The sequence below is a fragment of the Puma concolor genome, chromosome A1, assembly GCF_028749965.1.
Source record: "Puma concolor isolate L17-30 chromosome A1, mPumCon1.1.hap2, whole genome shotgun sequence".
Classification (NCBI taxonomy): Eukaryota; Metazoa; Chordata; class Mammalia; order Carnivora; family Felidae; genus Puma; species Puma concolor.
In genome coordinates this window covers 151,881,062-151,953,150 of record NC_141667.1, presented here as the reverse complement: position 1 = coordinate 151,953,150, position 72,089 = coordinate 151,881,062, and the positions used below count along the sequence as shown (strand labels likewise).

General features: G+C 41.1%; 2 protein-coding genes across 2 annotated transcripts; one reads left to right on the top strand and one right to left on the bottom strand.

The window, feature by feature from the left end:
- Positions 1-24,908: 24,908 nt before the first annotated feature.
- On the bottom strand, positions 24,909-28,487 carry LOC112860720 (olfactory receptor 2M4-like). The gene is given in 5 exon segments (XM_025923973.2): positions 24,909-25,153; positions 25,156-25,747; positions 25,749-25,830; positions 27,976-28,043; positions 28,479-28,487. Coding segments are annotated over 5 exon segments (996 nt in total).
- A 25,625-nt stretch (positions 28,488-54,112) lies between these two features.
- Positions 54,113-55,081, top strand: LOC112860719 (olfactory receptor 2V1-like). The gene has a single exon (XM_025923972.2). It carries the CDS (start codon positions 54,131-54,133, stop codon positions 55,079-55,081), a length of 951 nt encoding a protein of 316 aa, XP_025779757.1. The 5' UTR covers positions 54,113-54,130.
- The last annotated feature ends 17,008 nt before the right edge of the window (positions 55,082-72,089 follow it).

The following is a 72,089-nucleotide window of genomic DNA, read 5'->3' as shown; positions in this document are numbered from 1 at the left end:
AGAGGCTGGAGATTAAGTGCAATCACCAGTATTGCCAATGACTTAATCAACAGAATATATGTAATGAGACCTACATAAAACTCAAAAGGACCAGGTTCATAGAGCTTCCAGGTTGGTGAACTCTTGAAGAGGGAGAGAGAGTGGTGCACCCAGAAAGCATGGAAGCCTCACACTTTACCCCATTCCTTGTTTTTTGCATCTTTCCATTTGGCTGTTCCTGGGTTATAATAAAGCAGTAATCTAGTAAATAAACTGTTTTCCTGAGTTCTGTGAGGTGCTCTAGCAAATTACTAAACCTCTGAAGGTTGTGGGAACCTCCAATTTATAGCTGTCAGAAGCACAGGTAACAACCTGGACTTGCAAGGGTGTGTGAAATGAGGGGCAGTCTTATAGGACTGAGTCCTTAACTTTTGGAATATGACACTATCTCTAGGTAAATAGTGTCAGAATTAACAGCTTGGTGTTAAAAAAATATACCAGAATGGGTCTAAAAGATCTTGCCTGGGTGGCTCAGGCAGTTGAACATCTGACTTCGGCTTAGGTCATGATCTTGTGGTTCTTGAGTTCGAGCCCCAAGTCAGGCTCTGTGCTGACAGCTCAGAGCCTGGAGCCTGCTAAGGATTCCGTGTCTCCTTCCCTCTCTCTCTGTCCTTCCCCTGCTCACTCTCTGTCTCTCTCTCAAAAATAAATAGACATTAAAAATATAAATAAATAAATAAATAAATAAATAAATAAAAGATCTACTAGAAAGTAAGGAAGTACTCAAAGAATGAAGAGGATTTATTGTCAAATTGGGTGTTGTATGGAAACCAATTTGACAATAAATTTCATATTAAAAAAATAAAGTTTACTGAGAAAGAAAAAAAATCAGCTCAGAATGATCTGCATGCCAAAGGGGCATATTTTGGGGTGGCATATTTGGCTACCCTTCAGCCCAAAAAACAAAATTTTGAACAACACTGAAGGGGATTATAATATGCCACCCCAATATCTGCCACTTTGGAATGAAAATTATTTTGAGCTGAAGGCAATTGAGAATTAACAGATGTAGAAAGAATCTCTCACAGAGCTTCTGTTAAAAAAAAAAAAAAGAATGAAGGGGAGATGTCAATTTGACATAAAAGTCAGCTTAAAGGAACTCTACTAGCCAAATTTGATCACAGTAATTAATGGAACTTACAAATAAGTAAAAATAGGAATCCAAGCATATGTATATCTACACTGATATACATAAATAAATGAATACCCAAATAGGGGAGAAGAGAAAATTCAACTCTACAACAGAAGTTTCAAAGTATTTCCCACAAAATAGCAATTACTTATTAATTTAGAAGCACAATACACTTACCGATTTTACAGAGGAGGAGACTGGCAGACATCACAATAACAGAGTGACAAGAGTTAACATCACCAGATATGACATAAATTTATACCATGTGTTTCCTGATGCAAAACAGTGAAGAGAAAACAACAGCATCACTTTTGAGGTATTCCTGCCCCCAAAATTCATAAATCATGAAGAAATAGACAAGTTGGCTGATACTCTTAAAAACTGTCAAGGTCATTAAAAACAAGGCAAGACTAAAGAATTATTTCAGATTGAAGGAAACTAAAGACAGAGGACGACTAATGCAATAGAGTAATATATAGAGAGAATGATAAATGAATGCAGTGGTATCATATAAGTGCTAAATAACTGGCTTTCTGAGAAGAAAAAACTGTAGCACTTGTTCATTTCCATGGTGTAAATACTACTATGGCTGATGTCAAGCCATTGATGCAACATCAGTGATGGATTTGGGAAGAAATGCCCACAACTGGCTCTCAAGCCACCAGCTCCAGCATACCACTGATTTTATGTGATTCTACATAGAGCATTTGGTCATCTATGTGACTGTTTCTCTAAAAAATCAAATAAGTTCATTTTTGAGTTTATGAAAATGCTTGGCTACCTGTTATTATAAAAATTACAGCCTTGTTCAGAAGAAATGAATAGACACTTTTCCAAAGAAGACATCCAGATGACTAGCAAGAAGCATGACAAGATGTTTAACATCACTCATCATCAGGGAAATGCAAATCAAAACTGCAGTGAGATATCACCTCACACCTGTCAGAATGGCTAAAATCAATGCAAGAAACAACAGGTGTCAGCGACAATGTGGGAATGCTTTTGCACTGTTGGTCGGAATGCTAACTGGTGCCACTACTCTGGAAAACAATATGGAGGGTCCTCAAAAAATTAAAAATAGAACTACCTTATGATCCAGCAGTCACACTACTGGGTATTTATCCAAAGATTACAAGAACACTAATTCAAAGGGATACATGCACCCTGATGTTTATAGCAGCGTTATTACAATAACTAAGATATGGAAGCAGCCCGGGGCCCATTGAGTGATGAATGGATAAGGAAGAGAGAGAGAGTGAGATGATGATGATAGATAGATAGATAGACAGATGATAGACAAATAGATAGATGATATATAGATAATGGAACATTAATCATCCATAAAAAAGAATGAAATCTGGCCATTTGCAATGACATGGATGTGCTAGAGAGTATTATGCTAAGTGAAATAAGTCAGAGAAAGACAAATACCATATGATTTCACTCATATGTGGAATTTAAGAAACCAAAGGAGCAATGGTAAAAAAGAGATTGAGAGACAAACCAAGAAACGGACTCTTAATTATAGAAAACAAACTGATGGTTACCAGAGGGGAGGTGGGGGGATGGGTAAAATAAATGATGAGGATTAAAGAGGGCACTTGTGATGAGTACAGGGTGTTGTAGGTAAGTTTTGAATTACTAAGTTGTACACCTGAAACTAATGTTACACTGTATGTTACCTAACTGGATTTAAATAAAAACTTAAAAATAAACTTAAAAATAAAATAAAAAAAAAATGCTAAGAGAAATAATGGGGAAACAGGGAAAAACAGAGAGAGAGAGAAGCAAATCAAGAAATAGACTCCTGGGGTGCCTGGGTAGTTCAGTTGATTAAGAAGTGTCTGACTTTTGGCTCAGGTCATGATCTCAGGGCTCATGAGTTTGAGCCCTGCATCTGGCTTTCTGCTGTCAGCACAGACCCCACTCTGGATCCTCTGCCCACCTCTCTCTTTATGCCCCTTCCCCTCCAAAAAATTAAATAAACATAATTAAAAAAGAGAAATAGACTCTTAACTGTAGAGAACAAACTGATGGTTACCAGAGGGGAGGTCAGTCAGGGCATAGATTAAATAGGTGATGGGAATTAGGGAGTGCTTTTGTCATGATAAACACTGGGTGATGTATGGAATTGTTGAATCACTATATTGTACACTTGAAACTAATATAACACTGTATGTTAACTAACCAGAATTAAAGTAAAAACTTTCTAAAAGTTATAGCCTTAATAACATACTATGTATGATATTCAGAAAAAATTGGTTATGTATAATCATTTGTATTAGTGTGCAAATATTTTGGTGTCCTACTCACAAATGTTGTATGATAACATTAGAAGTATGTTCCTTGACTGTATACAATGATTATCCATTCCTTTAATATTGTTTTTATGCATTAAATAATAAAAACAAACAGCTGATACAAAAGACAAGTTAAATTATTTTTAAATAACTGATAGCTCTACCAGTGCATTTTCAGTAATGGGGAAGGCTAGCTTTAAAGTTGAAAGGGATCTTAGACAGTCAGCTACATGTTTTGTGAACCATAGAGCCCATGCGGGAGGCCACCTGAGAGGCTGGAATATTCAGAGTAGAAACCCAAGTCTCCTTCCAGTCAAACACCATTACCCTCTTGAAAGTTTCTAAAAATAGGACATGATATATTCAGTTCTGTCCACTGTTTACATTTTTCATGTAGCTATTCCTCAAAACTGGGAAATAGTGAACACAGAACTTCTATGTGTATCCCAATGCTGTGTAAAAATACAACTGTGAAGTGAGGCTTCCCTTGCTTGAGGCAGCCCAGGCCTGGCTAACTCACAAGTGTGGGCAGAGCTGAGAGAGGGCCTTAACGTTAACAGAGGAAGGGAATAAAGTTATTATTGGCACCGTGGGAATCTTACAGGGGAAACACATATCCCCATGGATTGAGCACTTCAACACATTTTGGTGGGCTTATAAATTGGAAAGTTTTGAGGTCAATTATGCTAATGTTACCAATTTCTTTTTTTTTTAATATATGAAATTTATTGTCAAATTGGTTTCCATGCAACACCCAGTGCTCATCCCAAAAGGGGCCCTCCTCAATGCCCATCACCCACCCTCTCTTCCCTCCCACCCCCCATCAACCCTTACTTTGTTCTCAGTTCTCAACAGTCTCTTATGCTTTGGCTCTCTCCCACTCTAACCTCTTTTTTTTTTTTCCTTCCCCTCCCCCATGGGTTCCTGTTAAGTTTCTCAGTATCTGAGAAACTTATATGAGAAACAGTATATGGTATCTGTCTTTCTCTGTATGGCTTATTTCACTTAGCATCACACTCTCCAGTTCCATCCACGTTGCTACAAAAGGCCATATTTCATTCCTTCTCATTGCCACGTAGTATTCCATTGTGTATATAAACCACAATTTCTTTATCCATTCATCAGTTGATGGACATTTAGGCTCTTTCCATAATTTGGCTATTGTTGAGAGTGCTGCTATGAACATTGGGGTACAAGGGCCCCTATGCATCAGTACTCCTGTATCCCTTGGATAAATTCCTAGCAGTGCTATGGCTGGGTCATAGGGTAGGTCTATTTTTAATTTTCTGAGGAACCTCCACACTGCTTTCCAGAGCGGCTACACCGATTTGCATTCCCACCAACAGTGCAAGAGGGTTCCCATTTCTCCACATCCTCTCCAGCATCTATAGTCTCCTGATTTGTTCATTTTGGCCACTCTGACTGGCGTGAGGTGATACCTGAGTGTGGTTTTGATTTGTATTTCCCTGATAAGGAGCGACGCTGAACATCTTTTCATGTGCCTGTTGGCCATCCGGATGTCTTCTTTAGAGAAGGGTCTATTCATGTTTTCTGCCCATTTCTTCACTGGGTTATTTGCTTTTCGGGTGTGGAGTTTGGTGAGCTCTTTATAGATTTTGGATACTAGCCCTTTGCCCGATATGTCATTTGCAAATATCTTTTCCCATTCCGTTGGTTGCCTTTTAGTTTTGTTGGTTGTTTCCTTTGCTGTGCAGAAGCTTTTTATCTTCATAAGGTCCCAGTAATTCACTTTTGCTTTTACTTCCCTTGCCTTTGGGGATGTGTCGAGTAAGAGATTGCTACGGCTGAGGTCAGAGAGGTCTTTTCCTGCTTTCTCCTCTAAGGTTTGGATGGTTTCCTGTCTCACATTCAGGTCCTTTATCCATTTTGAGTTTATTTTTGTGAATGGTGTGAGAAAGTGGTCTAGTTTCAACTTTCTGCATGTTGCTGTCCAGTTCTCCCAGCACCATTTGTTAAAGAGACTGTCTTTTTTCCATTGGATGTTCTTTCCTGCTTTGTCAAAGATTCGTTGGCCATACGTTTGTGGGTCTAGTTCTGGGGTTTCTATTCTATCCCATTGGTCGATGTGTCTGTTTTTGTGCCAATACCATGCTGTCTTGATGATTACAGCTTTGTAGGAGAGGCTAAAGTCTGGGATTGTGATGCCTCCTGCTTTGGTCTTCTTCTTCAAAATTCCTTTGGCTATTCGGGGCCTTTTGTGGTTCCATATGAATTTTAGGATTGCTTGTTCTAGTTTCGAGAAGAATGCTGGTGCAATTTTGATTGGGATTGCATTGAATGTGTAGATAGCTTTGGGTGGTATTGACATTTTGACAATATTTATTCTTCCAATCCATGAGCAGGGAATGTCTTTCCATTTCTTTAAATCTTCTTCAATTACCTTCATAAGCTTTCTATAGTTTTCAGCATACAGATCCTTCACATCTTTGGTTAGATGTATTCCTAGGTATTTTATGCTTCTTGGTGCAATTGTGAATGGGATCAGTTTCTTTATTTGTCTTTCTGTTGCTTCATTGTTAGTGTATAAGAATGCAACTATTTCTGTACATTGATTTTGTATCCTGCAACTTTGCTGAATTCATGTATCAGTTCTAGCAGACTTTTGGTGGAGTCTATCGGATTTTCCATGTATAATACCATGTCATCTGCAACAAGCGAAAGCTTGACTTCATCTTTGCCAATTTTGATGCCTTTGATTTCCTTTTGTTGTCTCATTGCTGATGCTAGCACTTCCAGCACTATGTTAAACAACAGCGGTGAGAGTGGGCATCCCTGTCGTGTTCCTGATCTTAGGGAAAAAGCTCTCAGTTTTTCCCCGTTGAGGATGATGTTAGCTGTGGGCTTTTCATAAATGGCTTTTATGATGTTTAAGTATGTTCCTTCTATCCCGACTTTCTCAAGGGTTTTTATTAAGAAAGGGTGCTGGATTTTGTCAAAGGCCTTTTCTGCATCGATTGACAGGATCACATGGTTTTTCTCTTTTTTTGTTGTTACTGTGATGTATCACGTTGATTGATTTGCGAATGTTGAACCAGCCCTGCATCCCAGGAATGAATCCCACTTGATCATGGTGAATAATTCTGTTTATATGCCGTTGAATTCGATTTGCTAGTATCTTATTGAGAATTTTGGCATCCATATTCATCAGGGATATTGGCCGGTAGTTCTCTTTTTTTACTGGGTCTCTGTCTGGTTTAGGAATCAAAGTAATACTGGCTTCATAGAATGAGTCTGGAAGTTTTCCTTCCCTTTCTATTTCTTGGAATAGCTTGAGAAGGATAGGTATTATCTCTGCTTTAAACGTCTGGTAGACTCCCCTGGGAAGCCATCTGGTCCTGGACTCTTATTTGTTGGGAGGTTTTTGATAACCGATTCAATTTCCTCGCTGGTTATGGGTCTGTTAAAGCTTTCTCTTTCCTCCTGATTGAGTTTTGGAAGAGTGTGGGTGCTCAGGAATTTGTCCATTTCTTCCAGGTTGTCCAATTTGTTGGCATATAATTTTTCATAGTATTCCCTGATATTTGTTTGTATCTCTGAGGGATTGGTTGTAATAATTCCATTTTCATTCATGATTTTATCTATTTGGGTCATCTCCCTTTTCTTTTTGAGAAGCCTGGCTAGAGGTTTGTCAATTTTGTTTATTTTTTCAAAAAACCAACTCTTGGTTTCATTGATCTGCTCTACAGTTTTTTTAGATTCTATATTGTTTATTTCTGCTCTGATCTTTATTATTTCTCTTCTTCTGCTGGGTTTAGGCTGCCTTTGCTGTTCTGCTTCTATTTCCTTTAGGTGTGCTGTTAGATTTGTATTTGGGATTTTTCTTGTTTCTTGAGATAGGCCTGGATTGCAATGTATTTTCCTCTCAGGACTGCCTTTGCTGCGTCCCAAAGCGTTTGGACTGTTGTATTTTCATTTTCGTTTGTTTCCATATATTTTTTAATTTCTTCTCTAATTGCCTGGTTGACCCACTCATTCGTTAGTAGGGTCTTCTTTAACCTCCATGCTTTTGGAGGTTTTCCAGACTTTTTTCTGTGGTTGATTTCAAGCTTCCTAGCATTGTGGTCTGAAAGTAAGCATGGTATGATTTCAATTCTGGTAAACTTATGAAGGGCTGTTTTGTGACCCAGTATATGATCTATCTTGGAGAATGTTCCATGTGCACTCGAGAAGAAAGTATATTCTGTTGCTTTGGGATGCAGAGTTCTAAATACATCTGTCAAGTCCATCTGATCCAATGTCTCATTCAGGGCCCTTGTTTCTTTATTGACCGTGTGTCTAGATGATCTATCCATTTCTGTAAGTGGGGTGTTAAAGTCCCCTGCAATTACCACATTCTTATCAATAAGGTTGCTTATGTTTATGAGTAGTTGTTTTATATATTTGGGGGCTCCGGTATTCGGCGCATAGACATTTATAATTGTTAGCTCTTCCTGATGGATAGACCCTGTCACTATTATATAATGTCCTTCTTCATCTCTTGTTACAGCCTTTAATTTAAAGTCTAGTTTGTCTGATATAAGTATGGCTACTCCAGCTTTCTTTTGGCTTCCAGTAGCATGATAAATAGTTCTCCATCCCCTCACTCTCAATCTAAAGGTGTCCTCAGGTCTAAAATGAGTCTCTTGTAGACAGCAAATAGATGGGTCTTGTTTTTTTATCCATTCTGATACCCTATGTCTTTTGGTTGGTGCATTTAATCCATTTACATTCAGTGTTATTATAGAAAGATACGGGTTTAGAGTCATTGTGATGTCTGTATGTTTTATGCTTGTAGTGATGTCTCTGGTACTTTGTCTCACAGGGTCCCCCTTAGGATCTCTTGTAGGGCTGGTTTAGTGGTGACAAATTCCTTCAGTTTTTGTTTGTTTGGGAAGACCTTTATCTCTCCTTCTATTCTAAATGACAGACTTGCTGGATAAAGGATTCTCGGCTGCATATTTTTTTCTGCTTAGCACACTGAAGATATCGTGCCAATTCTTTCTGGCCTGCCAAGTTTCAAAAGAGAGATCAGTCACGAGTCTTATAGTTCTCCCTTTATATGTGAGGGCACGTGTATCCCTTGCTGCTTTCAGAATTTTCTCTTTATCCTTGTATTTTGCCAGTTTCACTATGATATGTCGTGCAGAAGATCGATTCAAGTTACGTCTGAAGGGAGTTCTCTGTGCCTCTTGGATTTCAATGCCTTTTTCCTTCCCCACTTCAGGGAAGTTCTCAGCTATAATTTCTTCAAGTACCCGTTCAGCACCTTTCCCTCTCTCTTCCTCCTCTGGGATACCAATTATGCATATATTATTTCTTTTTAGTGTATCACTTAGTTCTCTAATTTTCCCCTCATACTCCTGGATTTTTTTGTCTCTCTTTTTCTCAGCTTCCTCTTTTTCCATAACTTTATCTTCTAGTTCACCTATTCTCTCCTCTGCCTCTTCAGTCCGAGCCGTGGTGGTTTCCATTTTGTTATGCATTTCGTTTAAAGCGTTTTTCAGCTCCTCGTGACTGTTCCTTAGTCCCTTGATCTCTGTAGCAAGAGATTCTCTGCTGTCAGTTATACTGTTTTCAAGCCCAGCGATTAATTTTATGACTATTATTCTAAATTCACTTTCTGTTATATTATTTAAATCCTTTTTGGTCAGCTCATTAGCTGTTGTTATTTCCTGGAGATTCTTCTGAGGGGAATTCTTCCGCTTGGTCATTTTGGATAGTCCCTGGCGTGGTGAGGACCTGCAGGGCACTTCCCCTGTGCTGTGGTGTATAACTGGAGTTGGTGGGCGGGGCCGCAGTCAGACCTGATGTCTGCCCCAACCCACCACTGGGGCCACAGTCAGACTGGTGTGTGCCTTCTCTTCCCCTCTCCTAGGGGTGGGATTCACTGTGGGGTGGGGGTGGCGTGGCCCGTCTGGGCTACATGCACACTGCCAGGCTTGTGATGCTGGGGATCTGGCATATTAGCTGGGGTGGGTAGGCAAGGTGCACGGGGGCAGGAGGGGCAGGCTTAGCTCGCTTCTCCTTAGGTGATCCACTTCAGGAGGGGCCCTGTGGCAGCGGGAGGGAGTCAGATCCGCTGCCGGAGGTTTGGCTCCGCAGAAGCACAGAGTTGGGTGTTTGCGCGGAGTGAGCAAGTTCCCTGGCAGGAACTGGTTCCCTTTGTGATTTTGGCTGGGGGATGGGGGTGGGGGGAGATGGCGCTGGCGAGCGCCTTTGTTCCCCACCAAACTGAGCTCTGTCATCCATCCGGGGGCTCAGCAGCTCTCCCTCCTTTTGTCCTCCAGCCTTCCCGCCTTCAGAGTAGAGCTGTTAACTTATGACCTCCCAGACGCTAAGTCGTGCTTGCTGTCGGAACACAGTCCGTCCGGCCCCTCTGCTTTTGCCAGCCAGACTCGGGGGCTCTGCTTGGCCGGCAGGCTGCCCCTCCACCCCGGCTCCCTCCCGCCAGTCCGTGGAGCGCACACCGCCTCGCCGCCCTTCCTACCCTCTTCCGTGGGCCTCTCGTCTGCGCTTGGCTCCGGAGACTCCATTCTGCTAATCCTCTGGCGGTTTTCTGGGTTATTTAGGCAGGTGTAGGTGGAATCTAAGTGATCAGCAGGACGCGCGGTGAGCCAAGCGTCCTCCTACGCCGCCATCTTCCCTCATCCCTGTTTACCAATTTCTAAATGTGAGCATCCTCTGACTGAAAAGTTACATTTCACGAATCTGATCTACATAAATATTCATACCAGCACCTAAATATATAAGAGGATGTTCACTGCAGCAGTGAAAGCAAGGGTGGAATACCACATACTTGCTACTAGGAGAACAGATAAAAATGGTCTGTATATGCTATGGGTACTGTTGCACCATAAATTTTACAGGGAGTGTGTGTTATTGCTTTTATAATTAAAAAAGTAAGCCAATGCTTTTTTCCATCTGCTTCATGCCAATGGAAACAATTTCAAGAAAACATTTTTTAAATTTTTTTCATTTATTTATTTTTGAGAGACAGAGAGAGCACAAGTGGGGAGGGGCAGAGAGAGAAGGAGACAGAATCCAAAGCAGGCTTCAGGCTCTGAGCTGTCAGCACAGAGGCTGACACGGGGCTCGAACTCACAAACTGTGAGATCATGACCTGAGCCGAAGTCAGACGCTTAACTGACTGAGCCACCCAGGTGCCCCTACAAGAAAATATTTTTAAAATATATAATTGTAAGTCAAAACCATCTGCTTGGATAGTCTTAACACTACAAGGTAGTGACATGACATGTTTTCGTGTCTGTCATAGTTTTCAAATCACTGCCTTTGATTGCCTCTGTAGATAGAGCCCTTCTTTCTTGTTCCTCAATGGCAGATCCCACAATGTTCATATAACTTTATTAAGTGATGTGTCCAGTTTGCAAACTCTGGTCTCCTATCCAACTCTGACATCTGACAGGTTGTGTGCCTGCTGTGGGAGGGGGCTGTTCTGCTTCTAGAGACCTTCTCTTCCTCCCTCTGACAGCTTTTGCTGTTCTCTCAACAATGTGGCAAGAAGGAGAGATGAAGGAAACAGTGCAGCCATACCTCCCCTGGGTCCTCCCCATTTCTCAGTTGCCCCAGCTTGGGCTGAACCCCTAACCTCTGCTCCATTTGTTCATGCCAGGATATACCAATGCTCCTGTGATATTGGGTCCGCTCACTTGGAGACTACATTCTTGGGATGGATAGTGCATCAAAGTGGCTCAATTTAGATAGCTTTCCAGATATTTTTTTTTGACAGAGGAAACACACACCTTGTGTGTGTGCTGTGTTAAAGCAGGAGTTGGGCAGGCTGTCTCCAAGGACCACGCCCTTCAGTTTTCTCTTTCTCTGGGAAGACCAACAATCCCATCACATAAGATGCAAAACATTGGGTGGTACACACCACAAAATTATATATAATTTTTGTAGGGTTGGTCTAGGGGAGTGGCAAGTACCCCCACCCTCCTTCCATGGAGGATAGGAATTGCATCTCACCATGAACATTCCACTCCTAAGGCTTTGGTGACTCCCCCTTTCCAGTATCTTTCCCATTCTCTGCCCCACACAAAACAAATGAGCTCCTCTTTTAGCCACGTATTTATGTCACACGTTTTAAATTAGTTTATGGTCGGGGCGCCTGGGTGGCGCAGTCGGTTAAGCATCTGACTTCGGCCAGGTCACGATCTCGCGGTCCGTGAGTTCGAGCCCCGCGTCGGGCTCTGGGCTGATGGCTCAGAGCCTGGAGCCTGTTTCCGATTCTGTGTCTCCCTCTCTCTCTGCCCCTCACCCGTTCATGCTCTGTCTCTCTCTGTCCCAAAAAATAAATAAATGTTGAAAAAAAAATTAGTTTATGGTCAATGCAAATCAATTCTATAATGAGTAATCAAAACATAAATATGAAAATTCAAAATAAGTATTCAACACAAAAAATACAAGCATAAAAGCAGGTTCATTCATACACACACAGCAACATAAGATCCAGTAGATGCTGTTTCAGAGGATAGCAATGCTTGTTCTTCCCCTTAAAGACTATGGCCACATCAGAGGTAGAAAGCCTAAGCTTATCATTATGTGTTCACACATGAGACAAAAGTTGTTTTTAAAAATGCTTTTTATATTGAAACTATTGTAAAAGATATATTTTCCAGAATTAAGCCTCCTCTCTGGTTGCAGTACTAGTTTCTAATATCTAAAATCTGACTGTTACAAAAAGTATTCCAAATGTAACCATCTGGCTCTTAAGTGTTAAAAAAAGGTTTTTTTTTCAAAAATAATTTAAAGGGATTATTGCAAACTTAACAATGCTGGCATTCTCCCAACCTTACTCCAGCATGGGGGTCTTTGGTTTGGTATCCACAACCTTGGGTCTGACCTTCACCCCATTCCCATCATTCCATGTGCTTCCTTCCCAGGCTCTTCCACTGGCTCCTCCACCCTGGATCCAGGCAGCATTGTGTCTGGTGACTGTGCCTGCTTCCAAAGTCCTGGCTTGGAACTTTTTCCCACACACACCAAGATTCATGGTCCCTCCACACACTGAGGAGACTTGGGAGGCTCTTCCTCCAGCCAGCAGACTCCTGTGTACTGGCTGCCACAATTGGCATCAGGCTGAGGAACTCTCATTGTCTTCCTCTCTCCCAAAAACAATTTGGAGATGATTTTGTAGACCAAGGCCCAAAGCCATGCCATTGTGGGGTTGTGTGTATCTGTCATGGCTGCTTGCCTCCCTGATATGTTCTCCAAACCTCTCCTGGAAAGTGATCTTGGCGAAGAGTTGGTCAGCAAGAGATTTGGGAGAGACCTAGAACTGGGAAACAGAAGTAGTGGGTGGAGTTGGTTAGCATGGGGGCACTGATGAGAGGTTTTTTTTGGCATGACATTGGTTTTGGAAGGGTGAACCCCGCACAGACGGGGGCCCATCTGTCATCTGACATCTACTAACCTGGGAGCTCACAACCTCATTGTAGGATCAGGTACTGACCACATTTTTAAACTGTCACTTTCCTGATGGACAAGTTGCTCTCAGTATGTCAAAGAAGAAAGAAAAGGGACCAACTGTATTAAGCTAAACAAGGTCAATACAAGAAAAAGGGGTTATTGGAAAGAGGGAAGATGGCGGCGTAGGAGGACGCTTGGCTCACCGCACGTCCTGCTGATCACTTAGATTCCACCTACACCTGCCTAAATAACCCAGAAAACCGCCAGAGGATTAGCAGAATGGAGTCTCCGGAGCCAAGCGCAGACGAGAGGCCCACGGAAGAGGGTAGGAAGGGCGGCGAGGCGGTGTGCGCTCCACGGACTGGCGGGAGGGAGCCGGGGTGGAGGGGCAGCCTGCCGGCCAAGCAGAGCCCCCGAGTCTGGCTGGCAAAAGCAGAGGGGCCGGACGGACTGTGTTCCGACAGCAAGCACGACTTAGCGTCTGGGAGGTCATAAGTTAACAGCTCTACTCTGAAGGCGGGAAGGCTGGAGGACAAAAGGAGGGAGAGCTGCTGAGCCCCCGGATGGATGACAGAGCTCAGTTTGGTGGGGAACAAAGGCGCTCGCCAGCACCATCTCCCCCCACCCCCATCCCCCAGCCAAAATCACAAAGGGAACCAGTTCCTGCCAGGGAACTTGCTCACTCCGCGCAAACACCCAACTCTGTGCTTCTGCGGAGCCAAACCTCCGGCAGCGGATCTGACTCCCTCCCGCTGCCACAGGGCCCCTCCTGAAGTGGATCACCTAAGGAGAAGCGAGCTAAGCCTGCCCCTCCTGCCCCCGTGCACCTTGCCTACCCACCCCAGCTAATATGCCAGATCCCCAGCATCACAAGCCTGGCAGTGTGCATGTAGCCCAGACGGGCCACGCCACCCCCACCCCACAGTGAATCCCACCCCTAGGAGAGGGGAAGAGAAGGCACACACCAGTCTGACTGTGGCCCCAGTGGTGGGTTGGGGCAGACATCAGGTCTGACTGCGGCCCCGCCCACCAACTCCAGTTATACACCACAGCACAGGGGAAGTGCCCTGCAGGTCCTCACCACGCCAGGGACTATCCAAAATGACCAAGCGGAAGAATTCCCCTCAGAAGAATCTCCAGGAAATAACAACAGCTAATGAGCTGACCAAAAAGGATTTAAATAATATAACAGAAAGTGAATTTAGAATAATAGTCATAAAATTAATCGCTGGGCTTGAAAACAGTATAACTGACAGCAGAGAATCTCTTGCTACAGAGATCAAGGGACTAAGGAACAGTCACGAGGAGCTGAAAAACGCTTTAAACGAAATGCATAACAAAATGGAAACCACCACGGCTCGGACTGAAGAGGCAGAGGAGAGAATAGGTGAACTAGAAGATAAAGTTATGGAAAAAGAGGAAGCTGAGAAAAAGAGAGACAAAAAAATCCAGGAGTATGAGGGGAAAATTAGAGAACTAAGTGATACACTAAAAAGAAATAATATATGCATAATTGGTATCCCAGAGGAGGAAGAGAGAGGGAAAGGTGCTGAACGGGTACTTGAAGAAATTATAGCTGAGAACTTCCCTGAAGTGGGGAAGGAAAAAGGCATTGAAATCCAAGAGGCACAGAGAACTCCCTTCAGACGTAACTTGAATCGATCTTCTGCACGACATATCATAGTGAAACTGGCAAAATACAAGGATAAAGAGAAAATTCTGAAAGCAGCAAGGGATACACGTGCCCTCACATATAAAGGGAGAACTATAAGACTCGTGACTGATCTCTCTTTTGAAACTTGGCAGGCCAGAAAGAATTGGCACGATATCTTCAGTGTGCTAAGCAGAAAAAAATATGCAGCCGAGAATCCTTTATCCAGCAAGTCTGTCATTTAGAATAGAAGGAGAGATAAAGGTCTTCCCAAACAAACAAAAACTGAAGGAATTTGTCACCACTAAACCAGCCCTACAAGAGATCCTAAGGGGGACCCTGTGAGACAAAGTACCAGAGACATCACTACAAGCATAAAACATACAGACATCACAATGACTCTAAACCCGTATCTTTCTATAATAACACTGAATGTAAATGGATTAAATGCACCAACCAAAAGACATAGGGTATCAGAATGGATAAAAAAACAAGACCCATCTATTTGCTGTCTACAAGAGACTCATTTTAGACCTGAGGACACCTTTAGATTGAGAGTGAGGGGATGGAGAACTATTTATCATGCTACTGGAAGCCAAAAGAAAGCTGGAGTAGCCATACTTATATCAGACAAACTAGACTTTAAATTAAAGGCTGTAACAAGAGATGAAGAAGGACATTATATAATAGTGACAGGGTCTATCCATCAGGAAGAGCTAACAATTATAAATGTCTATGCGCCGAATACCGGAGCCCCCAAATATATAAAACAACTACTCATAAACATAAGCAACCTTATTGATAAGAATGTGGTAATTGCAGGGGACTTTAACACCCCACTTACAGAAATGGATAGATCATCTAGACACACGGTCAATAAAGAAACAAGGGCCCTGAATGAGACATTGGATCAGATGGACTTGACAGATGTATTTAGAACTCTGCATCCCAAAGCAACAGAATATACTTTCTTCTCCAGTGCACATGGAACATTCTCCCAGATAGATCATATACTGGGTCACAAAACAGCCCTTCATAAGTTTACCAGAATTGAAATCATACCATGCTTACTTTCAGACCACAATGCTAGGAAGCTTGAAATCAACCACAGAAAAAAGTCTGGAAAACCTCCAAAAGCATGGAGGTTAAAGAAGACCCTACTAACGAATGAGTGGGTCAACCAGGCAATTAGAGAAGAAATTAAAAAATATATGGAAACAAACGAAAATGAAAATACAACAGTCCAAACGCTTTGGGACGCAGCAAAGGCAGTCCTGAGAGGAAAATACATTGCAATCCAGGCCTATCTCAAGAAACAAGAAAAATCCCAAATACAAATCTAACAGCACACCTAAAGGAAATAGAAGCAGAACAGCAAAGGCAGCCTAAACCCAGCAGAAGAAGAGAAATAATAAAGATCAGAGCAGAAATAAACAATATAGAATCTAAAAAAACTGTAGAGCAGATCAATGAAACCAAGAGTTGGTTTTTTGAAAAAATAAACAAAATTGACAAACCTCTAGCCAGGCTTCTCAAAAAGAAAAGGGAGATGACCCAAATAGATAAAATCATGAATGAAAATGGAATTATTACAACCAATCCCTCAGAGATACAAACAAATATCAGGGAATACTATGAAAAATTATATGCCAACAAATTGGACAACCTGGAAGAAATGGACAAATTCCTGAGCACCCACACTCTTCCAAAACTCAATCAGGAGGAAAGAGAAAGCTTTAACAGACCCATAACCAGCGAGGAAATTGAATCGGTTATCAAAAACCTCCCAACAAATAAGAGTCCAGGACCAGATGGCTTCCCAGGGGAGTCTACCAGACGTTTAAAGCAGAGATAATACCTATCCTTCTCAAGCTATTCCAAGAAATAGAAAGGGAAGGAAAACTTCCAGACTCATTCTATGAAGCCAGTATTACTTTGATTCCTAAACCAGACAGAGACCCAGTAAAAAAAGAGAACTACCGGCCAATATCCCTGATGAATATGGATGCCAAAATTCTCAATAAGATACTAGCAAATCGAATTCAACGGCATATAAACAGAATTATTCACCATGATCAAGTGGGATTCATTCCTGGGATGCAGGGCTGGTTCAACATTCGCAAATCAATCAACGTGATACATCACAGTAACAACAAAAAAAGAGAAAAACCATGTGATCCTGTCAATCGATGCAGAAAAGGCCTTTGACAAAATCCAGCACCCTTTCTTAATAAAAACCCTTGAGAAAGTCGGGATAGAAGGAACATACTTAAACATCATAAAAGCCATTTATGAAAAGCCCACAGCTAACATCATCCTCAACGGGGAAAAACTGAGAGCTTTTTCCCTAAGATCAGGAACACGACAGGGATGCCCACTCTCACCGCTGTTGTTTAACATAGTGCTGGAAGTGCTAGCATCAGCAATGAGACAACAAAAGGAAATCAAAGGCATCAAAATTGGCAAAGATGAAGTCAAGCTTTCGCTTGTTGCAGATGACATGGTATTATACATGGAAAATCCGATAGACTCCACCAAAAGTCTGCTAGAACTGATACATGAATTCAGCAAAGTTGCAGGATACAAAATCAATGTACAGAAATAGTTGCATTCTTATACACTAACAATGAAGCAACAGAAAGACAAATAAAGAAACTGATCCCATTCACAATTGCACCAAGAAGCATAAAATACCTAGGAATACATCTAACCAAAGATGTGAAGGATCTGTATGCTGAAAACTATAGAAAGCTTATGAAGGTAATTGAAGAAGATTTAAAGAAATGGAAAGACATTCCCTGCTCATGGATTGGAAGAATAAATATTGTCAAAATGTCAATACTACCCAAAGCTATCTACACATTCAATGCAATCCCAATCAAAATTGCACCAGCATTCTTCTCGAAACTAGAACAAGGAATCCTAAAATTCCTATGGAACCACAAAAGGCCCCGAATAGCCAAAGTAATTTTGAAGAAGAAGACCAAAGCAGGAGGCATCACAATCCCAGACTTTAGCCTCTACTACAAAGCTGTCATCATCAAGACAGCATGGTATTGGCACAAAAACAGACACATAGACCAATGGAATAGAATAGAAACCCCAGAACTAGACCCACAAACGTATGGCCAACGAATCTTTGACAAAGCAGGAAAGAACATCCAATGGAAAAAAGACAGTCTCTTTAACAAATGGTGCTGGGAGAACTGGACAGCAACATGCAGAAAGTTGAAACTAGACCACTTTCTCACACCATTCACAAAAATAAACTCAAAATGGATAAAGGACCTGAATGTGAGACAGGAAACCATCCAAACCTTAGAGGAGAAAGCAGGAAAAGACCTCTCTGACCTCAGCCGTAGCAATCTCTTACTCGACACATCCCCAAAGGCAAGGGAAGTAAAAGCAAAAGTGAATTACTGGGACCTTATGAAGATAAAAAGCTTCTGCACAGCAAAGGAAACAACCAACAAAACTAAAAGGCAACCAACGGAATGGGAAAAGATATTTGCAAATGACATATCAGACAAAGGGCTAGTATCCAAAATCTATAAAGAGCTCACCAAACTCCACACCCGAAAAGCAAATAACCCAGTGAAGAAATGGGCAGAAAACATGAATAGACCCTTCTCTAAAGAAGACATCCGGATGGCCAACAGGCACATGAAAAGATGTTCAGCGTCGCTCCTTATCAGGGAAATACAAATCAAAACCACACTCAGGTATCACCTCACGCCAGTCAGAGTGGCCAAAATGAACAAATCAGGAGACTATAGATGCTGGAGAGGATGTGGAGAAACGGGAACCCTCTTGCACTGTTGGTGGGAATGCAAATCAGTGCAGCCGCTCTGGAAAGCAGTGTGGAGGTTCCTCAGAAAATTAAAAATAGACCTACCCTATGACCCAGCCATAGCACTGCTAGGAATTTATCCAAGGGATACAGGAGTAGTGATGCATAGGGGCACTTGTACCCCAATGTTCATAGCAGCACTCTCAACAATAGCCAAATTATGGAAAGAGCCTAAATGTCCATCAACTGATGAATGGATAAAGAAATTGTGGTTTATATACACAATGGAATACTACGTGGCAATGAGAAAAAATGAAATATGGCCTTTTGTAGCAACGTGGATGGAACTGGAGAGTATGATGCTAAGTGAAATAAGCCATACAGAGAAAGACAGATACCATATGGTTTCACTCTTATGTGGATCCTGAGAAACTTAACAGGAACCCATGGGGGAGGGGAAGGAAAAAAAAAAAGAGGTTAGAGTGGGAGAGAGCCAAAGCATAAGAGACTGTTGAGAACTGAGAACAAACTAAGGGTTGATGGGTGGTGGGAGGGAGGAGAGGGTGGGCGATGGGTATTGAGGAAGGCACCTTTTGGGATGAGCACTGGGTGTTGTATGGAAACCAATTTGACAATAAATTTCATATATAAATAAAAAAAAAAAGCAGAGATAATACCTATCCTTCTCAAGCCATTCCAAAAAATACAAAGAGAAGGAAGACTTCCAGACTCATTCTATGAAGCAAGTATTACTTTGATTCCTAAACCAGACAGAGACCCAGCAAAAAAAAAAAAAAAAAAAAGAGAACCACAGGTCAATATCCCTCATGAATATGGATGCAAAAATTCTCAATAAGATACTAGCAAATTGAATTCAACATCATATAAAAAGAATTATTCACCATGATCAAGTGAGATTCACTCCTTGGCTGCAGGGCCTGTTCAATATTTGCAAATCAGTCAATGTAATACATCACATTAATAAAAGGAAAGAAAAGAACCATATGATCCTGTCAATCTCTGCAGAAAAAGTATTTGACAAAATACAGCATCCTTGCTTAATAAAAGCCCTCGAGAAAGTTGGGATAGAAGGAACATACTTAAACATCATAAAAGCCATTTATGAAAAGCCCACACCTACTATCATCATCAATAGAGAAAAACTGAGAGCTTTCCCCCTGAGATCAGGAACACCACAGGGATGTCCACTCTCACCGCTGTTTTTTAACATAGTGTTGGAAGTTTTAACGTCAGCAATCAGACAACAAAAGGAAATCAAAGGCATCAAATTTGGCAAAGATGAAGCCAACGTTTCACTTTTCGCAGATGACATGATACTCTACATGGAAAACCCAACAGACTCCACCAAAAGTCTCTTAGAACTGATAAATGAATTCAGCAAAGTTGCAGGATACAAAATTAATGTACAGAAATCAGTTGCATTCTTATACACTAATAATGAAGCAAAAGAAAGACAAATAAAGAAACTGATCCCATTCACAATTGCACGAAGAAGCATAAAATACCTAGGAATAAACCTAACCAAAGATGTAAAAGATCTGTATGCTGAAAACTATAGAAAGCTTATGAAGGAAATTGAAGAAGATGCAAAGAAATGGAAAAACATTCTGTGCTCATGGATTGGAAGAATAAATATTGTTAAAATGTCAATGCTACCCAAAGCTATCTACACATTCAATGCAATCCCAATCAAAATTGCACCAGCATTCTTCTCGAAACTAGAACAAGCAATCCTAAAATTTATCTGGAACCACAAAAGGGCCCGAATAGTCAAAGCAATTTTGAAGAAGAAGACCAAAGCGGGAGGCATCACAATCCCAGACTTTAGCCTCTCCTACAAAGCTGTCATCATCAAGACAGAATGGTATTGGCTCAAAAACAGACACATGGACCAATGGAGTAGAATAGAAACCCCAGAACTAGAGCCACAAAAGTATGGCCAACTCATCTTTGACAAAGCAGGAAAGAACATCCAATGGAAAAAAGACAGTCTCCTTAACAAATGGTGCTGGGAGAACTGGACAGCAACATGCAGAAGGATGAAACTAGACCACTCTCTTACACCATACACAAAAATATACTCAAAATGGATAAAGGACCTGAATGTGAGACAGGAAACCATCAAAACCCTAGAGGAGAATACAGGAAAAGACCTCTCTGACCTCACAGCAGCAATTTCTTACTTGACACATCCCAAAAGGCAAAGGAATTAAAAGCAAAAATGAACTATTGGGACCTCATGAAGATAAAAAGCTTCTGCACAGCAAAGGAAACAATCAACAAAACTAAAAGGCAACCAACGGAATGGGAAAAGATATTTGCAAATGACATATCGGACAAAGGGCTAGTATCCAAAATCTATAAAGAGCTCACGAAACTCCACACAGGAAAAACAAATAATCCAGTGAAGAAATGGGAAGTTAACATGAATAGACACTTTTCCAAAGAAGACATCCAGCTGGCCAACAACAGGCACATGAAAAGATGGTCAACGTCGGTCCTCATCAGGGAAATACAAATCAAAACCATACTCAGATACCACCTCTCGTCAGTCAGGGTGGCTAAAATGAACAAATCAGGAGACTATAGATGCTGGAGAGGATGTGGAGAAACAGGAACCCTGTTGCACTGTTGGTGGGAATGCAAACTGGTGCAGCCACTCTGGAAAACAGTGTGGAGGTTCCTCAAAAATTAAAAATAGATCTACCGTATGACCCAGCAGTAGCACTGCTAGGAATTCACCCACAGGATACAGGAGTGCTAAGGCACAGGGGCACTTGTACCCCAATGTTTATAACAGCACTTCCAACAATAGCCAAATTATGGAAAGAGTCTAAATGTCCATCAAGTGATGAATGGATAAAGAAATTGTGGTTTATATACACAATGGAATACGACTTGGCAATGAGAAAGAATGAAATATGGCCTTTTGTAGCAACGTGGATGGAACTGGAGACTGTTATGCTAATTGAAAAAAGTCATACAGACTTTTCACTCTTATGTGGATCTGTTTACACTCTTATGTGGATCCTGAGAAACTTAACAGAAGGCCATGGGGGAGAGGAAGAAAAAAAAAGGTTAGAGAGGGCGGGAGCCAAAACATAAGAGACGCTTAAAAACTGAGAACAAATTGTTGGGTGGGTGGTGCGTATTGAGGAGGCACCTGTTGGGATGAGCACTGGGTGTTGTATGGAAACCAATTTGACAATAAATTTCATATTAAAAAAAAAGAAATCAAGTAGTAAACAATAATCTCCCAAAAAACCAGAGTCCAGGGTCATATGGCTTTCCAGAGACATTCTACCAAACATCTAAGGAAGAGTTAGCGCCTATTCTTTTGCAGTTGTTCCAAAAAAATAGAAATGGAAGAAAAGTTGCAAACTCATTGTATGAAGCCAGCATTAACTTGATTGCAAAACCAAAGACCCCACTAAAAAGGCGAACTACAGACCAAATTCCCTAATGGACATAGATGCAAAAATACTCAAGACACTTGCCAACCGGATCCAACAGTACATTAAAAGAATTATTCACCACCACCAAGGGGGATTTATATCTGGGTTGCAGGGCCAGTTCAATATCTGCAAAACAAGCAATGTGATACATCATATCAATAAAAGAAGGACAAGAACGACATGATCCTCTCAATAGCTGCAGAGAAAGAATTTGACAAAATACGCATCCTTTCTTGATAAAAACCCTCAAGAAAGTAGGGATACAAGGATCATACCTCGAGATCATAAAAGCCATAAGTGAAAGAACCGCCACTAATATCCTCAATGGGGAAAAAACCGAGAGCTTTCCCCCTAGGGTCAGGAACAAGACAGGAATGTCCACTCTCACCACTGTTATTCAACATAGTATTGGAAGTCTTAGCCTTAGCAGTCAGACAATCAGTAAGATACTCTTTGCAGGCGACATGATACTCTATATGGAAAACTCAAAAATTCCACCAAAAACCTTCTGGAACTGATCCATGAATTCAGCAAAATAACAATATAAAATCAGTTCACAGAAATGGGGTGAATTCCTATACACCAATAATGAAGCAACAGAAAGAGAAACCAGGGAATTGATCCTATTTACAATTGCACCATAAACCATAAAATACCTAGGTATAAACCCAACCAAAGAGGTGAAAAATCAATACACTGAAAACTATATTAAACTTCTGAAAGAAATTGAAGACACACAAAAAAGGGAAAATATTCCATGCTCCTGGATTGGAAGAATATTGTTAAAATGTCAATACTACCCATAGCAATTTACATATTCAATGTAATCCCTATCAAGATAACACCAGCATTCTTCACAGAGCTATAACAAACAATCCTACAATTTGTATGGAACCACAAAAGACCCCAAATACCCAAAGAAATCCTGAAATAGAAAACCAAAGCTGGAGGCATCACAATCCTGGACTTCAAGATGTATTACAAAGCTGTAATCATTGAGACAGTATGGTACTGGTACAAAAACAGACACTCAGATCAAGGGAACAGAACAGAGAACCGAGAAATGGACCCACAAACGTATGGCCAACTAATATTTGACAAAGCAGGAAAGAATATCCAGCGGAATAAAGACAGTCTCTTCAGCAACTGGCGCTGGGAAAACTGGACAGCGACATGCAGAAGAATGAACCTGGGCCACTTTCTTACACCATACACAAAAATAAACTCAAAATGGATGGCAGACCCAAACATAAGACAGAAAGCCATCAAAATCCTAGACAGGAAAGCAGGCAAAACTCCCTTTGACCTCAGCCAAAGAAATTTCTTACTCAACATGGCTCCAAAGGCAAGGGCAACAAAAGCAAAAATGAACTATTGGGACCTATTCAAAATGAAAAGCTTCTGCACAGCAAAGGAAATAATTAGCAAAACTAAAAGGCAACCGACAGAATGGGAGAAGATATCTGCAAAGGACATATCAGATAAAGGGTTAGTATCCAAAAATCTATAAAGAACTTATCAAGCTCAACGCCCAAAAAAACCAATAATCCAGTGAAGAAATGGGCAAAAGACATGAATACACACTTCTCCAAAGAAGGCATCCAGATGGCTAATAGACACATGAAAAAATGCTCAATATCACTCATCATCATGGAAAGACAAATTAAAAGCTCAAGGAGATATCACCTCACATCTGTCAGAATGGCTAAAATTAACAACTCAGGCAACAACAGATGTTGGCAAGGATGCAGAGAAAGAGGATCTCTTTCGCACTGCTGGTGGGAATGCAACCTGGTGCCACCACTCTGGAAAGCAGTGTGGAGGTTTCTCAAAAAATTAAAAATAGCACTACCCTATGACCCAAAAGTTGCACTAACACGTATTTATCCAAGGGATATAGGTGTGCTGTTTCAAAAGAGCACATGCACCCCAATGTTTATCAACAATAGCCAAAGTATGGAAAGATCCCAAATGTCCATCAATGGATGAATGGATAAATAAGATGTAACATATATATATCACATACACATATTGTATATACATATACAATGGAGTATTACTTGGCAATCAAAAAGAATGAAATCTTGCCATTTGCAACTACGTGGATGGAACTAGAGGGTATTATGCTAAGCGAAATTAGTCAGAGAAAGACAAATATCATATGATTTCACTCATATGAAGACTTTGAGAGACAAAACAGATGAACACAAGGGAAGGGAAGCAAAAATAATAGAAAAAACAGGGAGGGGGACAAAACATAAGAGGCTCTTAAATATGGAGAACAAACAGAGGGTTACTGGAGGGGTTGTGGGGGGGATGGGCTAAATTGGTAAGAGGCATTAAGGAATCTGCCCCTGAAGTCATTGTTTCACTATATGCTAACTAACTTGGATATAAATTTAAAAAAAAAAGAAAGAAAGAAACAGTAGAGACCCACGTGGTAGCGAAAGACCTCTGTAAAAGTCAGGCAGGGCAGACATGGAGTGGTGCTGAACTGCATAGACCTCAGACAGAGCAGAAGCTCAGGTGGACTGGGACTGGGACCATTGTGGTCCCTTTTTCAGAGAACAAGAAGCTTCACCTGGCATCAGGTGCTTGGTAAAGTCATCCATTGTGGATATGGCCAATGTGCTTAAAGCCTAGAAGGTGTCATGCCTTGCACCAGGGGCTGTATTTTATGGCCTAGCAGGGAGTAAAGGCATAGACCACTTACATGTAGCAGGAGCATAAGGGCTGGGAACTGAGAAACTGTGGAGTGAAGTGGGTGTATGATGGGCTCCCTGCCTGAGCAGGGGATAAGGTGGGGACAAGGAAGGTCTCTGGGAGGAAAGAGGCCTGAAAGATGAGGAGTTAGCTCGATCCCCAGAAGAAAGCACCACAGAGTGGGAAAAGGCACAGTTCATGCAACAAAAGCAAGAAATCCTTTGAAAACCTGAAAACTGCAGCAGGGCTGGGGTACAATACGTGACTGGAGGTGGCTTGGAGGCCAGACTGGGAGGCCCTGCGAACCACAAAAAGGGAGCCAGGTATTCCTTAAAGGGCAAGAGACCATGGGTGATTCGTCATGCCAAAATTCAAATCAGAGTTTTTACTTTTAAAAGTAAAACAGTCCCTGTTTAAAACAGTCCCTGTTCCTCAGACTGTAAATGAGTGGGTTGAGCATTGGAGTGAGGATGGTGTAGAAGATGGAGGTGGCTTGGTCTCTCACTGGTGTTTTAGTGGAGGCCCACTGCATGTAGCTGAACATGGCTCCTCCATAGTACAGACCCACCACAGCCAGGTGGGAGGAACAAGTGGTCAGAGCCTTCTGTTTACCCTCAGTGGAGGGAATCCTAATTCAAGGACCTGGGCATAGGAAACCACAATGACACCAAGGGGCGGCAGCAGCAGCATGACCACACAGCAAGCATAGATGAGATCCTCAAAGAGCGAGGTGTCAGCACATGAGAGGTGCAGCAAGGCAGGGACCTCACAGAAGTGATCCACCTCCAGAGAGTGACAGCAGGGGAAACTTAAGACCATGCCCACATCCATAACACTGTCAGCCACCCCACCCATCCAGGATGCCAGGGCCAGGAGGGAGCAAACCTGCCAGTTCATAAGCACAGGATACTGCAGGGGGTGGCAGACTGCCACATACCGGTCATAGGCCATGATTGCCAAGAGGAAGCACTCTGCTCCTCCTACCCTGACCACTAGGAAGACCTGAGTAGAACAGCCACCCCAACAGATGAACTTATGGCCCAAGAGATTAGCTGCCATCTTGGGCACCACTGTGTTCATCATGATCAGATCCATTATGGAGAGTTGGGTGAGGAAAAAGTACATTGGAGTGTGCAGGTGCCTATTAGCCTGGATGAACAGGAGAAAGATGTTGCCAACCAGGGCAGCAACAAAGGCCAGAAGGATAAGGGGAAAAAAAAAAAAAGAGGAAATCATATGTTGAGTAACTGAACAGTCCCAAAACGATGAAGTCTGGTAGGGAGGTGCGGCTCCAGAGCTCTATGGCTGAGATCCTGAGAACAAACAAAGGAGCAAACAAATGAAACTACTAATCTGGCATCTCCAAATAACCATATTTCTCCTGTTTCTTCTAAAAGACAGAGCCTGACCCTCTGACATGGCCCCACCCTTTCCTCCTGCAGTGAAAATCCATTTTTTCTTCAGCTTCCCTCAGATCCTTATCTACCAAGATGTGATCCCTACTTCTCTCAAAACACAAGGAGCAGAACCCCAGAGGAAGGGAGCCAGTGAATGCAAGGGATAGAGATAAGGGGCTTAAATGACAGGTGAATAGCTGTAGACTTAAGACATAGGTTTAAGAGGGGAAGTGAGGTATTGGGAGACAAGAAAGAGAAACGAGGAGAGAAAAGGGGTGACAGGTGTAAGGATAAATGCAAACTAAAAATTAGGAGCACCTGGGTGGCTCAGTCAGTTATGCTCCCAACTCTTGATTTTGGCTCAAGTCATGATCTACTGTTTGTGGGATTGAGCCTCACGTTGGGGGCTCTGCGCTGACACTGAAGAGCCTGCTTAGGATTCTTATTATGCCCCATCTCCCCATTAAAAGAAACAAGTAAATAAACATTTATAAAAAAATAAAAGAAGTGATTACCCCCTCTTAGAGCATTTACTTTAGAAAACTTCTCATTGTAAACCTCCTTGTTTCTGCCTTTTATTTAAAACTTTTAAAAACTAAGTAAGCTTCTTGCCAGCTTTCTGATCCAGGAATGTCTTTCTCAAGAACCTAGGATCCATCTCTTTGAAATGTAATCATCAAGGAAGGTAGTGCCCCTATCTCCCAGGCTCTGTGGGAGAGTAGGACCCTAATTCAGCAGGCACCATGCTCTAAGTGGCAAAACCACCTCTTGTCATAAAGTGTGAGAAGTTTAATTTTCCTTTGGATAAAGCCAATTAACTAACACAGATTGCAACCCCCTTTACCAGGTGAATCTAAGATGAGCTACGTGTCACAAATGGTACTGTCAAATCCTCTTACTTGAAGACCAGTTCTTGTTTATCTCAAAAGCATATTTGTAATGGGGTGTTACTGCCTGTCTATAAAAGGGTGATATTTCTTCTGTTTTGCATTCTCTCAGCAGATTACCTCAGTAATGGGCATCACATTCTGGTTTAATGCTTGTTCAAAAATAAAAATGTTTTCTATGTTGGATGAAGATTTTCATTTTATTTGTTTGTTTCCTTATTTATTTATGTGATTTACTTATTGTGTTTATCCAATACAGGTACTGAAACAGAGCTAAATATTGATGTCAAATGTATCATGAGAATCTCATGATGCCTCTCTGGACATATCCACCACTCTCTTCCTTGGAAAGGAGAGAAGAGACTGGAATATGCCTATCTCCCGGTTGTACACCAGTCACTTCACATAGTGCCAAACCTAGGTTAGGTACTAACCTAATTAGAACCACTGAATATTCTAAGACACTCTCACTGAATTTACTAAGGAAGGAACAGCCAGTGCTCACTCCAGAAGTGGTGGAACTCCAGGGGATATCCTTTTTTAAAATTTATTTATTAAGTAAAGATGCCTTGATACCACCCCTGGGTCTCTGGGTCACTGAGTATGAAAAAGGTCCCTTATATGTGGATTTTTAAAAGCCCTCCAGGTGATTATGATGGGGAAATAGGTTTACATGCACTGGAATAGGGCCATCTGTGTGCATAACTCTGGCTTTATTTTGGAAGTGGTGAGAAAGCTGTCTAGAGTCAGATCATGGCAGTAGATAGGAAAGTCATAAGACATAGCAAGTTACAGAGACATTCCAGTAAACGGAGCCAGAACACAGCTCAGGGATGTAGATTCCAAGATCAGCACAGGCAGGAATGGAACACAGCCACAGTCACCAGAGTGGCATGGAAACATGTGTGGGAAGGGTCAACAGGTCTGCCTGCTGACTGTGGAGCTCAATCCAGAGACTAGAGAATGGATAAACAAGGACACAATTTTGCCCAGTTAAACTAGATTACCATCTATCTGGTCTCTGATGCCAACAACTTTTGTCACCTGACATCAAGGAGGTATCTGTGTCCAGTGTAAGTCTCTAGGCTGAAGACTGAAGTCAGAAGAACTTCTCCCACTTCTTGGTCACTTTTAGTATCTCATCTGTCAGGTCTTCCCTCACACCCTTCAGCACCTCCCAACCCCATTCAGTTCACCACAGTTCACCTTCTGCTCCACCTTGTGAATCTCAGCTGAGATGTGCTAGACCCAAGAACCATGCAAATGTCTAATCCTTAGGGCAATGTGTGACCAAATGGTGGCTTGGGAAAAGCTTTACACACACTTTCCTCCAAACTCTAAGGCCCCAAAATAAAAACTTATGGAACTAAACATCCAAGATGCTCTTCTGTTTCTCATAAAACTGACAATGAGCTCATGTCCCGGGTTTATATCTCTAGTTGCATATCAGATGTTTCAGGACACCTAATCCAGCTCATAATGAGCTCAGGGAATAGACAGAATCTCCACACTAAGGAAGAAGCCAAAATTAATGAATTGACTTCAGGAAAAAGTTCATTCCCTATAGCCATAACTCTGAAAAACACCCCAGATTGCATCTAAACAAAGGAAGAAGGCACCTACGGGACATCCCCTGACATATTCACTCACACTTCTCTCAGAGGTCTTCACCCTTACCTCACCCATGGGTGCTGGAAGAGAACATGATCATCACTGAGGGTCAGAGTGAATACCTAAACCTACAATCTGGGAGTTTTGTCATGCATGACAGGAGCCTGGTCAGTTATTCTGCAAAACTTGTACTCAGTTGATGTTCTATTTTATTTGATTGGTCATTCAACAAATACTTACTGAACACTGTGGACATAAATGAAGACCAGCCAAATGAGAAAATAAAAGGCTATTTATTCAGAGCTTTCATATCAAGGCAGTCAGCCACTTCCACTTGTATTTTGGCAGAGACTCAAAGGTAGAGTGGTTAAACTTTAGAGTGGAAAAAAAGAGAAGCTTCAGGTTTGCTCCAACTGGGAATTGTTGGCATAGGAAAGAAGGAGATAGGTTAACTAAAAGCAGGGTGGTTAGGGACATGTTGGGATTTCTCTGGTTTGTCTTAAGTTGGAAGTGGAGAATTAGGGAAGCTGGAAGTTATTAACCAAAAATATTAATTTGAGTATATTGTTACAGAAATTACCGTTTATCTTCCTCGATTTTACTAAAGTTAGAAGTCCGATTTCTTTCAAGTTGGACTTATGGCAGGCTGACTTCCTAGGCTGTTTATTATAGATAAGGGGGTTGATTCCTGGACAAATTGCTATAGTTTGTGGGTCAGAGTTCTATTTTTGTGCCATGATCCAGCCATTGTTGGTTTGTATGTTGTATCACAGCAATGTGATGACTTATCCCTGGAAGTAGGAACCTGGAATCTGCATTATTGAGGAATATCTACCAGGTGGTTATTTCTCCCTGAAAAAGCTTGAGAAGCATTGAGAAGAGGATGGGATGACACTGCCTATTATCTCAATTAAGGCTATGTTAGAGGGGTTCCCATGGCTATCTCACAATTCTCATCTATGTCAGCTGAGAGAGGAATCAAAGGAAAGAGCTCAGAACTCATGCTTAAGATGGATCTCCCTGATGTGCTATAATGGCTTCTCAACTACCTTGCTCTGCTCTGAGGTCTCACATTAGGATAGGGTTGTGTTGCTTATTTGATGTTCATTCCTACTTCCAGTGGGTGATGCTCCAGAAGAGGTTGCCTCGTTTAACATCAAGTTCATCTGATGGATCGACTCATAGGTGAAATCTAAAACAAAGAAGATGGGGAGGAATTCCAGGCTCACCTGCAGTAGGACTAGACATCTGTGGCCTTTCAATGTACTTTGGGGAAATTGACAACATTCTATTAAGGATGAGTTTTGCAGCATTCACCAATTTTCTCTTTCCTTCTCAACCTTGTTATCACTTGTATATCCCAAGAAAGTGTTCAGATTCATGTAATATAATGCATCTCTCTGTGCTTTTCTCTCCTTTGGCTGTGAAAAAGGCCTCCGTCTTTTCAAAATTATTTTTTTCTTCATTTTTAGTTTTTCTCATCTTTCTACTTTTCTGCCCCAATTCTTTTAATATCTACTAGGTTATTAAGATCAGTAGAAGAGAAAATAGTCCTTCACATGTTAATCATAACCATTTGTCTTATGTTGGCATACCTGGGACTAGGAATCTAGGCAAGTATTGTATTTGGAAGGTGACCACAGAAAGTAAGTAGAGAAAAGTGGAATGGAAAGGGCCAACACAGGGCCACAAATATGGATGAGTGGGGTTAAGTCCTGTCATGACTTCAGGGAGTGTGCAATACATTCTTGCAAGTTGTTCACAGAACCCAACTCAAAGGGCAAGGAAGCTAGGTCATTTTTCCACCGTCCTATGAATGGGCTGTAGGCTGCTCTCAGGGGTATGAATTCCTCAGCACCACTGGTCTCCCCTGCAGGTGGCTAACCCCACACCCCATCCAGAGAAGACACAGGCAGAGTGGCAGAGTGTTTGCAAGATTTGCTGTTGTGCAATGATACCTTGAATACCTAGAGACTATGGATGGGGTACTGAGAACATCTACATTTCTGGACTTAAATAAACATTTTTAAAAGTTTTAAAATTTCCAGCTAGCTACCATAGTGTGTAATATTATTTTCAGGTGTACAATATAGTGATTAAAAACTTTTACACAATACCCAGTGTGCATCACAAGTGTGCTCCTTACTCCTCATCCCATATGTAACCCATTCCCCCAACCACTTCCCTTCTGATAACAATCGGTTTGTTCTCTATAGTTAAGAGTCCACTTCCTGGTTTGCCTCTCTCCCTCTTTTTTTCCTATGATTGTTTTGTTTCTTAAATTCCACATATGCGTGAAATCATATGGTATCTGTCTTTCTCTGACTGACTTATTTTCTTTGCATGATACTCTCTAGCTCCATCCATGTTGTTGTAAATGGCAAGATTTCAATCTTCTTTATGGCTGAGTACTTCTTTATCCGTGAATCAATTTTATGGACACTTGAGCTGTTTCCATAATTTGGCTATTGTAAATGTTACTGCTATAAATTTTGAAGTGCACAGATTCCTTTCAATTACTGTTTTTGTATTCTTTAGATGAAAACCTAGAAGTGCAATTGCTGGATTATAGGGTAGTTCTATTTTTAACTTTTTGAGAACCTCCATACTGTTTTCCAGAGTGGCTGCACCAGTTTGCATTCTGACCAACAGTGCAAGAGGGTTCCCCTTTCTCTACATCCTCACCAAAACCTTTTGATTCTTGTGTTATTTATTTTAGCCATTCTGATAGGTTTGAGGTGATATCTAATTACAGTTTTGATTTGCATTTCCCTGATGATGAATGATGTTGAAATTTTCATGCCTCTGTTGACCATCTGTATGTCTTCTTTGGAAAAAATGTCTATTCACATATTATGCCCATTTTATACGATTATTTGTTTTTTGGGGTGCTGAGATTTATAACTATTTTATATATTTTGGATATTATCAGATCCATTTGTAAATATCTTCCCCCATTCTATAGGCTGCTTTCTAGTTTTCTTGTTTCCTTTTCTGTACAGAAACTTGTATTTTGATGTAGTCCTAGTAGTTTATTTTTGCTCTGGTTTTTCTTACCTCAGGAGATATCTAGTAAGAAGTTGCTATGGCCAATATCAAAGAGGTTACTACATGTGTTTTTCTAGGATTTTAATATTTTCCTATCTCACATATAGGTCTTTAAATCCATTTTAAATTTATTTTTGTGTATGGTATAAGAAAGTGGTCCACATTCATTCTTTTGCATGTTGCTGTCCAGTTTCCCCAACACCATTTGTTGAAGGTACATTTCCCCCCCCCCACTGGATATTCTTTGCTGCTTGGTTAAAGATTAATTGACCATACAGTTTTGGGTTCCCTTCTGGCTTTTATATTCTGTTCCATTGTCTATTTTTGATCCAAGGCCATGCTGTTTTGCTTACTACAGCTTTATAGTATAAATTGAAGTCTGGAATTGTGACGCCTCCAGCTTTCCTTTTGTTTCTCAAGATTACTTTGGCTATTTGGGGTCTTTTGTGGTTCCATACAAATTTTAGGATTGTTTGTTCTAGGTCTGTGAAAAATGCTGGTGGTATTTTGATAGCGATTGTCTTAAATGTGTGGATTGTTTTGGGTAGTATGGACAGTTTAACCATATTTGTTCTTCTAATCCATGAGCATGGAACATCTCCATTTCTTTGTGTCAGCTTCAATTTCTTTCATTAGTGTTTTATACTTTCAGAATACAGGCCTTTCATCTCTTTGGTTAGGTTTATTCCTAGGTATCTTATGGTTTTTGGTAAAGCTGTATATGGGATAGATTCCTTGATTTCTCTTTAAGCTGCTTAATTATTGATATATAGATGTGCAACAGATTTCTATACGTTGATTTGTATCCTGTGAATTTACTGAATTTATGTATCAGTTCTAGCAGCTTTCCGTGGATTCTTTAAGGTTTTCCATATACAGTATCATGTCATCTGCAAATAGTGAAAGTTTTACTTCTTCCTTACCAAAGTGGATGCCTTTTATTTCTTTTAGTTGTCTGGTTTTTGTGACTAGGACTTCCAGTACTATGTTGAGTAATTATGGAGATTGTGGATATCCCTGTTTTCTTTGTGGCAATAGAAGAAAGGCTCTTAGTTTTTCCCCAGTGAGGATGATAGTGGCTGTGGGTTTTCAAAGATGGACTTTGGTTTATTTTATTTTATTTTTATTTTTATTTTTATTTTTTTCCTTTTTTTAATATATGAAATTTATTGTCAAATTGGTTTCCATACAACACCCAGTGCTCATTACAAAAGATGCCCTCCTCAACCCATCACCCACCCTCCCATCACTCCAACCCCCGTCAACCCTCAGTTTGTTCCCAGTTTTTAAGACTCTCTTATCCTTTGGCTCTCTCCCACTCTAACCTCTTCTTTTTTCCCTTCCCCTCCCCCATGGGTTCCTGTTAAGTTTCTCAGGATCCACATAAGAGTGAAACCATATGGTATCTGTTTTTCTCTGTATGGCTTATTTCACTTAGCATAACACTCTCCAGTTCCATCCACGTTGCTACAAAGGGCCATATTTCATTCCTTCTCATTGCCACGTAGTACTCCATTGTGTATATAAACCACAATTTCTTTATCCATTCATCACTTGATGGACATTTAGACTCTTTCCATAATTTGGCTATTGTTGAGAGTGCCGCTATAAACATCGGGGTACAAGTGCCCCTATGCATCAGTACTCCTGTATCCCTTGGGTAAATTCCTAGCAGTGCTACTGCTGGGTCATAGGGTAGGTCTATTTTTAATCTTTTGAGGAACCTCCACACTGTTTTCCAGAGCGGCTGCACCAGTTTGCACTCCCACCAGCAGTGCAAGAGGGTTCCCGTTTCTCCACATCCTCTCCAGCATCTATAGTCTCCTGATTTGTTCATTTTGGCCACTCTGACTGGCGTGAGGTGATATCTGAGTGTGGTTTTGATTTGTATTTCCCTGATGAGGTGCGATGTTGAGCACCTTTTCATGTGCTTGTTGGCCATCCGGATGTCTTCTTTAGAGAAGTGTCTATTCATGTTTTCTGCCCATTTCGTCACTGGGTTATTTGTTTTTTGGGTGGGGAGTTTGGTGAGCTCTTTATAGATTTTGGATACTAGCCCTTTGTCCGATATGTCATTTGCAAATATCTTTTCCCATTCCGTTGTTTGCCTTTTAGTTTTGTTGATTGTTTCCTTTGCTGTGCAGAAAGCTTTCACTTTTTGCAGATGACATGATATTATACATGGAAAATCTGATAGACTCCACCAAAAGTCTGCTAGAACTGATAAATGAATTCAGCAAAGTTGCAGGATACAAAATTAATGTACAGAAATCAGTTGCATTCTTATACACTAATAATGAAGCAAAAGAAAGACAAATAAAGCAACTGATCCCATTCACAATTGCACCAAGAAGCATAAAATACCTAGGAATAAACCTAACCAAAGATGTAAAAGATTTGTATGCTGAAAACTATAGAAAGCTTATGAAGTAAATTGAAGAAGATATAAAGAAATGGAAAAATATTCCGTTCTCATGGGTTGGAAGAATAAATTTGTCAAAAGGTCAATACTACTCAAAGCTATCTAAACATTCAATACAACCCAAATCAAAATTGCACCAGCATTCTTCTCGAAGCTAAAACAAGCAATCCTAAAATTCATATGGAACCACAAAAGGGCCCGAATAGTCAAAGCAATTTTGAAGAAGACCAAAGCGGGAGGCATCACAATCCCAGACTTTAACCTCTACTACAAAGCTGTAATCATCAAGAGAGCATGGTATTGACACAAAAACAGACACATAGACCAATGGAATAGGATAGAAACCCCAGAACTAGACCCACAAACGTATGGCCAACTCATCTTTGACAAAGCATGAAAGAACGTCCAGTGGAAAAAAGACAGTCTCTTTAACAAATGGTGCTGGGGGAACTGGACAGCAACACGCAGAAGGATGAAACTAGACCACTTTCTTACACCATTCACAAAAATAAACTCAAAATGGATAAAGGACCTGAATGTGAGACAGGAAACCATCAAAACCCTAGAGGAGAATACAGGAAAAGACCTCTCTGACCTCACCGCAGCAATTTCTTACTTGACACATCCCAAAAGGCAAAGGAATTAAAAGCAAAAATGAACTATTGGGACCTCATGAAGATAAAAAGCTTCTGCAGAGCAGAGGAAACAATCAACAAAACTAAAAGGCAACCAACAGATTGGGAAAAGATGTATGCAAATGACATATCGGACAAAGGGGTAGTATCCAAAATCTATAAAGAGCTCACCAAACTCCCCACCCAAAAAACAAATAACCCAGTGAAGAAATGGGCAGAAAACATGAATAGACATTTCTCTAAAGAAGACATCCGGATGGCCAATAGGCACATGAAAAGATGCTCAACATCACACCTCATCAGGGAAATACAAATCAAAACCACACTCAGATATCACCTCACGCCAGTCAGAGTGGCCAAAATGAACAAATCAGGAGACTATAGATGCTGGAGAGGATGTGGAGAAACGGGAACCCTCTTGCACTGCTGGTGGGAGTGCAAACTGGTGCAGCCGCTCTGGAAAACAGTGTGGAGGTTCCTCAAAAGATTAAAAATAGACCTACCCTATGACCCAGCAGTAGCACTGCTAGGAATTTACCCAAGGGATACAGGAGTACTGATGCATAGGGGCACTTGTACCCCGATGTTTATAGCGGCACTCTCAACAATAGCCAAATTATGGAAAGAGTCTAAATGTCCATCAAGTGATGAATGGATAAAGAAATTGTGGTTTATATACACAATGGAGTACTACGTGGCAATGAGAAGGAATGAAATATGGCCCTTTGTAGCAACGTGGATGGAACTGGAGAGTGTTATGCTAAGTGAAATAAGCCATACAGAGAAAAACAGATACCATATGGTTTCACTCTTATGTGGATCCTGAGAAACTTAACAGGAACCCATGGGGGAGGGGAAGGGAAAAAAAGAAGAGGTTAGAGTGGGAGAGAGCCAAAGCATAAGAGACTTAAAAACTGAGAACAGGGGCCCCTGGGTGGCGCAGTCGGTTAAGCGTCCGACTTCAGCCAGGTCACGATCTCGCGGTCCGTGAGTTCGAGCCCCACGTCAGGCTCTGGGCTGATGGCTCGGAGCCTGGAGCCTGTTTCCGATTCTGTGTCTCCCTCTCTCTCTGCCCCTCCCCCGTTCATGCTCTGTCTCTCTCTGTCCCAAAAATAAAAAAATAAAAAACGTTGAAAAAAAATTAAAAAAAAAAAAACTGAGAACAAACTGAGGGTTGATGGGGGGTGGGAGGGAGGGGAGGGTGGGTGATGGATATTGAGGAGGGCATCTTTTGGGATGAGCACTGGGTGTTATGGAAACCAATTTGACACTAAATTTCATATATTAAAAAAATTAAACTAAATTAAATAAAAAATGAAAGCTTAACTTCATCTTTGCCAATTTTGATGTCTTTGATTTCCTTTTGTTGTCTGATTACTGATGCTAGAACTTCCAACAGTATGTTAAACAACAGTGGTGATAGTGGACATCCCTGTCGTGTTCCTGATCTCAGGGAGAAAGATCTCAGTTTTTCCCCTTTGAGGATGATGTTAGCTGTGGGCTTTTCATAAATGACCTTTATAATGTTTAAGTATGTTCCGTCTATCCCAACGTTCTCAAGGGTTTTTTATTAAGAAAGGATGCTGAATTTCGTCAAATGCTTTTTCTGCAATGATTGACATGATCATATGGTTCTTCTCTTTTATTAATGTGATGTATCACGTTGATTGATTTGCAAATGTGGAACCAGCCCTGCATCCCAGGAATGAATCCCACTTGATCATGGTGAATAATTCTGTTTATATGCTGTTGAGTTCGATTTGCTAGTATCTTATTGAGAATTTTTGCATCCATATTCATCAGGGATATTGGCCTGTAGTTCTCTTTTTTTACTGGGTCTCTGTCTGGTTTAGGAATCAAAGTAATACTGGCTTCATAGAGTGAGTCTGGAAGTTTTCCCTCCCTTTCTATTTTTTTGGAATAGCTTGAGATGGGTAGGTATTATCTCTGCTTTAAATGTCTGGTAGAATTCCCCAGGGAAGCCATCTAGTTCTGGACTCTTATTTTTTGGGAGATTTTTGATGACTGATTCAATTTCTTCGCTGGTTATGGGTCTGTTCAAGCTTTCTATTTCCTCCTGATTGAGTTTTGGAAATGTGTGGGTGTTTAGGAATTTGTCCATTTCTTCCAGGTTGTCCAGTTTGTTGGCATATAATTTTTCATAGTATTCCTTGATAATTGCTTGTATTTCTGAGGGATTGGTTGTAATAATTCCATTTTCATTCATGATTTTATCTGTTAGGGTCCTCTCCCTCTTCTTTTTGAGTAGCCTGGCTAGAGGTTTATCAATTTTGTTTATTTTTTCAAAAAACCAACTCTTGGTTTCGTTGATCTGCTCTACAGGTTTTTTTTTAGATTCTATATTGTTTATTTCTGCTTTGATCTTTATTATTTCTCTTCTTCTGCTGGGTTTGGGGTGTCTTTGCTGCTCTGCTTCTATTTCCTTTAGGTGTGCTGTTAGATTTTGTATTTGGGATTTTTCTTGTTTCTTGAGATAGGCCTGGATTGCAATGTATTTTCCTCTCAGGACTGCCTTCGCTGCATCCCAAAGTGTTTGGAATGTTGTATTTTCATTTTCGTTTGTTTCCATATATTTTTTAATTTCTTCTCTAATTGCCTGGTTGACCCACTCATTCGTTAGTAGGGTGTCCTTTAACCTCCATGCTTTTGGAGGTTTTCCAGACTTTTTCCTGTGGTTGATTTCAAGCTTCATAGCATTGTGGTCTGAAAGTGTGCCTGGTATGATTTCAATTCTTGTATACTTATGAAGGGCTGTTTTGTGACCCAGTATGTGATCTATCTTGGAGAATGTTCCATGTGCATTCGAGAGGAAAGTATATTCTGTTGCTTTGGGATGCAGAGTTCTAAATACATCTCTCAAGTCCATCTGATCCAATATATCATTCTGGGCCCTTGTTTCTTTATTGGCCGTGTGTCCAGATGATCTATCCATTTCTGTAAGTGGTGTGTTAAAGTCCCCTGCATTTACCACATTCTTATCAATAAGGTTGCTTATGTTTGTCAGTAATTGTTTTATATATTTGGGGGCTCCCGTATTTGTCGCATAGACATTGGTAATTGTTAGCTCTTCCTGATGGATAGACCCTGTAATTATTATATAGTTCCCTTCTTCATCTCTTGTTACAGCCTTTAATTTAAAGTCTAGAGTGTCTGATATAAGTATGGCTACTCCAGCTCTCTTTTGACTTCCAGTAGCGTGATAAATAATTCTACATCCCCTCACTCTCAATCTGAAGATGTACTCAAGTCTAAAATGAGTCTCTTGTAGACAGCAAATAGATGGGTCTTGTTATTTTATCCATTCTGATACCCTATGTCTTTTGGTTGGCGCATTTAATCCATTTACATTCAGTGTTATTATAGAAAGATATGGATTTAGGGGCGCCTGGGTGGCGCAGTCGGTTAAGCGTCCGACTTCAGCCAGGTCACGATCTCGCGGTCCGTGAGTTCGAGCCCCGCGTCAGGCTCTGGGCTGATGGCTCGGAGCCTGGAGCCTGTTTCCGATTCTGTGTCTCCCTCTCTCTCTGCCCCTCCCCCGTTCATGCTCTGTCTCTCTCTGTCCCAAAAATAAATAAACGTTGAAAAAAAAATTTAAAAAAAAAAAAAAAAAGATATGGATTTAGAGTCATTGTGATGTCCGTAGGTTTCATGCTTGTAGTGCTGTCTCTGGTACTTTGTCTCACAGGATCCCCCTTCGGATCTCTTGTAGGGCTGTTTTAGTGGTGACAAATTCCTTCAGTTTTTGTTTGTTTGGGAAGACCTTTATCTCTCCTTCTATTCTAAATGACAGATTTGCTGTATAGAGGATTCTCAGCTGCATATTTTTTCTGTTCATCATATTGAAGATTTCCTGCCATTCCTTTCTGGCCTGCCAAGTTTCAGTAGAGAGATTGGTCACAAGTCTTATAGGTCTCCCTTTATATGTTAGAGCACGTTTATCCCTAGCTGCTTTCATAATTTTCTCTTTATCCTTGTATTTTGCCAGTTTCACTATGATATGTCGTGCAGAAGATAAAGTTACGTCTGAAGGGAGTTCTCTGTGCCTCTTGGATTTCAATGCCTTTTTCCTTCCCCAGATCAGGGAAGTTCTCACCTATTATTTCTTCAAGTATACCTTCAGCACCTTTCCTTCTCTCTTCCTCCTTGGAATACCAATTATGCGTAGATTATTTCTCTTTAGTGCATCACTTAGTTCTCTAATTTTCCCCTCATACTCCTGGATTTTTTTTATCTCTCTTTTTCTCAGCTTCCTCTGTTTCCATAATTTTATCTTCTAGTTCACCTAATCTCTCCTCTGCTTCTTCAATCCAAGCTGTGGTCGCCTCCATTGTATTTTGCACCTCATTTATAGCATTTTTTAGCTCATCCTGACTGTTTCTTAGTCCACAGTCAGAGTGGTGTGTAACTTATCTTCCCCTCTTCCAGGGGCAGGACCCACTGTGGAGTGGTGTGACCCCTGTCTGGGCTCCTTGCACACTGCCAGGCTTGTGGTGCTGCTTCAATGGGATCTGGTATATTAGCGGGGGTGGGTCTGCAAGTTGCACAGAGGCTGGAGGGGCAGGCTTAGCTTGCTTTGCTGTGGGCAGTCCCCCTGTGGGAGGGGCTTTGCAGCACCGGGAGGGAGGCAGACCCATTGGAGGGATGGATCCACAGAAGCACAGCGTTGGGCCTTTGCCCGGTGCAAACAAGTTAGATGGTGATGGGAACTGGTTCCCTTTGGAATTTCAGTGGGGATGGGAGAGGGATAGGGTGCCTGCCAGTGCCTTTGTCCCCCAGGGAGCTGAGCTCTGTCTTCTGGGGCTCAACAACTCTCCCTCCCAGTGTCCTCTGGCCCTCATCACTCTGAGAGAGCAGAGCTGTTGACTTTTAACATTCTAGATGTTATGTCCTGCTGGCTGTCAGAACTCATGGAGTCTGGCCTCTCTGCTTTTGCAAGCCAGATGTCTGGGGGCTCTGCCTTGCCAGGAAGGCTGCCTCTCTGCCCCGGCTCCCTCCTACCAGTCCGTGTAGCGTGCACCGCCTCTCTGCGCTTCCTACCCTCTTCTGTGGGCATCTTGTCTACACTTGGCTCCAGAGAATCTGTTCTGCTAGTCTTCTGGTGGTTTTCTGGGTTATTTAGGCAGGTGTGGGTGGAATCTGAGTGATCAGCAGGACACGGTGAGCCCAGCATCCTCCACGCCACCATATTCCTAGAGTCCAAAGATGGCCTTTGTTATGTTGAGGTATGTTCCCTATAAACCTACTTCGTTTTTTATCATGAATGGGTGTGGTATTTTGTCAAATTCTTTCCCTGGATTTTTTGAAATGGGCATATTGTTTTTATTAATGTGATGTATCACATTGATTTGCAAAAATGAACCATCCTTGCAACACAGGAATAAATCCAACCTCATTGTAGTGAATTATTTTTTTAATGTATTGTTAGATTTGGTTTGCTAGTATTTTATTGATAAATTTTCAGTTTGCTACTATTTTATGAGATATTGGCCCATAGTTCTCTTTTTTAGTGGATCTTTATCTGTTTTTGGTATCAGAGTAATTCTGGCCTTGTAGAATTAATTTGGAAGTTTTACTTCCTTTTTGATTTTTTGGAATAGTTTGAGAAGAAAGTATAAACTCTTCTTTAAAGGTTTCGTAGAATTCATCTGTGAGGCCATCTGATACTAAACGTTTTCTTTTTGGAAATTTTTAGATTACTTATTCAATTTCTTTGCTGGTTATCAGTTGTTCAAGTTTTCTATTTTTTCCTGTTTCAATTTGGGTAGTTTATATGTTTCTAGGGATCCATTTATTTCAGGTTGTCCAATTTGCTTACATATAGTTTTTCACGATATTCTCTTATAATTGTATTTCTATGTTTTGGTTGTTATTTCTCTTCTCTCATTTATGATTTTGTTCAGGTCTTTCCTCTTTTCCTTCTTTTCTCTTTTTTTTCTAAGATACAATTTTTATTTATAACATTTCAATTAAACAAGTATGTCATAACCTTAAAATAGTTTTGTAACAGTGTTTATCTTTAAAGATTAAATTAATTTCAAAAAATCATTTTTATTTCTTCTATGTTATTTTGCACATGGCTTTTGAATCATGTATAGAAGTTTTTTGTTCCAGTGACATAAAATGGTAATTGGTTAGATTATTCCTTTTTTTAAATACAATTTATTGTCAATTGGTTTCCATACAACACCCAGTGCTCATCCCAACAAGTGCCCTCCTCCCTGCCCACCACCCATTTTTGCCTCTCCAAAACCCCCCATCTACCCTTAGTTTGTTCTCAGTCCTTAAGAGTCTCTAATGGTTTGCCTCCCTCCCTCTCTGTAACTTTTTTTTTCTCCTTCCCCTCCCCCATGATCTTCTGTTAAGTTTCTCAAGATCCACATATTAGTGAAAACATATGGTATCTGTCTTTCTCTGCCTGGCTTCTTTCACTTGGTATAATCCCCTCCAGTTCCATCCACGTTGCTACGAATGGCCAAATTTCATTCTTTCTCATTGTCAAGTAGTACTTCACTGTACCACATCTTCTTTATCTACTCATCAGTTGATGGACATTTAGGCTCTTTCCATAATTTGGCTATTGTTGAAAGTGTTGATATAAATTTGGGGTACAAGTCCCCCTATGCATCAGCATTCCTATATCCACTGGGTAGATTCCCAGCAATAGCATTTTCCATTTCTTTGTATCTTCATAGGGCAATTTTATTTTTAATTTTTGGAGGAACCTCCACACTGTTTTCCAGAGAAGCTGCACCAGTTTGCATTCCCACCAACAGTGCAAGAGGGTTCCTGTTTCTCCACATCCTCGCCAGCATTTATAGTCTCCTGATTTGTTCATTTTGGCCACTCTGACTGGCGTGAGGTGGTATTTCAGTGTGGTTTTGATTTGTATTTCCCTGATGAGGAGCAACGTTGAGCATCATTATATGTGTCTGTTGGCCATCTGGATGTCTTCTTTGGAAAAGTGTCTATTCACGTTTTCTGCCCATTTCTTCACTGGACTATTTGTTTTTCAGGGGTGGAGTTTGGTGAGTTCTTTATAGATTTTGGATACTAGCCCTTTGTACAATATGTCATTTGGAAATAACTTTTCCCATTCCGTTGGTTGCCTTTTAGTTTTGTTGATTGTTTCCTTTCCTGTGCAGAAGCTTTTTATCTTCATGAGGTCCAAATAGTTCATTTTTGCTTTTAATTCCCTTGCCTTTGGGGATGTGTCAAGTAAGAAATTGCTGCGGTGAGGTCAGAGAGGTTTTTCCAGGTTTCTCCTCTAGGGTTTTGATGGTTTCCTGTCTCACATTCAGGTCCTTCATCCATTTTGAGTTTATTTTTGTGAATGGTGTAAGAAAGTGGTCTAGTTTCATCCTTCTGCATGTTGCTGTCCAGTTCTCCCAGCACCATTTGTGAAAGAGACTTTTTTCCATCGGATATTCTTTCCTGCTTTGTCAAAGATTAGTTGGCCATACTTTTGTGGGCGCAATTCTGGAGTCTCTATTCCATTGGTCTATGTGTCTGTTTTTGTGCCAATACCATGCTGTCTTGATGATTACAGCTTTGTAGTAGAGGGTAAAGTCTGGGACTGTGATGCCTCCTGCTTTGGTCTTCCTCAAAATTACTTTGGCTATTTGGGGTCTTTGTGGTTCCATATAGATTTTAGGATTGCTTGTTCTAGCTTCGAGAAGAATGCTGGCGCAATTCTGATTGGGATTGCATTGAATGTGTAGATAGCTTTGGGTAGCATTGATATTTTAATAATATTTATTCTTCCAATCCATGAGCATGGAATGTTTTTCCATTTCTTTATATCTTCTTCAATTTTCTTCATAAGCTTTCTATAGTTTTCAGCATACAGATCTTTTACATCTTTGGTTAGGTTTATTCCTAGGTATTTTATGCTTCTTGGTGCAATTGTGAATGGGATCAGTTTCTTTATTTCTGTTTCTATTGCTTCATTATTGGTGTATAAGAATGCAACTGATTTCTGTACATTAATTTTGTATCCTGCGACTGCTGAATTCATGTAGCAGTTCTAGCAGACTTTTGGTGGAGTCTGTCGGGTTTTCCATGTAGAGTATCATGTCATCTGCAAAAAGTGAAACTTTGACTTCATCTTTGCCAATTTTGATGCCTTTGATTTCATTTTGTTGTCTTATTTCTGATGCTAGAACTTCCAACACTATGTTAAACAACAGTGGCAAGAGTGGACATCCCTGTCGTGCTCCATGTCTCAGGGGGAAAGCTCTCAGTTTTTCCCCATTGAGGATGATATTAGCTGTGGGCTTTTCATAAATGGCTTCTATGAGGTTTCTGTATGTTCCAACTTTCTCAAGGGATTTTATTAAGAAAGGATGCTGTATTTTGTCAAATGCTTTTGCTGCATCTAGTGACAGTATTATATGGTTCTTATCCTATCTTTTATTAATGTGATGTATCACAGTGATTGATTTGTGAATGTTGAACTATCCCTGCAGCCAAGGAGTGAATCCCACTTGATCATGGTGAATAATTCTTTTTATATGCTGTTGAATTTATATATGTTGAATTTATATGCTTTTTATATGTTGTTGAATTCGCTAGTATCTTATTGAGAATTTTTGCTTCCATATTCATCAGGGATATTGGCCTGTAGTTCTCTTTTTTGCTGGGCCTTTGTCTGGTTTGGGAATCAAAGTAATGCTGGCTTCATAAAATGAGTCTGGAAGTTTTCCTTCCCTTTCTATTTTTTAGAACAGCTTGAGAAGGATAGGTATTAACTCTGCTTTAAATGTCTGGTAGAATTCCCCAGGGACGACATCTGGTCCAGGACTCTTATTTGTTGGGAGATTTTTGATAACTGATTCAATTTCTTCACTAGTTATGGGTCTGTTAAAATTTTCTATTTCTTCCTGTTTGAGTTTTGGTAGTGTGTGGGTGTTTAGGAATCTGTCCATTTCTTGCAGGTTGTTCACTTTGTTGGCATATAATTTCTCACAGTATTCCCTGATAATTGCTTGTATTTCTCAGGGATTGGTTGTGATAAATCCATTTTTATCCATGATTTTATCTATTTGGGTCCTCTCTCTTTTCTTTTGGAGAAGACTGACCAGAGGTGTATCAATTTTGTTTATTTTTTTACTTAAAAAATTTTTAATGTCTATTTATTTTTGAGAGAGAGAGAGAGAGAGAGAACACAAGCAGGGGAGGGGCAGAAAGAGAGGGAGACACAGAAACTGAAGCAGGCTCCAGGCTCTGAGCTGTCAGCACAGAGCCTGACGCAGGGCTTGAACTCATGAAGTGTCATATCGTGACCTGAGCTGGTCAGAGGCTTAACCGGCTGAGCCACTCAGGTGCCCCAATTTTGTTTAGTTTTTCAAAAAACCAACTCTTGGTTTCATTGGTCTGCTCTACTGGTTTTTGTTTTTGTTTTTGTTTTTTTAAATTGTATGGTGTTTATTTTTGCTCTGATCTTCATTATATGCTTTCTTCTGCTGTGTTTGGGGCGTCTTTGCTGTTCTGCTTCCAGTTCCTTTAGGTGTGCTGTTAGATTTTGTATTTGGGATTTTTCTTGTTTCTTGAGATAGGCCTGGATTGCAATGTATTTTCCTCTCAGGACTGCCTTTGCTGCATCCCAAAGGGTTTGGATTGTTGTATTTTCATTTTCATTTGTTTCCATATATTTTTTAATACTTCCCTAATTGCCTGGTTGACCCATTTGTTTCATCGTAGGGTGTTCTTTAACCTCCATGCTCTTGGAGGTTTTCCAGACTTTTTCCTGTGGTTGATTTCAAGTTTCACAGCATTGTGATCTGAAAGTGTGCATGGTATGATCTCAATTCTTTTATATTTATGGAGGGCTGGTTTGTGACCCATTATGTGACCTATCTTGGAGAATGTCCATGTCCACTCAAGAAGAAGTATATTCTGCGGCTTTGGGATGCAGAGTTCTAAATATATCTGTCAAGTCCATCTGGTCCAATGTATCATTCAGGGCCCTTGTTTCTTTATTGATCCTGTGTCTAGATGATCTATCCATTGTTGTAAGTGGAGTATTAAAGTCCCCTGCAATTACCCCATTCATAACAATAGGGTTGCTGATGTTTGTGATTAATTGTTTTATATATTTGGGGGCTCCCGTATTTGGCACATAGACATTGACAATTTTTTAGCTCTTCCTGATGGATAGACTCTGTAATTATTATATAATGCCCTTCTTCATCTCTTGTTACAGCCTTTAATTTAAAGTCTAGTTTGTCTGATACAAGTATGGCTACCCCAGCTTTCTTTTGAATTCCAGTGGCATGATAGTTCTCCATCCCCTCACTTTCAATCTGAAGGTGTCCTCAGGTATAAAATGAGTCTCTCATAGACAGCAAATAAACGGGGTCTTTTTTTAAAACCTATTGTGATACCCTATGTCTTCTGCTTGGAGCACTTAGTTCATTTACATTCAGTGTTATTATTAAAAGATATGGGTTTAGAGTCATTGTGTTATCTGTGGGTTTCATGCTTATAGTGATGTCTCTGGTATTTTGTTCTCCTTGCAATATTCACTCACAGTATCCCCCTTAGGACCTCTTATAGGGCTGGTTTAGTGGTCTTGAATTCCTTCAGTTTTTGTTTGTTTGGGAACACCTGCATCTCTCCTTCTATTCTGAGTGACAAGCTTGCTGGATAAAGGATTATTGGATGCATTTTTTTTCCTGTTCATTACATTGAAGATTTCCTACCATTCCTTTTTGGCCTGCCAAATTTCAGTAGATAGATCCGCTACTACCCTTATGTGTCTACCTTTGTATGTTAAGGCCCGTTTATTCCTAGCTGCTTTCAGAATTCTCTTTATTCTTGTATTTTGCCAGTTTCACCATGATATGTTGTGCAGATGATCGATTCAAGTTATATCTGAAGGGAGTTCTCTGTGCCTGTTGGACTTGAATGTCTGTTTCTTTGCCCAGATTGGGGAAGTTCTCAGCTATGATTTGTTCAAGTGCACCTTCAGCCCCTTTCTCTCTCTCTTCTTCTTCTGTAATTCCTATGATACAGATATTGTTCCCTTTGTTTGCATCACTTAGTTCTCTAATTCTCCCCTCATACGCCTGAATTTTTTTATCTCTCTTTTTCTCAGCTTCCTCTTTTTCCATAATTTTGTCTTGTAACTCACCTATTCTCCCCTCTGCCTGTTCAATCCGTGCTGTTGCTCCCTTCACTCTATTTTGTACCTCATTTATAGCTTTTTAAAATTAATGATGACTATTGTTTAGTCCCTTCTTGTCTGTAGCAATAGTTCTCTGCTCTCCTCTATGCTTTTTTCAAACCCAGCAATTAATTTTATGGCTATTACTCTAAATTCGTGTTCAGTTACATTGCTTAAATCAGTTTTGATCAATTAATTCGCTTCCTGGAATTTTTTTTTGAGAATTATTCCATTTCATAATTTTCTAGTTTTCTGTCCCTTATGAGTTTTAAAACTTGTTGTGTGCTCTGCCCCTTTGAGCACTGCTATATTAAAGGGGTGTCATATACTGACCAGGGCCTGGCCCTTCAAGAGTTTCTTTTGGAGAGTGTTATTTGTTCTCTGTTGTGATTTTGGTTATTTTATTTCCCTACTCGTAGTGATATTTTAGACCCACCACCAGGTGTGCTTTGATTTGTTCCTTGGAGTAGCTCTGTAAAGTAAAACAAGCAGACAAAAACACACAAGCACCCAAAGAAAACAAAAAAAAATTAAGAAAAGCAAAAAACTATGACTCACTCATATGAGGACTTTAAGAGACAAAACAGATAAACATAAGGGAAGGGAAACAAAAATAATATGAAAACAGAGAGGGGGACAAAACAGAAAAGACTCATAAATATGGAGAACAAACTGAGGGTTGCTGGAGGGGTTGTGGGAGGGGGGATGTGCTAAATGGGTAAGGGGCATTAAGGAATCTACTCCTGAAATCATTGTTTCACTATATGCTAATTTGGATGTAAATTTTAAAAAATAAAAAATAAAATTAAAAAAAAGAAAAGCTAAAAACTAAAAACAAAAAACACTGACTACAGGTAAAGAACAGGGTGGAGGTGGTGCTGATGGAAGAGTACATACAAAGAGAGGAATGACAGGAACGTGGAAGAAGAAAAAATAAACATTGACTAGGCAGAGAGACTAAAAGGCTTAATCCAGAGAGAGAAGAGAGAGAGAGAGAAAAGAAAATAAAGAAGGAGGCATGGATAAGGAAAAGAAAATAAAGTTACCCAAAACTATACGGCTTGATTATTCCAGAAAGAGGAAGGAAAGTAAAGAAGGAGGTGTAGAACATGTATGAAGAGAATGGATTCAATATGTCTGTTTAAACAAACCAATAACCAGAGTAACCCGCCTAGAAGATGGAAAAGATAAGGAGGAGAAATGGGGAGAATATATCTATATATCCAGAATTGACCCAGAGTTAATCCAGGCAATGCTGCAGCGCTGGTCTAGAGGTTAAGCAGGGTCTATTCAGCTCCAGTAGATATGCAGTTACCAGGTGTGGAGGGGTGTGGTTTTGTGTAGTCTCGTCCCACCTTCACTATGGGCCCTGGGACTGATACCAGAGGCCCTGCCTTGGTTGGAGGGGTGGGGAATGGCGATCCCCCAGTCTCTTCTCCATGGACCAGACCCAGACCTGGACTCAGTGGACTCTATTTGAGTCGTCCTCACTGTGCCTCAGGCACAGATGGCATGGTCCTTCTCTGCCAACTCCCCTGACCCTGTGCTTGGCTAGGATTCAAAGTCCTGCTCCATGCACTCTGGCACTGGGGAAGTGCCTCTCAGTGTGGTCCAGTATGTGGTCCTGGCTGGCTTTGTCCATGCTGCTACACTTCAGGGAGGACTGCCTTCTCCTACTGTGGACTGCCCTGCCCACCTCCCCACTGAGCCCTGGGGGTGACAGACGCAGGCAGGCTTTCTCTTTTCCCACAGCACTCCAGAGAGGGGGCCACCTTCTCCTACTGCAGACTGCACCCTTGACCTGGTCACTGAGCCTGGGGGTGTTGGACACAGGCAGGCTTTGTTCTGTTCCTCTGCCTTCCAGGGAAGGGATCACTTTTTTCTACTGCAGACTGCACCCTCAACCAGCCACTGAGCCCCAGGGTGGTGGACGCAGGCAGGCTTTGTTCTGTCCCACAGCACTCCAGGGAGAGGGCCACTTTCTCCTACTGCGGAATGAGCCCTTGGCCCAGCCACTGAGCCTGGAGGTGGTGGAGGCTTTGTACTATCGCCCAGCCCTCCAGGGAGGGGACTGCTTTTTCTCACTGTGGACTGCGCCCCTGACCTAGCACCCAACCCAGGGCAGGCTCCTGTCTTCCCCAGATGCATGAACAGGGAGCCAGCCCCAGTCCAAAGAAAGCCCTGCAGTTAGAGAGAGGATCCCTCTCAGTCCCAGTCTGAGTTCTTTCTCCTGTCCAGATACGGTCCTACACTTCCCAAGCTGCTCTTTCTCTTTCCTTTGTCTCTCCACAGAAGAGGATCCCTCCCCTCCATGCCTATGTGGCCTGTTTTTATCTCCCCCAGTTCGCAATCACCCACCAATCTTTTCTCAAGTTGTCCCATTTTCTTCCTGGTAGATTCAGTCTCTTTTCCTCCCAGACTCTGGGGTTCAAAATCCTTTGGCTTCAGCACTTCTTTGAGAGCAACAATTATCTTTTAAAATGTCCTTATTGAACCTGTTGTGTCTTTCTTAAATTTTCAGATACCTATGTTGCTATACTTGATAGTATCCCACAGTTCTCTTAGGCTGTATTCATTATACTTACTTCCTTTTTTAAATATAATTTATTGTCAAGCTGGCTAACATACAGTGTATACAGTGTGCTCTTGGTTTTGGGGGTAGGTTCCCATGATTCATTGATTACACACAACACCCAGCGCTCATCCCAATTGCCCTCCTCAATGCCCATCACCCATTTCCCCCTCTCCCCCACACTCCTCCCCAATCAACCCTCAGTTTGTTCTATGTATTTAAGAGTCTCTTACTGGTTGCTTCCCTCCCTCTCTGTAACTATTTTTTTCCCTTCCCTTCCTCCATGGTCTTCTCTTAAGTCTCTTAAGTTCCACATATGAGTGAAAACATATATCTGTCTTTCTCTGACTGACTTACTTCACTTAGCATAATACTCTCCAGTTCCATCCACATTGCTGCAAATGGCAAGATTTCATTCTTTCTCATTGCCATATACTTATTTTTTCTTTTGCTCCTTACACCTGATACCCTGAATTGACCTATAATTAACTGTTGACTTTTTTCTTACACTTTTTAATTCCAATTTGTGCTTTATAATTTTTCACAAAACCCTGAACATTTTGAATATTATGTGGTAATCTTATAAATCAGATTTCCCCCTTCTAGAATGTTTTTTTTTGCTTTATATATATAGTTAATTAATTTAGTAATTAATTAATCAATCTTTAGGTTTTAGTTATTTGTTTAGTGAGCTTTATCTATTTTTGTAAAGTCTTTTTTTGTATCTGCTTTTGAGCTTTAGAGAGATGGGAGGGCAGTGACACTAGTAACTACAATTCTTAGAACCTGAAATAGGGAGAACACTTTAGATATTTTATTCAATTTAATGCTCACAACAAATATTTTGTAGTAAATATCATCATTCTGGTTACACATGAGGAAACTGGGGTTCAGATTAGTCCCTTGCCCAAGGTCAAGTCTACATAAGATTCCCACCCAGCTCTGTCTGACTTGAAGGTCAAGTGTCTGTGCTATGCTACCTTTATTTGTGTGAATTTCTTAGTAGAAGAGAATTCAAGTGGGTAGGAGCTGACAGGAGACTAGTAGGAGGTGGTCAGTGTCAGGGACAGATGAACTCTTAGCAGAGTGTTTGTTGAATCCTTGACTTCTTTGAATTCCAGTGTAATTGAGCTCTGAGATCAGAAGAGTCAATATGATCTTTGATGATTGCCTTACCGTTAGGCTGAGGTATTGGGAGGAGGCAGAAAAATGTAGAGGAGTGACACTCTGGAAATCTCTGGAAAATGCCCTTTGCTTACATACAGTATTTAGTGGACATTTTAAAAGTGGGACATAACACAGAACAAAAGCCAATGTTTTCCATTCCCTTTTGGAATGGAAGAAGAGCCAATTAGGCTGACCCGTAGAAAACCTTCCCCAATTTTCCTCTCCTCCTTCTCCTGGGAGAGATTTTGTTTGTTGGTGTAGCTGAGATGAGCAGAGAACTTTGCAGGAAGCTCCCTTCCTTGTGAAGTTTAATTGCCAGACACTAGGGACAGAGATATGACAGAAGATGAATCCCCAAGGATTTGTGAAAATAGAAGCAATTTTCCTTAGTCACAGAAAAGGGGAGAACAATGGATAGCAGTGAGGAGTGAGGGAATAAAACCTATTAGCTTGGCACTCGACCTGGCCCAACAAAGGGTCTCTTGCAAAGGTGAGAGGCTCCTTGCTAGTCCCCATTGTCTCTTCCCACCCTGGTCCAGACCTCTCCCTCCTGCTCCTATGGATGAGGGTTATATGATCTCTCTGTATTATAATTGTTCTGGAAATCTTTTTCTTAACGCCAAAAATTCTGCCAGGGTTTTAGCATGAAGCTTAGTCTTCTATATTTTTTTGTATTCTTTCTTTCAGAACCCATTTTATTCCCATTTTTACCAGTCTTAATGCATTTTTTCAAAACTTTTCCACAGCCCTCTAGAAGGCATCAGGCATTTCCTTCCTGTGGATGGAGAGTGGCCCAAGCACCTCAGTTAACTTCATTTTCTCAGAATAGGAAGAGATTCTAGAGGAGTTCTGACCACACAACTATTTCTTCTGGAAATTTTCTTCTCTACCTTAACTCCCTTCTGCTTCAATTTTAGTTCCACTTCCTTCCAAGGACATGGAGGTCCCCTGGCTTCCAGGGAGAGATCCTGCTGCAGACCCAACTGATTAGGGCAGCCATCCCTTGGTGAAGTCTGTTTTCCAAGGACATAGGACTCCAGACTCCTGATCTGCCCTCCTCACTCCCAGATCCTTCCTGGCGTCATTAATTACATCATTTCAAGGTAAGATTCTTCCTCTATGTGTCTTGTATTTCCTCTTTCTGTTACCAAATGCTTAAAATGTTTGTTCACCCCACCACTGCCTTTGCCATTCACCTGCTTACTACTTCTCTTGAAGTAGAGACCTCTTGTGTAGTTAGAATTTGTTTCTTGATTTTTTTTTTTTTTTGCCTCCTAATTCTTTATTCTGTGGGTAGAACTAGAGATGACCTGAGGGTTGTTTCATCTAACCTGTCGTATTACTGCTTGGGAGACTGTCACCCAGGAGAGGAAGTGAATTCCTCAGGGTCTTCCAACAGGTTTTAGGAAGGGTGGGGACTGTTTTGTCTTTGCAAGTCTGGAGAGGATGTGACAATGGCTCCCTCTAGGGCACTGGGAAAGCTATATTTTCCTGATGACATCTGGCTATTAGATTTGGATGAGAGTGTTGAAGTCGTCTCCTGCTGACCCACCTACAAATGCCTATATTTCTAACTCTTGGGAAAAAGTTTCTGCTTGCTTCTCCTCCACACCTTGTATATATTTTTCTGTTTGGATATTTTCTCCTATACCCCTTCTTCTTGAAGGAACTCAGTGCTCTGCTATTTTTACAAACATGCTTTGGTGTTTTTGCTCCCTGTCCTACCTGCAGTTTCCTTTCATTTCATAGCTGTGTCATGAATCTGACTACTTTCTGATGCAGATCTCCCCAACACAATTCCCAGTGAACCTCTTTATGAGTCTCTTACACACAGCGTAGGGCTTTGACATGTCTGATCTAAGGGGTGCAGGACTGCCTTCTTACTATTAAATATCCCCAACATTGCCCAACTGAAACAATATGTATTATGGCCTCTTGGTAAGACTTTACAGGGAGAAATTTGCATCTCAGTGGAGGAGACTAGGAAGTGTCAGGCCATGACTATTGACTCTGCTCATATTGGAAGCACCTGTTTCTGCCTGAAGGGCCAGGAGCTGCTATGAGAAGACTTTGATGGGGAAGGACTTCAAAGAGAGGCAGAAAGGTTGCAGGCAAAGTGGTCTGCTCCACTTTCCCAACAGGATGAAAAAGTCCGTGATGCTGGGCTCTCACAGCCCCCAGAGTCCCAGAAGTCAGAGAGCTCATTGTGGCATTAATAGGAGAGTTCTGCCCCTATGCCTGGCTTCCCACTTCACTTAGGTGCTCCCTCTGTTTCTGTTCCTCATCCCACTTGTGTTTTTGCTTTCCCCCGATCCTTCCTTCTTAGCATCTGTGTTCTCTCTTTCTCACCAAGTCTATGTTCCCTGCCCTCTATTACATTGTCTCTGTTTTCTTTTTTCTTTTCTTTTTTTTCTTTTTTTTTTTGGTCTCTTCTGGGAGATAACATTTCTGATGGTCTAACATTTTCTGTATTTTTCTCCTGTATCTTGTCTCCTTTAGCTTGACATTTTCTCATTACTCCTTTCATCTCTCCTTTCTTCCTTTGGTCTACTGTTACTGTTGCTCTCCCTCTAACTCCTCATCCTTTCATTCATGACTCACTGCATTCTGTGCTGTCACTCTGTGAGGCATACTGTCATGCCCTAGGACAGGACTCTCAATCTGCTCTAAGTGTATGACTGTAGTGTGTATGGCCAGGTAGCTCTGACAACAGAGATCCCATACAACACCCTAGATGTGACATCAAGAATAGTATACAGTGTTACTTTCTCTGTAAAAAAAGTTAACAACTATGAATTTCTTACTTTTAATTGAAAAATTCCTAGTTGTTTCTTGTACAAGTTTTTAAAATATTATGCTACAAAGCAAGCTTAAAAAGACAAGATATGCCAGATACATTACTTACCTGCTTATATGACAATCTTCGCTTACATTCAAGGAATACACAAAGAAATTCTTGTCAAAAATTGAAATATTGCAGGTCAAACTACAGTCCTTTTTTTGACCCTAATCCCCACCCAATTCTAACCCTTTCTCCAAGGTAATTATTGTTATCATACTCTGTGTCCTTTAGTAATTTATGTATAGTTGTTGCTCGTATTCTTTTCTTTTAATTTTTAAATGTTTACTTATTTTTGAGAGAGAGAGAGACAGTGCGAGCAGGAGAGGGGCAGAGAGAGAGAGGGAGACACGAATCCAAAGCAGGCTTCAGGCTCTGAGCTGTCAGCACAGAGCCCGATGCGGGGCTTGAACTCATGGACTGCGAGATCATGACCTAAGCTGAAGTTGGACACTTAACCGACTGAGCCACCTAGGCGCCCCTCATTTACAAAGTTTCTTAGAAAATACTTTAAGATATTACATCTGGAAAATAAAAACCCTCTCTATCTCAGTTTTCCTACTTAAGAGGATAAATGATGAATCTTCTAGGGCAGTTATGCGGATTAAATGTCAGGATGTGACAGAGTGTTCATTGTAAGACCTGGCAAATAAGAAATGGTCAAGTAATGCCAGCTTTTGTCACTTCTAAACTACTAGGCATTGCTTATGTTATCACCTTCAATCTTTAATATCACTCTATATGATACTGTTAACCTTATCTGGGATAAGGAAGCTGAGGTTCAAAATTTTGCATAAGTGCTCAGTTCACAAAGTTGACACATGCCCTTGTTGTTTTATTACTTTTTCCTGAAAAAGCAAATCCTTAAGTGAAGCTGGCCTTTGTAGGAGAGGCAACTATAAAGACTGAAGAACAGCCAATTCCTAGCAGAGACAGAAGCAATGATCACTTCAGCAATAAATAGCTCTAAATTTGCTTCTCAGTCATGTGAAGAAAGTCCTAGGAGTTAAAACAATGTCATTAGCAACAGCTTGCTTCTTTCCTTAAAAGTTTTTCCTGTTTTTAAAAAATTGTATCTTAATTCCAGTATACTTAACATACATTGTTATATTATGTTCAGGTGTACAATGTAATGATTCAATACTTCTATATATCACCCAGTGCTCATCATGACAAGTGCACTTCTTAATCCCCATCACCTATTTAACCCATCCCCACATCCACCTCCCCTCTGGTAACCATCAGTTTGTTCTTTATAGTTAAGAGTCTGTTTCTTAATTTGTCTCTCTTTCTTTCCTTCTTTCATTTGTTTTGTTTCTGAATTTCCACATGAGTGAAATAATATGGTTTTTGTCTTTCTCTGACTTATTTCACTTAGCATAATACTCTCTAGCTCCATCAATGTCATTGCAAAGGGCAAGATTTCATTCTTTTTTATGGTTGAATAATATTTATATATAAACCACTTCGTATATATCACTTCTTTATTTATCAATCAATTAATACTTGGGCTGCTTCCATAATTTAGTTATTGTAAATAATGATACTAAAAACATACGGGTGCATGTAATTTTTGGGTAAATACACAATAATGTGATTATTGGACTATATGGTAGTTCTATTTTTAACTATTGAGGAAACTCCATACTATTTTCCACAGTGAAATCCTATATCTTTGTTAGAGACTCTTTTTCTTTTTAAACAGAAATTTAAAGAGTTTATTCTAAACCCAGTAACATTTGAAGAGGACAGCACATTGGGCAAAGTTTTGATGTCTCAATATTGTGGCACTAAACATACACCTCCTGCTTCCAGATCGCAAGACTTTGGCACGTCCCTCTGCAGGAACAATGGCCTGGGTGGGAAACCAGACTCTGATCTCCCACTTCATCCTCCTGGGCCTTTTCACCCAGTCACCACTGCACTTCTTCCTCTTTTCCATCATCATGGTCATGTTCCTGGTGGCTCTCTCTGGAAATGGGCTCATGATCCTCCTCATCAATGTCGATTCTCGCCTGCACAACCCCATGTACTTCTTCCTCAGCTGGCTGTCACTCATGGATCTCATGCTCATCTCCACCATTGTGCCACGGATGGCCACTGACTTCCTCCTGGGCCATGGCGCCATCTCCTTCACAGGCTGTGGGCTTCAGATCCTCTTCTTCCTCACTCTCTTGGGGGATGAGTGCTTTCTGCTGGCCTTCATGGCCTATGACCGCTATGTAGCCATCAGCAACCCACTGAGGTACTCAGTGGTCATGAGCCGCCGTGTCTGCTGGCTCATGGTGACAGTGTCCTGGCTCTTTGGCCTGGTGGATGGACTTATCCAGGCCATCTTCACCCTTCACTTTCCCTACTGTGGCTCCCAGGAGGTTGATCACTTCTTCTGTGAGGTCCCTGCCATACTGAAGCTGGCCTGTGCTGACACCTCCCTCTATGAGACCATGATCTATGTCTGTTGCATCCTAATGCTGCTCCTGCCCTTCTCTGTCATCTCTGCTTCCTACCTGCAGATCCTGGCGGCTGTGCTCCATATGCGTTCTGCTGAAGGTCGGCAGAAGGCCTTTGCTACCTGCTCCTCTCACATGGCAGTGGTCTCCCTCTTCTATGGGGCTGCTATGATCACCTACATGCGACCCCAGGCCTACCACTCCTCCAAGCAGGACAAGGTGGTCTCGGCCTTCTACACCATGATCACCCCTATGCTCAATCCACTCATATACAGCCTGAGGAACAAGGAAGTGGCTGAGGCTCTCAGAAAACTACTTAGGAGGTGTCCCTGTGGTGGGGGTCAGGGCTAGGTTGACATTAGCACCTGCAGATGGCGGTTCTGGGGCCTGGGAACTTGGATTAGCCTCTGTAGTTTGATTGGAAGAGAAACAAATGTGCCATACTGAAAATAAAAGTCATTCTTTTACCAGAGTTAATCAGATTAATACATCAATTCAGTTCATCATGTCCATGCGGAGTGTGGATAGTGTGGAAGGAGGGCTGGGTCAATGCGGTTACAAAGAATAGAAGACACAAAGCATATATCTCAGAGTCAGCAAGTAACACGTTTCAGCTATTTTCCTTGCCAGGAATTACCAACAGCTGAAGAAAACACCTTGCTCAATGTGCTTCTCTTTGGAAGGCTGCCTGAATCCCATGACTGGCCAATTTAGGATATAAACATTTGGTCCCTCTTGCCTTAGTTTGACTCTGAAGGGCCATCCCTTTTCCAGAGCTCCCTGTAAGATCTGAAGCAACACAGGCTACTTCTCCCTGTATCCAATTTGGCTTCCTTAACTCCTTTCCCCCACTATATAGTTCAATCCTCAAAGCACTCTCCAATAAACCTGCATGCAAAACCTGTTTCCATCTGATTCCAGGAAACCTAACCTATGGCACATGGAGATGAAGGAATGCTAGTAAGTTAAAGTCAAATTTGCTAAATATGTTCATGTACATGTAGTCAAAATACAATGTGGGCACTGAGAGGCTTTGTTGCATGTCTTTCCTGAAGACCCCTAAGACAAGTTTAATGCAGGGGTTGCAAACACAAATGCCCATAGGTCCAGACAGGTGGTGTCAATGAGGAGAGTGATCTTGTGGGGATAGGTGTGGAAGGGACACATGCTCCTCAGCTAAAGCCACTTGGCTGCTCTGCTCCACACAGAATGTTTGAGCTTTGGGAAAAAGATAAAGTGAAAGTTGGATGGGAGCTGGAGGTGCACCCATGGATGGCTTCACAGTTGACTCAGAAGATAGCACTAAACAGTTGGCAGGACAAAGAAGAGAAGAGGAAGGTATGCAGAGCAGAATTCCTGACAGCAAAAGAATGGGGTCTGACATACGCCCAACCTCTCCATGAGGTCCACTAAGATGACTCTCAGATTCCTATCTCTGTCCTGAACTCAAAGACAGCCCTAGGAAACCTCTTTAGAGTTCTGTGCCCCAATAGAATTTTCTGCTCCTGTGAGTTTTACTGTGTCATATATTTCAACCCTGACCCAGTAGGAAGGTACTGAGAAGTGAAAAGAACTGAGAAGAAGGCCATCTCATGGTTGAAGGAATGTTGTTCTTGAGATTGCCTATATCCGTATAGCAATGACTCAGCTGTGGGGTAAGGATGTGATAAATTCTTTAACAGGAAGAAACATGGAAAGAGTTAGGTGGGACCTAGCAAAAACTTTTCTACTACCTTTGCCTTCCTTATATTTCCACTCGAGAAAGAAAATAACAAAATAACAAGATAATAAGATAAAATTTTGGTAGAATCACTCATTCTCCGCAGTTGTTTTAAATGGAAAGACCTGAAGAGTGATTATAATCTGAATAATCCTACATTTGAGAAAAGAAAATATTGTGGATATGAACTTAAAATATATTTTTAAGTTTTTATTTTAATTCTACTTGGTTGACATAATGTCATATTAGTTTCAGACATACAATATAGTGCTTCAACATTTCCATACATCATTCTGTATTCATCATGACAAGTGCACTTCGTAATACCCACCACGTATTTAACCTGTCCGCCCCACCTCTCCTCTGGTAACCGCCAGTTTGTTCTCATTAAGAGTCTTTTTTTTTTTTTTTTGAGTTCTCTTTCTCTCTCTCTCTTTCTCTCATTTTCCCCTTTTCTCATTTGTTTTGTTTCTTAAATTCCACATATGAGCAAAACATACGGTATGTCTTCTCCAATTATTTCACGTACCATTGTGCTCTCTAGCTCTATCCATGTTATTGCAAATGTAAAGATTTCATTCGTTTTTATGGATGAATAATTTTCTACTGTATCTTCTTTATGCATTACTCAATTGATGGACACAGGTTGCTTCTGTATCTTGGCTATTGTAAATAATGCTGCTATAAAATAGGGGTAGAGCGTTCTTGTATTCATTGGTTAAATACCTAGTCATGTAATTGTTGGATCATAAGGTAGTTCTATTTTTAACTTTTTGAGGAAACTCTTTAATGTTTTTCCAGAGTAGCTGCACCAGTTTCCATTCCCACCAACAGTGGAGGAGGGTTCCCCTTTCTCCACATCCTCACCAACATCTGTTGTTTCTTGTGTTGTTGCCTTTAGCCATTTTGACAGGTGTGAGATGATATCTCATCGTAGTTTTAGTTTGCATTTCCCTGATGATGAGTGATGTTGAGCATCTTCTCAGGTGTCTCTTGGCCATTTGGATGTCTTCTTTGGAGAAACGTATATTTTTCTGCCCAGTTTTTAATTGGATTATTTGGTTTTGGGGTGTTGGGTTGTATTAGTTTTTAAATGTATTTTGGATACTAACCCTTTATAAGATATGTCATTTGAAATATGATCTCCCATTCTGTAGATTGTCTTTTAGTTTTGCTTATTGTTTCCTTTGCTGTGCAGAAGTTTTGTATTTTGATGAAGTCCCAATAGTTTGTTTTTGTTTTTGTTTCCCTTGACTCAGAAGACATATCTAGAAAGAAGTTGCTGTCACCGATATCAAAGAGGTTACTGCCTGTGTTCTCCTCTAGGATTTTGATGGTTTCCTGTATCACATTAAGGTATTTAATCTATTTTAAATTTATTTTTGGGTACGGTGTAAGAAAGTGGTCCACTTTCATTCTTTTACATGTTGCTGTCCAGTTTTCCCAAAACTATTTGTTGAAAACGTTTTTTTTCCATTGGATATTCTTTCCTGCTTTGTTGAAGATTAACTGACCATAAAATTGTGGGTTCATTTCTGGGTTTTCTATTCTGTTCCCTTGATCTAAAAACCTATTTTGTGACAGTACCATACTGTTTTCATTACTACATCTTTATAACATAACTTGAAGCCTGGAATCATGATACCTCCAATTTTACTTTTCCTTTCAAGACTGCTTTACCTATTTGAAGTCTTCTGTGATTCCATACCAATTTTAGGATTGCGAAAAATGCTGTTGGTATTTTGATAGGGATTGCCTTAAATGTGTAGATGGCTTTGGGTAGTATAGACATTTTAACAATATTTGTTCTTCCAATCCATGAGAACTGAATGTCTTTCCATTTCCTTGTGTCATCTTCCATTTCTTTCATCAGTGTTTTATAGTTTTCAGAATACAGGTCTTTTACCTTTTTGGTTAGGCTTATTCCTAGGTATCAAAATTTGTTCTGGGTCACTAGTCCTATGCCAGATACTCTGAAGTGCTGTGGTGGCTGGGTGTTGTGTGCTAGGGCTGCTGGGGGCACAAGGCTGGGCACAAATAGGTGAGGTACATGAAGATGGCTGGATAGGACTAGGGCTGAAGTATGATGGTGGCTGGGGGCATGCAGTTGGGTGAGGTACAGTGACTGGGCACAGTGTGCAGTGGCAGTTGGGCACCTGGTGGCTGGGGATGGTGTGTGAGGATGGGGTGTGCACAAGGTGTGCACAGGGTGGCTATTCAGGGTGCACATGCAGTTTAACAAAATTTGGCCTGAACCCAGGGCTGAGGCCAACAATCTTGGAGTGGGCTAGTCCTTAAAGAACTTGTGGGCATGGTGCACTGCCAACAGGCCAGGCAGCAGCTGTATGTGCATTTCTGCTTCCTGCTGGTAACTGTGTATTTATGCTGGGGGCAGGGGAGAAAAATGGTTCTTTTCTGCTCCATCATTTTCAGTGAAGTTCTTCAACATTCTCCAAAATCAGATGAACAGATTTGTCTCCAATTTGTGCCTGGTGTCATGTAAACTGCTGTTTTTATGTTGCCTCTCTGTGCAATCTGCTGTCTCTTTAAGGGAAGTGACCCAGGTATCACTTGCCCTCCTAGCTCACCCAGTGCTGAGTGCTGACCTCTGATGCTCCAAACTCCAAGTCCCACTGGTTATACAAAGTCATGGATTTCAGTCTATCTGGTTTTCAAAACCAAACATTATGGGGATTACTCTTCCCTGGGTGAGCTCCCTGGTGTGAGGAACCATTTTTCTACCCTCTCCATGGGCAGAGCTCTCTCCCTCCTGTGGACAGCCTTCCTCCACCTTTCAGACCTTCCTAAAGCTCTCACTTGCAGCTTCCTCTCTATATTGAGTTGTGGAGTTTGTTCCTCCAGTCTTCAGATCACTCTCTCAGTTATTGACTTGGATGTGGATGATATCTGGTTGAAAACCTGGGGTGGGGTGAACTCAGGGTCTCGGCCATCTTCCCAAGCTCCTCCTCTCTTCCAGATATGAACTTCATATCAAACTTACAGACACTACTTACATCTTCAAACCTGTCTTTTATAGTTCTTGGTGGTGTTTCTAAGGCTAGGAATATGAGATAGAGGAAGACATAACATGGAAATGGGTATGTGCCACAAGACCTCTAAGTGTGCCTGGAGTCTATTTCCAGGGTGCTTACAGAAGACTGTGAATTCAGAACAGCCAATAATACATGGAGCATAGTTTCAGGCTTAGCTTGCACTGGAAAATCAAGATTTTTTTTTTACTTGAGCGACAGTCAAATAAGCTGGCTTATGTTCGTATGTTACTCATTTCCTTTTATTCACCCAGTGTTGAATTTGAGATAACACCCTAGTTAATCAGAAAGCATCTTTATTTTTTATTTTATTTTATTTTATTTAAATTTCTTTTTTAATGTTTATTTTTGAGAGAGAGAGAGACAGAGTGAAGTGGGGGAGGGGCAGAGAGAGAGTGAGACACAGAATCTGAAGCAGGCTCCAGGCTCTGAGCTGTCAGCACAAAGCCCAATGCGGGGCTTGAACCATGAGAATATGACCTGAGCTGAAGTTGGATGCTTAACTGACTGGGCCACCCAGGTGTCCCTCTTTTTTTATTATTATTTTTTAAAATGTTTACTTATTTTTGAAAGAGAGAAAGCACAAGCAGGGGAGGGGCAGAGACATACACAGAGAGAGAGAGACAGAGGGACAGAGAGACAGAGGATCCCAAGCAGGCTCTGCACTGACAGAAGAGAGCTCAAAGTGGGGTTCAAACTCATGAACTACTGAATTGAAGTCCAATGCCCAACCAACTGAGCCATCCAGGCATCTCTAATCAGAAATCATCTTAAACAGAAATGTTATCACTCTTGATAAATCCTGAGTGGTTCTTTTGCAAGATGGTGACAAGGTTTTATTTCTCATGGAAAATTATATTTAAATGTGAATTTGGGGGCGCCTGGGTGGCGCAGTCGGTTAAGCGTCCGACTTCAGCCAGGTCACGATCTCGCGGTCTGTGAGTTCGAGCCCCGCGTCGGGCTCTGGGCTGATGGCTCAGAGCCTGGAGCCTGTTTCCGATTCTGTGTCTCCCTCTCTCTCTGCCCCTCGTCCGTTCATGCTCTGTCTCTCTCTGTCCCAAAAATAAATAAACGTTGAAAAAAAAAATTAAAAATAAATAAATAAATAAATAAATGTGAATTTGTTTTGGTATTCATCAGCTTTTACACCAAAAGAGTTCCTCCTATTGTGATTTCTGTACCATGGAATGAGAGTTGGGCAAAACTTAGTGTCTTCCCCTTGCCTCTCTCACTGTCTTGAATCTCTTCAGGCCACAGCCAACCTCTGTCATGGACTGAGGATTAGCAGCATGGGCTGGGCAGAAAGATAGTAGAGGTACTTTGTACCAATTTTTGACACTGATAGAAGGGGAAGGGTAGAAATTCTCATGGAGGTGGGTGGAGTGGAGTTGAATGATGAATTTCGAAAAGATGAAGCCATCTGACTTCTAAAGCAAAATGGCACAGTTTTATGAAGCCAATATTACACTATATGTTAACCAACTAGAGTTTGAAAAAATTTGAAAAAAAAAATGCCATAGTTGGGGTAAAGTCCAGACTGGAGCTAGTTGAAGAGTAAATTGATTTAAACCAAAGACCCAACTGAAAAGGAGAACTAGAGGCCAACATCCCTGATGAATCTGTATGCAGAAATTCTCAAAAAGATAATAGGAAATCATTCAACAGTAAACAAAAGAATTATGGGATTTATTCCTGGGCTGCAGGGGTCGTTCAGTATTCACAACTCAGTCAACATGATACATCACACTAATAAAAGATAAGAACCATATGATCTTGTCAATAGATGTAGAAATAACATTTGACAAAATACAGCATCATTCTTGTTAAAAATCCTCAACAAAGTAGGGATAGATAGAACATATCTCAACATCATAAAGGACATAATGAAAGACCGACAGCTAATATCATCTCATGGGGAAAAGCTGAGAGCCTTTCCCCTACAGTCAGGAACAATACAAGGATGTTCACTCTCACCATTACCATTTAACATAGTACTGGAAGTCTTAGCCTCAGTAATCCGACAACAAAAAGAAATAATAAGCATACAAATTGGCAAGGAAGAATTCAACTTTTCACTATTTGCAGATGACATGATACTTTATGTAAAAAAAACAAAAGACTACCAGAAAACTGCTAGAACTGATATAGGAATTCAGCAAAATCATAGGATATAAAACCAATGTGCAGAAATGTGTTGCATTTCTGTAAACCAATAATGAAACAATAGAAAAAGAAATTAAAGAATCAATCCCATTTACAATTGTACTAAAAACAATAAGATGCTTAAGAAAAAACCTAACTAAAGAGGTAAAAAATTTGTACTCTGAAAACTATAGAAGACTTATGAAAGATAAGGAAGAGGACACAAAGAAATGGAAAAACATTCCATTTTCATAGAATAGAAGAAAAAACTTTGTCAAAATGTCTATATTACCCAAAGCAATCTACACATTTAATGCAATCCATATCAAATACCATGAGCATTATTCACAGAGCTAGATCAAAAAATCCTAAAATTTGTGTGGAACCAAAGACCCTGAATATACAAAGCAATCCTGAAAAAGAAAAACAAAACTGGAGGTGTGATGATTCCGTATTTCCAGTTATATTACAAAGCTGTAGTCATCAAGACAGTATGGTACTGGCACAAAAACAGACCCATTGATCAATAGAACAGAATAGAAAACTCAGAAATGAACCCACAACTATATGGCCAACCCATCTTTGATAAAGCAGGAAAGAATATCCAATGGAAAAAAAAGACAATGTCTTCAGCAAATGGTGTTAGGAAACTGTATAGTGACATGCAGAAGAATGAAACTGGACCACTTTCTTACACCATTTACAAAAATAAATTTGAAATGGATTAAAGAACTAAATGTGAGACAGAAAACCATCAAAATCCTAGAGGAGAATACAGGCAGTAACCTCTTTGACATCAACCACAGCAACTTCTTTCTAGACATGTCTCCTGAGGCAAGGGAAACAAAAGCAAAAATAAACTATTGGGACCTTCTGCACATTGAAGTAAATAGTCAATAAACTAAAAAGCAGTCTTCAGGGGCACCTGGGTGGCTCAGTTGGTTAAGCCTCCAACTTCAGCTCAAGTCATGATCTCATGATTCATGAGTTCAAGCCCCGTTTTCTCTCTCTGTGCCCCTTCCCTGCTTTTGCTCTATCTCTGTCTCTCTCTCAAAAATAAATAAAAAACATTTAAAAAATAAAAAAAGCAGACTTACGAATGTGAGAAGATGTTTGAAATGACATATTTGATAAAGGGTTAGTTCTATAAAGTTCTATAAAGAACTTATCAAACTCAACACCCCAAAACCAAACAACCTCATTAAGAAATGGGCAAAAGACATGAATAGACACTTTTCCAAAGAAGACATCCAAATGGTTAACAGACACGTGAGAAAAAAATGCCATCATTCATTATCAGGGAAATAACAAAGCAAAACCATGATGAGATACCACCTCACACCTGTCAGAATGGCTAAAATTAACAACACAAGAAACAAGAGATGTTGGCGAGGATGCAGACAAAAGGAAACACTTTTGTATTGTTGGTGGCAATGCAAACTGGTGCAGCGACTTTGGAGAACAGTATGGAGGTTCCTCAAAAAACTAAAAACAGAACTACCCTATGATCCAGGAATTGCACTATTAGGTATTTACCCAAATGATACAAAAATACAGACTTGAAGGGACACATGCACACCAATGTATGTAGCAGCATTATCAACACTAGCCAAACTATAGAGATGGCCCAAGTGTCCATAGACTGATGAATGGATAAAGCGGATGTGGTACATGTGTATATAATGTGTGTGTAAATATAAATAATGTGTATGTGTGTGTGTATATATATGAATATAGAATATTCATATATACTCATCATCAAAAAATGAAATCCTGCAGTTTGCAATGTCATGGAGACAGAGAATCCAAAACAGGCTCCAGACTCCCAGCTGTCATCACAGAGATGTATGGGGGGCTTGGGGCGCCTGGGTGCCTCAGTTGGTTAGGCAGCCGACTTTGGCTCAGATCGTGAACTCATGGCTCACGGGTTTGAGCGCTGCGTCAGGCTATGTGCTGACAGCTCAGAGCCTGAAACCTGCTTCAGATTCTGTGTGTGTGTGTCTCCCTCTGCCCCTCCCCCACTCATTCTCTGTCTCTCTCTCTCTCAAAAATAAATAAACGTTAAAAAAAATTAAAAACAAAAACAAAAAACCAGAGATATATGGGGGGGCCTCGAACTCACAAACCATGAGATCATGACCTGAGCTGAAGTCAGACACTTAACAGACTAAGCCACCCAGGCGCCTCCTATTTTTTTGTGCTTAAAGGACATTTAAAACAAAATACCCCCAAAGTAACAACTTTTAGCATAATCAGGAAAGACACAAATACTGATTTAGGAGAAGGGGAGATGCAGCAAAGTGGACACTAGGCTTGCCTCGTTCCATGAACACAACTAGATAACTATCAAATCATCCTTAACACCCTAGAAATCAACCTGAAAGCTGACAGAACAAACTTCCCAACTAAAGGGAGAGAAGAGGCCATTTTGAAGAAGGTAAGAAGTATGGATATGTGGTTTGGGGGAGAAATGGATCACAGGTGTTTGGAAAATCACCTGTGTTTGGATCACAGTGTTTACAGCTGTGGTTACAGAGAAAGAGAGAGAGAGAAGCAATCAGGGGAATGCACAAGGATAACATTTCCCCAAAGCCACTGGCTTGGAAAATGAGAGGGGTTGTAGATGTGAATTCTTGCAACCATCATGGCTTAAAGCATGGAGTTTTAAAGGTCAATGGGCTTGGCTGGGATAAAGTCTTGAGGGCATTACACTGCTCCTGGAGAGAAGACAGGCAAACAACATCAGGGAAGAAAACACAGAAAAGTGATCTGAAGAATTCCTGGGCGCATAGGGGAGAGATTATTTGCTTTCTTCAGAGAATGTCCCTGAAATGAAGTATTCATGGAGATGCTTCTCCAGGAACAAAGGAGCTGGCCAGCACCATTTTCCTCCCCCACCACTCAACACAGAACCACCTGTGGGAAGCAGTGCACTGATAGCACTGGCTGCATAATGTGCTTACACCAAGCCCCAACACCCTGTGCTCCAGTGGGAGCCCTTTCTCAGTCATGCTTTCCTCAGTCCCAGTGTAATAGGCCGCTCACCCAGAAGACCACCACAAACCTATGCCCACACCACATCTACTGATCAGAGAGTTTGGTAGGGCCTCAGTTCTGGTGTCAGTACTGACAAGTCTCATTTCATAAGCAGACAAGAACATACCTAGCTAAAACTCACTACATTCAGGCCAGGGACAAAACACTGCCCACAGTAGGCAAAGAGAGCCCCTACAGATGACTGGCCAGAAGGATAGAGCTACCAAAACACAAGAGCAGAGTCCATGCAGCACACACTGGAAGCACTCCCTGAAGCACCCAGGCCCTGGACACATATATGAACTCTTCTTCATAAGGCCATTACTTTCAGGAGCAGGAGACATAACTGGCTTTTGTAACACACAGAAGAAGGCAGAGACTTAGAAAAAATGCCAAGTCACAGGAATTTAGCACAAATGAAAGGACAGGATAAGGCCACAGACAGAAATCTAAGCAAACAGATATAAATAACACGCTTGATGGAGAATTCAAAGCAACAATCATAAGGCTACACACTGAGCTTGAGAAAAGGATAGAAGACATCAGTGAGACCCTTACCACAGAGATAAAAGAGGTAAAAAGTATCAATAAGAGATGAAAAATGCAATACAAGTGATTAGAAACAGGATTGATGCAATGAAAAGCAGGCTGGAAGAATCAGAGGAATGAATTAGTGACTTGAAAGACAAAATAATGGAAAGTAACAAAGCTGAACAAAAAAAAAGAAAAAAATTATGCAACACAAATACAGACTTAGGGAATTCAGTGACTCTATTAAACTCAATAACATTCATGTTATAAGAGTGCCAGAAGAAGACAGGGAAAAAGGGGTAGAATATTTATTTCAATAAATAATAGTTGAAAAATTCCATAACTTGCAGATGGAAACGGAAATGCAAATCCAGGAGGCACAGAGAACTCCCATCAAATTCAACAAAAGCAGCCCAAACCAAAGCATATTGTGTCTAAATTTGCAAAATATAGTGACACAGAAAAAAATCTTAAAAGCAGCAGAACAAAAGAAATCCTGAAATTACAAGGGAAAACCCACAAGTCTAGCTGAAGATTTCTCAAAAGAAACTTGGTAAGCCAGAAGTGAGTGGCATTATATATTCAAAGTCCTGAACAGGAAAATCTGCAGTCAAGATTACTCTATCCAACAAGGCTATCATTCAGAATAGAGGAGAGATAAAGAGTTTCCCAGACAAACAAAAGCTAGGAGTTTGTGACCACTAAAACAGGCTGAAAGAATTATTATGAAGGACTCTTTGAGTGCAAAGGAGAGAACAAAAGTGACAATGACAGAAAGGATCAGAGAAAATCTCCAGAAACAATGACAAAACAAGCAGAAATTGGCAATAAATGCATATCTATTAATAATTTCTGAGTGTAAGTGGACTTTAGTCCACGTGATTTATGTTCCAATCAAAAGGTATGGGGTATCATAATGGATTAAAAAAAAAGACCAGAGATGACTGGGAAGATGGCGGCATAGGAGGATGCTGGGCTCACCGCGCGTCATGCTGATCACTTAGATTCCACCTACACCTGCCTAAATAACCCAGAAAACCGCCAGAGGATTAGCAAAATGGAGTCTCCGGAGCCAAGCCCAGACCAGAGGCCCACGGAAGAGGGTAGGAAGGGCGGCAAGGCGGTGCGCGCTGCACGGACTGGCGGGAGGGAGCCAGGGCGGAGGGGCAGCCTGCTGGCCAAGCAGAGCCCCCCGAGTCTGGCTGGCAAAAGCAGAGGGACTGGACGGATTGTGTTCCGACAGCAAGCGTGACTTAGCATCTGGGAGGTCATAAGTTAACAGCTCTGCTCTGAAAGCGGGAAGGTGGAGGACAAAAGGAGGGAGAGCTGCTGACTCCCCAGACGACACAGCTCAGTTTGCTGGGAAACAAAGGCACTCGCCAGCACCATCTCCCTCGCCTATCCCCGAGCCAAAATCCCAAAGGGAACCAGTTCCTGCCAGGGAACTTGATCGCTCCGCGCAAACACCCAATTCTGTGCTTCTGCGGAGCCAAACCTCCGGCAGCAGATCTGACTCCCTCCAGCTGCCACAGGGCCCCTCCTGAAGTGGATCACTGAAGGAGAAGTGAGCTAAGCCTGCCCCTCCTGCCCCTGTGCAACTTGCCTGCCCACCCCAGCTAATACACAAGATCCCCAGCACCACAAGCCTGGCAGTGTGCAAGTAGCCCAGATGGGCCACGCCACCCCACAGTGAAACCTGCCCCTAGGAGAGGGGAAGAGAAGGCACACACCAGTCTGACTGTGGCCCCAGTGGTGGGCTGGGAGCAGACATCAGGTCGGACTGCGGCCCCGCCCACCAACTCCAGTTATACACCACAGCACAGGGGAAGTGCCCTGCAGGTCCGCACCACTCCAAGGACTATCCAAAATGACCAAGCGGAAGAATTCCCCTCAGAAGAATCTCCAGGAAATAACAACAGCTAATGAGCTGATCAAAAAGGATTTAAATAATATAACAGAAAGTGAATTTAGAATAATAGTCATAAAATTAATCGCTGGGCTTGAAAACAGTATAGAGGACAGCAGAGAATCTCTTGCTACAGAGATCAAGGGACTAAGGAACAGTCAGGAGGAGCTGAAAAACACTTTAAACGAAACGCAAAACAAAATGGAAACCACGACGGCTAGACTGAAGAGGCAGAGGAGAGAATAGGTGAACTAGAAGATAAAGTTATGGAAAAAGAGGAAGCTGAGAGAAAGAGAGATAAAAAAAATCCAGGAGTATGAGGGGAAAATTAGAGAACTAAGTGATACACTAAAAAGAAATAATATACACATAATTGGTATCCCAGGGAAGAGGAGAGAGGGAAAGGTGCTGAAGGGGTCCTTGAAGAAATAATAGCTGAGAACTTCCCTGAACTGGGGAAGGAAAAAGGCATTGAAATCCAAGAGGCACAGAGAACTCCCTTCAGGCGTAATTTTATCGATCTTCTGCACGACATATCATAGTGAAATTGGCAAAATACAATGATAAAGAGAAAATTCTGAAAGCAGCAAGGGATAAACGTGCCCTCACATATAAAGGGAGACCTATAAGACACGTGACTGATCTCTCTTTTGAAACTTGGCAGGCCAGAAAGGTTTGGCACGAGATTTTCAGTGTGCTAGACAGAAAAAATATGCAGCCGAGAATCCTTTATCCAGCAAGTCTGTCATTTAGAATAGAAGGAGAGATAAAGGTCTTACCAAACAAACAAAAACTGAAGGAATTTGTCACCACTAAACCAGCCCTACAAGAGATCCTAAGGGGGACCCTGTGACACAACGTACCAGAGACATCACTACAAGCATAAAACATACAGACATCACAATGACTCTAAACCTGTATCGTTCTATAATAACACTGAATGTAAATGGATTAGATGCGCCAACCAAAAGACATAGGGAATCAGAATGGATAAAAAAAAAACAAGACCCATCTATATGCTGTCTACAAGAGACTCATTTTAGACCTGAGGACACCTTTAGATTGAGAGTGAGGAGATGGAGAACTATTTATCATGCTACTGGAAGCCAAAAGAAAGCTGGAGTAGCCATCCTTATATCAGACAAACTAGACTTTAAATTAAAGGCTGTAACAAGAGATGAAGAAGGGCATTATATAATAGTGACAGGGTCTATCCATCAGGAAGAGCTAACAATTATAAATGTCTATGCGCCAAATACGGGAGCCCCCAAATATATAAAACAATTACTCATAAACATAAGCAACCTTATTGATAAGAATGTGGTAATTGCAGGGGACTTTAACACTCCACTTACAGAAATGGATAGATCATCTAGACACACGGTCAATAAAGAAACAAGGGCCCAGAATGATACATTGGATCAGATGGACTTGACAGATATATTTAGAACTCTGCATCCCAAAGCAACAGAATATACTTTCCTCTCGAATGCACATGGAACATTCTCCAAGATAGATCATATACTGGGTCACAAAACAGCCCTTCAAAAGTTTACAAGAATTGAAATTATACCATGAATACTTTCAGACCACAATGCTAGGAAGCTTGAAATCAACCACAGAAAAAAGTCTGTCAAACCTCCAAAAGCATGGAAGTTAAAGGACACCCTACTAACGAATGAGTGGGTCAACCAGGCAATTAGAGAAGAAATTAAAAAACATATGGAAACAAACAAAAAAGAAAATACAACAATCCAAACCCTTTGGGATGCAGCGAAGGCAGTCCTGAGAGGAAAATACATTGCAATCCAGGCCTATCTCAAGAAAAAAGAAAAATCCCAAATACAAATCTAACAGCACACCTAAAGGAAATAGAAGCAGAACAGCAAAGGCAGCCTAAACCCAGCAGAAGAAGAGAAATAATAAAGGTCAGAGCAGAAATAAACAATATAGAATCTAAAAAAACTGTAGAGCAGATCAATGAAACGAAGAGCTGTTTTTTTGAAAAAATAAACAAAATTGACAAACCTCTAGCCAGGCTTCTCAAAAAGAAAAGGGAGATGACCCAAATAGATAAAATCATGAATGAAAATGGAATTATTACAACCAATCCCTCAGAGATACAAACAATTATCAGGGAATACTATGAAAAATTATATGCCAACAAATTGGACAACCTGGAAGAAATGGACAAATTCCTAAACACCCACACCCTTCCAAAACTCAATCAGGAGGAAATAGAAAGCTTGAACAGACCCATAACCAGCGAAGAAATTGAATCAGTTATCAAAAATCTCCCAACAAATAAGAGTCCAGGACCAGATGGCCTCCCAGGGGAGTTCTACAAGATGTTTAGAGCAGAGATAATACCATCCTTCTCAAGCTATTCCAAGAAATAGAAAGGGAAGGAAAACTTCCAGACTCATTCTATGAAGTGAGTATCACTTTGATTCCTAAACCAGACAGAGACCCAGTAAAAAAAGAGAACTACAGGCCAATATCCCTGATGAATATGGATACAAAAAAATCTCCATAAGATACTAGCAAATAGAATTCAACAGCATATAAACAGAATTATTCACCATGATCAAGTGGGAGTCATTCCTGGGATGCAGGGCTGGTTCGACATTCGCAAATCAATCAACATGATACATCACTTTAATAAAAAAAAAAGATAAGAACCATCTGATCCTGTCCATTGATGCAGAAAAGGCCTTTGACAAAATCCAGCACCATTTCTTAATAAAATCCCTTGAGAAAGTCGGGATAGAAGGGACATACTTAAAGATCATAAAAGCCATTTATGAAAAGCCCACAGCTAACATCATCCTCAATGGGGAAAAACTGAGAGCGTTTTCCCTGAGATCAGGAACATGACAGGGATGCCCACTCTCACCGCTGTTGTTTAACATAGTGTTGGAAGTTCTAGCATCAGCAATCAGACAAGAAAAGGAAATCAAAGACATCAAAACTGGCAAAGATGAAGTCAAGCTTTCGCTTTTTGCAGATGACATGATATACATGGAAAATCCGATAGACTCCACCAAAAGTCTGTTAGAGCTGATACATGAATTCAGCAAAGTTGCAGGATACAAAATCAATGTACAGAAATCAGTTGCATTCTTATACACTAACAATGAAGCAACAGAAAGACACATAAAGAAACTGATCCCATTCACAGTGGCACCAAGAAGCATAAAATACCTAGGAATAAATCTAACCAAAGATGTAAAGGATCTGTATGCTGAAAACTATAGAAAGCTTATGAAGTTAGTTGAAGAAGATGTAAAGAAATGGAAAGACATTCCCTGCTCATGGATTGGAAGAATAAATATTGTCAAAATATCAATACTACCCAAAGCTATCTACACATTCAATGCAATCCCAATCAAAATTGCACCAGCATTCTTCTCGAAACTAGAACAGCAATCCTAAAATTCATATGGAACCACAAAAGGCCCCGAATAGCCAAAGGAATTTTGAAGAAGAAGACCAAAGCAGGAGGCATCACAATCCCAGACTTTAGCCTCTACTACAAAGCTGTCATCATCAAGACAGCATGGTATTGGCACAAAAACAGACACATAGACCAATGGAATAGAATAGAAACCCCAGAACTAGACCCACAAACGTATGGCCAACTCATCTTTGACAAAGCAGGAAAGAACATCCAATGGAAAAAAGACAGTCTCTTTAACAAATGGTGCTGGGAGAACTGGACAGCAACATGCAGAAAGTTGAAACTAGACCACTTTCTCACACCATTCACAAAAATAAACTCAAAATGGATAAAGGACCTGAATGTGAGACAGGAAACCATCCAAACCTTAGAGGAGAAAACAGGAAAAGACCTCTCTGACCTCAGCCGTAGCAATCTCTTACTCGACACATCCCCAAAGGCAAGGGAATTAAAAGCAAAAATGAATTACTGGGACCTTATGAAGATTAAAAGCTTCTGCACAGCAAAGGAAACAACCGACAAAACTAAAAGGCAACCAACGGAATGGGAAAAGATATTTGCAAATGACATATCGGACAAAGGGCTAGTATCCAAAATCTATAAAGAGCTCACCAAACTCCACACCCGAAAAGCAAATAACCCAGTGAAGAAATGGGCAGAAAACATGAGTAGACACTTTTCCAAAGAAGACATCCGGATGGCCAACAGGCACATGAAAAGATGTTCAACGTCGCTCCTTATCAGGGAAATACAAATCAAAACCACACTCAGATATCACCTCATGCCAGTCAGAGTGGCCAAAATGAACAAATCAGGAGACTATAGATGCTGGCGAAGATTTGGAGAAACAGGAACCCTCTTGCACTGTTGGTGGTAATGCAAATTGGTGCAGCCGCTCTGGAAAGCAGTGTGGAGGTTCCTCAGAAAATTAAAAATAGACCTACCCTATGACCCAGGCATAGCACTGCTAGGAATTTACCCAAGGGATACAGGAGTACTGATGCATAGGGGCACCTGTACCCCAATGTTTATAGCAGCACTCTCAACAATAGCCAAATTGTGCAAAGAGCCTAAATGTCCATCAACTGATGAATGGATAAAGAAATTGTGGTTTATATACACAATGGAGTACTACGTGGCAATGAGAAAGAATGAAATATGGCCTTTTGTAGAAACATGGATGGAACTGGAGAGTGTGATGCTAAGTGAAATAAGCCACACAGAGAAAGACAGATACCATATGGTTTCACTCTTATGTGGATCTTGAGAAACTTAACAGAAACCCATGGGGGTGGGAAGGAAAAAAAAAAAGAGTTTAGAGTGGGAGAGAGCCAAAGCATAAGAGAGTGTTAAAAACTGAGAACAAGGGGCGCCTGGGTGGCGCAGTCGGTTAAGCGTCCGACTTCAGCCAGGTCACGATCTCGCGGTCCGTGAGTTCGAGCCCCGCGTCAGGCTCTGGGCTGATGGCTCGGAGCCTGGAGCCTGTTCCCGATTCTGTGTCTCCCTCTCTCTCT

Excerpts from the sequence above, each read along its gene's own strand:
- LOC112860719 (XM_025923972.2), top strand. The coding sequence starts at position 54,131 with ATGGCCTGGGTGGGAAACCAGACTCTGATCTCCCACTTCATCCTCCTG.